We start from the raw sequence: 72,089 nt of genomic DNA on the forward strand, positions 1-72,089 counted from the left end.
CGTCACCTTTTAACGTCGATTTTATAAACAACCATTGTGATAAATAAGACAAGGGCAAAATTATAAATATATAAAATTTTGAAAAGAAGAAAACAAGACCTTTAATGTTGACTATTATAAAACTGATGTCAAAATTAGTTTCCACATCGGTTATTATGAAAACTAACATGGAAACAAAGGTTTTCAACATTGATTCCTAGTGAACTGATGTTGAAACCCAACCATAAAAACATTTAAAAAGCACATTTGATTTTCAACATTAGTCCCTTTAGAATTGATGTTGAAAGTAGGACATAATGTCAACTATATAGATAACCAATATCATATCTCAACACTTTAAACTAGATTTCAAAGATGTTGAGTCACATTTTGTTATTTTTTTCTCTTTCAATTTTAAATTTTCAAAGCTGTCTTCTCTACTCATCGCACTCTCCACTATCAAAGAATTCCCCCTACTGTTAAAGGTGCATGTCATGTAGTCAAAATTACATGCTGCTATAGTCTTTGTCACTCGCCACCGCACGTCGTCACCATTTCTATGGGCTTGAAGCTTTTTAGGTACAATTTCTTTATTACTCTTTGTAGGTTAAGTTTATTCCTTGATTTGAGGTCTCCATTTGCTTTAATCTTTCTTCTACTGTCTTTCATTATTAGTGAATCTTCTATTTTAATGGGTGCTTGCTTCTTCTTCTTCCTTCATTGTTGGGTGTTGCTTCAAGTTGGTTTTTTAGATTGCATTTTCATGTATGTAGATTTCAAGTAAGTATCATTATTATTATTGTTTCTTTGGTTTACAAAAATTTTCTACTTTTTTGGGTTGCTTCTTTCTATTAGTTGGTTATATATATATATATATATATATGGTTTTTTGCTATTTTTATTTTTTATAATTAATATAATTCTTTTCTTTCTTTAAAATGTTTCTAGATAGATGAATTAAATTTGTTTGTGATGCATGTTGTTAGATAAAGGAATGAAATTTGTACTTTGATAAATTAGACTTGTTATAATGATTTTTAAGTCATGAATGTTACTATAAGGGGAGGAGAAGTGTCCGAAATGTGAGACACCACATTACAAAGGGAAAGGAGCTCCTACAAAGGTCTTATGGCATCTTCCAATTATACCAAGATTCAAGCGGTTGTTTGCAAATGCAAATGATGCAAAGAACTTAAGGTGGCATGCGGATGAGAGGGTACTCGATGAAAAACTTTGACATCCAGTTGATTCTACTCAATGAAAGAAAATTGATCAATTATTTCTTAAATTTGGCAATGAGCCAAGGAACCTTAGACTTGGACTTTCTACTGATGGAATGAATCCTTTCAATAGTCTTAGCGGTATACATAGTTCATGGCTTGTTCTTTTAATGATTTACAATTTATCACTTCGTCTGTGCATGAAATAGAAATACATGATGCTATCCATGTTGATTTTGAGACCAAAACAACCTTGAAATGACATTGATATTTACCTAAAACCTTTGATTAAAGACTTGAAAGAGTTATGGGAGGTAGGTGTGGAAGTGTTTGACGTAAATCAGAAGGAGAATTTTAAATTACATGCTATGATCTTTTACACTATAAATGATTTTCTTACATATGGGAATTTCTCCGGCTACAGTGTAAAGGGTCATAAAGCTTGTCCAATTTGTGAAAAACACACAAGCTACTATCAACTTTAATATGGAAAAAAGACGGTCTATATTGGCCACTGGAGATTTCTTAGATGAGATCACCCTTATCATAAATTAAAGAAAGCTTTTCATGGCTGCCAAGGGCACAATCATGCTCTAGATGCTTTGATTGGTGATCAAGTGTATGAATGGGTGAAAGATATTAATGTTATCTTTGATAAGACTTAGAAGAATACTGGTGCAAAAAACATATAGAAAAAAAGGTTTATCTTTTTTTACCTTTTATATTGGCACAATTGTGAAGTGAGGCACTGTATTGATGTCATGCACGTAAAGAAAAATGTGTGTGATAGTATTATTGGAACACTTCTGAACATACCAGGTAAGACCAAGGATGGTGTGAACGCAAGATTAGATTTAAAGGCAATAGGAATACAAGAAAATTTACACCCCAAACCAGAAGGTAAGTGGACTTATTATCCTCCAGCCTCACATACATTGTCCAAGTTCAAGAAGATAAGTTTTTGTGAGTGTTTACTTCAAATCAAAGTTCCCTCAGGGTATTCTTCAAATATTAGGAAGCTTGTGTTTGTGAAAGAGTTGAAACTAGTAGGCTTAAAGTCTCACAATTGTCATGTTTTAATAAAACAACTATTACTTTAGCTATTTGAGGCATATTGAAGGAAGATTTAAGATTTACAATAAGCTAGACTGTGCTTCTTTTTTAACATAATATGCAGTAAAGTTATTGATCCATGTAAACTAGAAGAGTTGGAACAAGAAGCTTGTACTATACTGTGCCAACTTGAGATGCACTTTTGTCCTTCATTTTTGGACATTATGATTCATTTAATAGTGCATCTAGTAAGGGAGGTAAAATAGTCTGGTCCTGTTTATTTGTAATGGATATACGTAGTTAGGAGATACATGAAAATACTAAAAAGGGTATGTCAAGAATCCATACTAACTTGAAGCATCGATTATTGAAAAATGTGTTGTGAAGAAGCTATGGAATTTTGTTCTGAATACTTGTCAAATACAGAACCAATTGGGCTTCCTATATCTCATCATGAGAGGAGGTAATTAGGTCAAGGCACACGTGGGGTTTCAGTAAAGAGCATGAGTCGTGATGAATTGCAAGAAGTATATTTATATATCTTGAATAATATTGATGAAGTTCAGGATTATATATCTTATCACAAATAACTTCTAAAGGTAGAAAATTATTGAATGAAAATGACTGAACAAAAGTTACTGAAAGAACATAATAGGACTTTTGTAGATTGGTTTAAACAAAAGTGTTAAATGAAAGTAGTGTTTCTGATATAATTAAATAGTTAGTAGAAGGTCCTAACTTTGTTGTGATATGTTAGAGTACATATGATATTAATGAATATTCCTTTTATACAAAGTCATTGGATGAGAAGACTATGATGCAAAATGGTGGGGTTATGATAGTAGCTGAAGCCATGCAATTCTGTAGCTTAAAAGATAATAAACCTAAAGCTAGGACTTATTTTGGGATTATTGACAAGATTTGGGAGGTTGACTATACAAAATTTAGAGTCCCTGTTTTCAAATGCAAGTGGGTTGATATCAATTGTATTCAGAAGGATAAATTAGGATTTACATTGGTTGATTTTAAAAAATTAACTTATGGAGATAAGCCATTTATTATGGTAGACCAAGCTGAATAAGTTTTCTATGTCACGGATTCGAAAAATAAAAATTGGTCAATTGTTCTCCAAGGAAAAAAGGGTTATTGATGGTAATGATAAGAATGAATCAAACTTTGATATTTTTGAAACCCCTATCTTTTCATCAGGGCTACCCATTATGAATGAAGTAGATGATGAACATATCACAAGAAGTGATCACCATGAAGAAACATGGGAGATATTCCTATATGAATTAAGTTTGTTTTTAAATTGAAGTATGTTTTTGAATTTCATTTATGATTATTCTTAAATTATTTGATGAGCTAATTGCTCAAATTAATTTTTTAATTATCTTATATGTGATTATTCTTAATTAATTTCATTTATGTGAATTAATATGAACATAAAAAATCAGATTGGACATGGTAACAACATTTAGAGGACTCCTAGTGAGGAGCTGAGTTAGAGCTAATTTGTGAGGAGGGGTAGACATGACACACGACTACAAGGTTTAACTTTGAGTAGGAGTGCTAGGTGTAAATTACCAATCTAGTTTGACCAGAGATGAAATCCAGTTAGGGAACACAAGGCCAAATTCCATAGTTATCTTGAACTCTTAGCACGTACTAAGTTTACTATCTTGTTTAATGACTAGCTTGATGTGCCAGAACGTGTAAAGGATCAACTTTAGGAAAGTATTTAGGTAAAATCACTGTAAATTAATAAATTTCTTTAGATATATATTATCATTTCAACTCACTATTATATTGTTTTAATTACAGCTCACCTATGAAGTTCCTTTTGATCTAGCATGTCAACACAAGTTGATTTAATATTGTGGATAGCGTTGGAGAAATTTCAAGATTGATCTTACTAAGAAATATATACATGTCACCATCAAAGAGGGTGAGGCTCCTCCCAATCCTCTTGAGACATACCAATTCTTAGATGAAGATACTTGGAAAGAATTTGTGAGGATTCGAACTTCTACAAAAGCTTTAGTTATTGGATTTTTAATTTATTTAAGTTTTGTTTTGATTTACTTCATTTATAAAATCTAAAATTTGATTTATTAACAAGAAAAATGAGCTAAAGGGAAAGAAATTGCTCGGAGAAATCAATACCCCCACACCTTGTCTCGTGAGGGTTATGCTAGGGCTAATAATATCTTAATGGTAGACAAACAGAAGAGAGAAGAAGAAGCTAAGTCCAATCCGTCTATACTTCTTTTTCCACTATCCCCTGTCTCTTGAGAGGACAAATGGAGATATGGACATTAATACAAGAAAGGGGGCTATACAAGTGAGACGGCTCGTGAGATTGCTAAGAGGATTGTGAGACATTATTTTTTCTTATCCCTTTAAATTTCTATACAATTGTATTTATTAGTTATGATTTTTTTTATATTACAGGATGCTCTTAAGGAGCAATAAGCCTAAGGAAGCTTCACTCCAAAAGGTAAAAATGATATATTGGCTGTTGCTATAGGAAAACTAGAGCATCTGGTCATGTAAGGGGTGTTAGACAATGTGTGGGCATTAGAGACTACTTTGGAGCACTTACACGCCCCAGCTCATCAGGAGGTATAATGACTAGAGAGGAGCTTGATATTGTGATATCTAATATGAGGAAGCATACTAAGGATGAGATTGAAGCTTCATTTAAAGCCTTTATGGAAGCATGACTTTTAAAAATGAAGGAGGAGAGCATAATGACGTCACGATAGGAGACAACTACTAAAACAATTAATACATCTCTTGGATTTCATAGCACAAAAGGGAGTAATGTTCTTGGGCATGTGCCAGAGGTCCTTTGAGTGAAAATATCGGTGAATCGTGCAAGATATTTTTAAAAGACCTTGATAGATGGTTAGTCTCTCTTGGAAGTGTTCACAACTTAGAGTTAACCATCTATCACAAGTAAATTCAAGATGATTAAGTGAGAGTCGTAGTTGAAGATCTAAAAGTGCCAGATGTATCGGTCCCATTCCCTATTGATGAGGTGAAGACTGTGGCTAAAGCAATTGACAATTTTATCCTATGACCTAAGAGACTTGTGAATATAATTCAAGTTGGGGTATGAAATTTCTTACATTTTGTTACATATTTTCTCTCCTAACACGTGTTTTTATTAACTATTTCTTACTCTTTTGATTAATAGCTTCCCTTACTAAAACTTCCAGAACCTTCCTTGTCTCCACTTTAACTAATGATCTTAATGGCATATAATAAATCATACCAAGACAAAGTTTTAGAAATGGATCTAAACGTTGTGGGTAAGAAGAACAAGATAGTGATGATTGAGCAAGAAGATTTGCTTTGGCTTTTATCGAGAAGTTAGCTAACTATACCGAACATTGAGTTATTTATGATGTGAGTATGTTTTTCTTTAATAATTATCAAGTTTGGTAAAGAAAGATGATTGTATTATTGTAGGTATCTCTATCGTTTGTATATCATATCAGACAAAGGTGATAAGTTTAAACTCCTTTGCCCACATCATATGACAGAGAAAGGAAATACTTTGGAGTTAAGGGCTGAATACCTCTGGCAAAGAACATGTGAAGTCAAGAAGGACGTTTTCATGGCTCCATACATGCATTCGTAAGGATCAATTTGCAATTAATAGTTTTCTAATGTGGATTTACTCTAACTTATCATATTTTTTCAGGGATCATTGGTAGTTGTTTATTCTTTTAATAAAGAGTAACACTGTTGTCTTTTTATGCTCCCTCCATTACAAAGTTAGGAAAGAAATGAAAAGGACGATTGACTCATAAGTATGCTTGTACAAAACTATTCAATTTAATTTTTTTTGAATATATTAGTTACTAAGTTGGTGATTTTGATCATAGGGCAATGAAAACATATCAAAACGTGATCCTGAAAAAGAATAGACAGAAGCTTAAGGATCCTATAAGGCTCGAGCCTAAGGTAAGTGAGCCTATACTTTGTGAATTTGTTCAATTATTAGGATTTCTTTCTGATTTCTTATTATTTGTTCTTATATAGAGTCATAGACAACCATTGAAGACAAACTTGTGCAGGTTATATGTGATGAGACACATGCTCAACATCATCACATTAGGCATGACTAAATTTACAATAAAGGTAAATGTATTTTGAAAAGTTTTATTTTATTCTGATATTTGAGATTAGTTAATAAACCTTTTTTGCAAATTATATTTTAGATGTTCGATACTGCGGATCCATTTTCAAAAGATGAAATTGAAGATATCTACGTACGTTGGGCAACTCATTTTGTGAAAAGTTTGTGAGTTTTATAGATAGTTGTACACAATCTAATAAGTTTGTTAGTCTTTTAGGAAAGTTTTAGATTTTTTTTTGTGTAATGTTGATAGTTGATATAAAATTTTGGATACTTTTATGTGAATTATGTTAGGCAGTTATTACTTTTAGACAATTAAACAACATTATGATTTAAGCTAGAATTCTGATTGTTGTAAATAAAATTTGCTGTTTGGCTGTGGCATTTTTTGTATATAGTGATGGGCAATTGCAAAAGCAAATGAAATATTTAAAAAAAAAATTGACTTTTTACATCGGTTGTGATCATAACTGATGTAAAAAGTGACTTTTTTTACATCAGTTAAGGTCAAAACTGATGTAAAATATAATTTTTTACATCGATTATAGACAAAATTGATGTAAAAACTCAAACCTTTTACATCGGTTGTATTAACAATCGATGTAAAAAGTAATTTTTTTTGAGTTTTTTGTTCATCTTTCTACATTGGTTGTACACTCGATGTAAAAAGATAACATTTTACATCGATTATACAACTGATGTAAAAAGTCTTGGTCTTTTTACATCTCCTGCATCAACATTTCTTTTAGATCCAATGTAAAAAAATGATTTTTGACTAATATAAAAGGCCTTTTCTGTTCTAGTGATAGTCCTCCACAGTCAGTGCCTTGAGAAAACATTCTCAATTTTCTATTCAATAGCAGCTAGGGATGTAGTTCTTTCTCATGTATCTCTTAAGCTTCTCTCATGTCTTAATAGGCTTTTTGCCTTGGTGAGTTTGTTTGTACTGCAAGTCTTGCCACCAAACAATAGCATGATCAATAAAATTAAGAGAAATAACTTTTACCTTCTTTGCTTTAGGCTAATCATTAGCCCTGAAGATTTAGTCTATCTTCAACTCCCAATTAAGATATTTCTTTAGATTGCTGCTACCCTTAAAAGTAGGATATATACTTCATTTTTTAATTAGACAAGTCAACATGATGTTTGAAAGACTATTTACCCTTAGGATAAGGGGAATCCTCGTCATTGTTATCATCATGCACCTAACATTGCTTCCTTTTAGACTTAGAAGCCTCAGGTTCATCACCATGCTCCTTATGAAACCTATGGTTAAGCACCAATCAAAATTGTTGAAATTGCTCATTAATATAATCCATAATAATTTTCAAATCAATACTAGAAGACTCATCCTTGTCACTCATGTTTACATATTCACTAATAACCATAAGAAAATATGAAATAGGGATTCTTACACACACACCTTACGTGTTGACTCTCAAGCAATGTAAATATCCACTATTGTTTCACACTATTTGGCTGTTTTTTTTTTCAATAATATAAAACTCTTTTGCCTTTTACTACTCTCTTAGCTTGTGGTTAAAATTCAATGATGAAACAAATGAAAATCAAAGAACTCAAACAATTAACTGAAAATCTTCCAAATTAAAATATACTAGAAAACAAGCGCATATTTTTGAAGAGAAATTTTTTTTATTTTCAAAATTTCCTTTAAAGAAATCAAAAGTTTCAAATAAAATTTCAAGACATTGTTAGGCTACATAGGGTGCCAGAGAATATAATGCCAGACCGTAATCTAAGGTTCACACTAAAGGCTATGAGTACGAAGTTGAAGTGTGTGTTTAGTTTTCACTTTGTTAGAAGTCCATTTGCCAAAAGTTTATTTGGCAAAAGTTAGTTTAATAAAAGTCTTGTTAACGAAATTTATGTTTAGATACATTTTTTTAAAAGTTAGTTTGGTAAATTGAAAATTATTTAGATTAATGATAATTGGGTAAATATGCATTTTTATTCTTGAAGTATTTTTTGAAAAGCACCCAGTACCCTAACATTTTTGTTAGATCAATTTTGCCCTTAAAGTTATTAAAATGGAGCATCTTTGTCCTTTAAATCAAATCTTCTAACAGTCAACGTTTGAGATCAACATTGAAAATTTGACAAAAAGGGCAAAAATGCTTTGTTTTAATAACTTTAAGGACAAAATTGTTCTAACAAAAAAAATATTTTAGGGGAAAAATCATACTTTTACCCATGATAATTTATACTTTTAAAATGTAATTTTGAATATACAATATCGACTAAAAAGGACATTGATTTATAATAATTTTTGTTATACGAATATAATATATTTAAAATGTTTAAAAATGTGAAAAAAATTTAAAATAACAAAAAAATTTAACATGTTAAATAATAAGAATAAAAAATATAAAGTTTAATATTAAAAAAATTATGTAATAAATAGTTCAAAATTCATTAATATTGAATAGTTGCATGATTAACATTCAATTTATAATGTACAATCTGATCTCTAATAGAATCACGAATCTTATTTATCTTTCTATCAAAAATCACACTTGAAATTTCACTTGGAATTAATAATGAAAATGCGTGCTTGTTAATATCATCAGAAGTGTTAATCATATTTTCATCTTCGAAACGCCAAAAGTTAGAATCAATTGAAGATTTTTTTCCTAAAAAAATTATGTATTGCCTTTATTGCACTAATTATATAAATGGATGACTAGACATGTGCCGTAGGATTGTAAATATGTTTTTCCAAACCTAAAAAGTCCTTTCAATCGTGGTTTGACAACTTAAATGATAATAATTGAAAACCTTATTATTGTTTGTAAATTTGGATGAATGCCTGAAATTTAGGAGGTGATACTTATGAGATCTATAAGGACCTACATATCCACATGGCATTGGATGGCTAGCATCCACCAAATAATATTTACTTGCCAATAAAAAAATAAATATTGTAGAAATTAATTAAATATTAAAACAGATTATTTTAAATTAGATAAATAAGAAATATACTTTAGAGTAGATGTGGAAAATTCATGTTTTGCCTTGTGAGTGCAGTGTAAAATATACAAGCATCATGGGTAGTCTGTTCCCCATCCAACCTTGATACATAAGTGAAGCACATATCCTAATAATATACGGTTATTATATTTTGTGTTGGAATATCTTTCCTTTCAATATATTTCCCTTGCTCTTCAACATTGACCACACATGGGGTATGTATTCCATCAATTGCTCCTATGGCATATTTGAAGAATGGCCAATCTTTTGGTTGGACATATTCCTTTGCTATCTTTTTATAATCATGCAATATATTTTTAAAATTCCTGCAAATAGTTTTTGTTGGGTGTTGAAACTGTTCTTGTGCCATCCTATTTCCCACCCCATGTCCAACAATATTTAGCAAATACCAACCATTTTCATGAACTCTTGTTCTTTTAGTTGGATCTAGACCATGTTGCACCGGCTCATCATAAAATTGAAGAAAAACATCTTTTTCCATGCAAAACATATCATAACAATGCTAATAATGCCTTTGCAAAATTTCTTGCACTCATGCATGACTTGATTGCAAGATGTTTCTGTAAGGTTCTTTAAATAAATTTACTGTTGAGTAACTAGCTACTATTGCAGTAACAACTTCAACCTCATCTTCTTCCTCTTGTAAAAAAGTAATTGTAATAAGCAAGATCATGTACTTTCATCTATAAAAACTACTAACATAATTTAATAACCATTACATCATTGTTCATAAATTAAAATAAAAACACATAAAATAAGAGTTTAATAACACAATCAATTTAAAAACAAAGTTAACAACATAATCAACATTTGCTAGTGTTAAAACATAGAGAAGGCAAGCAACAATTGATTTATGCTACGTACTTGGCCAAGCACTTTAAGTAAGCTACTAATGCTCTTCTATCTCCCCTAAGTCTAATTTACATCTCCCTTGCAATCCTATTTAGCATGGCCATATCACAATGTCCAAGAAATACCTCATCAATTGCAATCTCCTCAACTTCGTAAAGTTCCATTGCAACATTCAAAATATCTTGATCAATTGGTTTTGCAGCACTCTCTATTGAATTAAGAATTGAATTAAGAATTGACTTAATCGTTGTAACCCTATCCTTTTGTGTAGTAACCAAATGGCTCATTGCATAAGTCATGATATATGAAGGACATTTCCATTTTTGTTCTAACCATTTTCACCTTTCTTTTGCTTACTCCTTAAAATTGTGTGCATTATTCAAGTTACTCTGTCCGATCTTAGGGATAGCTTCTCTACTATTATCTCTTGCATCATCATTGTCTCCTAATCCTTCTATTAAATCCATTTTAGGCCTATATGCATGCTGTAGATTATTAGCCATAGGTGTCCACATGTAAGTGCCCCATACTGCAACTAGTCGGAATAGCTCTGTCAATTCATGTACATATGAAAGTGGTTTATGTTTGAATTCTTTGTACTCAGGGTTCTCCTGCACATTTCCAAGAATTTAGTATAGTATATTTAAAGAATAAAACATTGAACATATAACATGACATTTAAAATTTTATACCTTAATCTTTTAATTCCATCATTTATTTGGCATTGATATAGTGTTCTTATCCCTATCCCAACTTATTCTGTCTCTTTGTTTTAACAATTTGTCCCATATATTCCAGTCCTTCCTCAAGTTATCCCACTTATTTTTCAATTGCTTCTTATCAAATTTTCTTGACCTTAATGCATTGAATTGTTGTGTTGGAGTTTTATACCCCTTATTTGGTAGGATTGACCCTTTATGCTCATTTCTTCTTAGTTGTTGCAAAGCTAACTTGATGAAGAGTTCTGTTTCTTCCGTAGCCCACAGTGCCTTGTCTTTACTCATGACTATCAAAATATCATATTCTTAATATGTAGAAAGGAAAACAAGAAAAATGGTGATAACAATTGAGACCAGAACAAGTATTATCATGAAAAATTCTTGAAAATATTGATTCATCAACTTAAGTATCACTTACAAAATAATAAAGCCATGAATTAAATGCTGAATTTTGCAACCAAGAGAGCATCAGAGCATAGCTTACAAGCAAAGGAACAAGAAAATTTGACTTAAATTAAATCATAGCTATTAGTCTCTTCAACATAGATAAATATCATTAACTCATTTGTAATAAATTCTCACAAATACAACCTTCCAGATAATGGTTTGGTTTTCTGTTTCAATGGTTCATGCACCAACCCAATTAAACTCTTGCAATAAGACCTCCTGTTGGGTTATACACCCTTGGTGAATCAGGCCCATATAAAAGCCCAAATTGGGGAATGAAGCTCTTATGAGAATTATGAAAAACATTTAGGTTCAAAATTCGAAGGGTTTCGGGAATGGCACTGTGCAATAGAATAGAGTTGCTAAAAGAAGAAATAGGACTCTTCTAGATATGGTTAGATCAATGATGGCACAAGCAAATCTTCCAATCTCATATTAGGGGGACACTTTACTGACTGCAGCCTTCATACTTAATCATGTGCCCTCAAAATCAGTTACTTCCACACCCTATGAGTTATGGACAAAACGCAAACCGAATTTAAATATCTTAAGACCATGGGGGTCAGCTGCATATGCCCATGATGATTCCCATAAATATGGAAAGTTAGGTCCAAGAGGAAAGAAATGTATCTTTATAAGATACTCTGAGCAATTAAAGGGTTATGTTTTCATTAGTGAAAATGATGATGGAACTGTAACTGAATTTGAATATAGGAATATCACATTTTTAGAAAATGAGTTTCCTAGCTGGGGAGAAATTGATCGAACAATATCTCTTTACGAGACACAAGAGCAACATAATATAGAACTTATAGAAAGGCCTAAATCATCGTAAAATGCTGATTTAAGTGGGACCTCTAAAAGGTCTTTCAAAAGACCTAAAAAGAATCAAAATCCACAAGAGACCCCACTTAGAAAAAGTAATAGAGAAAGTGTGCCAAAAAGACGCTTCCAAATTAAGGGTGAAGCATTGATAGTAACTCCTCTAAATGATGATGAGCCACGTTCTATAAATGAAGCTTTATCAGGACCTACTAAGGATAAGAGGAAGAAAGCAATGGATGAAGAAATTGATTCCATGAGAACTAACAAAGTATGGAAATTAGTTGATTTACCATGTGGCCAAAAGGCTATTGGGAACAAGTGGGTTCTCAAAATCAAAAGAAAAGTGGATGGTCAATTGATAAATACAAGGCTTGCTTAGTAGCAAAAAGGTATACACAAGAAGAGGGAATAGATTATGAGGATACATTTTCTCCTGTTGTACGCTTCAATTCTATAAGACTGATTTTGGCAATAGTAAATAGTCTGACTTAGAGTTGCACCAGATGGATGTAAAGTAACGGTGATCTGGATGAAGAAATTTATATGCAACAGCCATTAGGTTTTATTGAAAAAGGAAAAGAAAATAAAGTATGTAAATTAAATAGATCAATTTATGAACTAAAACAATCATCCAGACAATGGTATTTGAGGTTTCATAGAGCAATAACCTTATATGACTTTCAAATGATTGAGGAAGACCACTGTGTTTATATCAAGAGGTTCAATGGGAACTTTGTAATATTATCTCTTTATGTGGACGATATTTTACAAGCCGAAAATAATCTGGACTCGATAATTGCTATTAAAGAATGGTTTTCGTCGAATTTTGAAATGAAAGACATGGGTGAAGTAGAATATATTCTTGAAGTTAAAATCCAAAGAAATCGCTCTAAGAAGCTTCTTTATCTATCACAAGAGATTTATATAAAGAAAATTCTTGAGCATTTTAATATGAAAGATTGTAAACCCATGGATACCTCAGTAGCTTTAGGTGTGAAGCTTAGTCCTGATATGGGTCCTAAAACTGAGATAGCCAAAAGGAAAATGGAAAGAGTTCCATATGCCAGTGCAGTCGGAAGTTTGATGTATGCTCTGATACTAATAAAAGAAATAAAGGAGGAAAAAACTTACCTTGAGTCGTTAATTCACACGTACGTATACTTGAACGAAATTCGACTAGTGTAACTTTGTTCCCGCATACGTACGTGTGAATTAACGACTCAAGGTACATTTTTTCCTCCTCTATTTCTTTTACCTTCCAATTACATCATTCCTTGATTACATTCTTCATTCATAACATAATTATCACCTCCAGACAAAAAAAGAAAAAACAGTTTCAGGGAATAATGCCAATTATAAGCTTGTGCAAAAAGATTGTAAGTATCAGCATAAATAATGCTAATGTATAATACTATTTAGTTGCAGCAATATTGACCATCTATTAGCAAATGCAAACTCTGGACAACATATCAACCCACACATTTTGCTCATAAGTAGCACTGCTTCATATGCTGCCTCAAGTCATCACAGTTTACATTTATGAGTGCATGATTTCACAAACAAGGTTCCATCATTTTCCTTGCCTATAAAAACCTTCAGACAAGAGCGATTGTATAACCAAACACCAACCAAAAAGGAAGCAGAATGAGTGAAAATCTCACCTTGCTTTGCAGTCTAGATTTTCCAAAACAATTACCAAAAAAAAAAAAAGCAGACCACTAGGGTAAGAGGATGGGGAATAACACAATAATATAACACCAACATCGTGACTTTGATTTTACTGGAGGGAAAAGCTAGAAATAGGAAAAAAAATAGTAAAATTTTGAGAAAGCATTATTTTTTATTCCTTAACTTTTTTTGAGTTTTGTTATAAGTTCTTACACTTTTATGAGTATTTTAGGATCCAAAAGGAGGAGTTGCTTGACCTTGTTGTGCGAAGAGGCAAAGGGAACCAACTGAGTGATCTAATTAATATGAGTAAAGGTTATTGTGACCAATATAAATTAGGAATATAAATTATGCAGAATAACAAAAACTTTGGCAATAAATTAATTATGCACTAGAGTTAAGCTGAGCAATTTTTTTTTTTTTTTTGGTCTCGCCAGTTTCCTCTTATCTCCTCGCTAATCTTCGTCACTGTCTCTTCACGCAACAGGTCAAGCAACTCCTTTCCTCTAATCGAACCTTTTTTTTTTTTTAAATATAATGTGGTTTTTTTTATTTTGTTTCTTAAAAAATCAAACTTAACAACAACTTAACACTTCAATACAAAATTAACAATATTAATGAATATGTTAGTAATTTTAACACCATTTGTTTCATGTCAACATTCCTTTAAAACTATAGAAATCAAAGTTATAGATGGAAAAAAGTATAAGACTTGGAACATAAAAAAATAGTGCATGAATTAATAATAAAATTTGAGCAAAGTACAGGATACTAAAAATAATATTTTTCCTTACAATTTTTTACTATATTTAACTTAATTATAGTTAAAATTTTTATAAAATTTGAATAAAATACAAGAACTAAAGTCCAATTGACTTGCTAGAAAGAATAAGATGAACTAATTACATTATTTTCTTTCATGAGAAGCATGATACAATTCAATATTATATATTATAAATGTGAGAATCATTATATATTTTAAAAATATCATAAATTAAAACTTTTTACTCTATAAATTAAATTATTATTATTTTTAAATATGATTCATCTATCATTCTTCACATTTTTATCATCTTATTTTTATTTTTTATTTTTTTAATACATTCCCTTACGTCAGTTTTCTTTTCATTTTCTTGCCATCAAAGACAAATACAGCAAAGCTTGCAACTCTCATTTTGGTCTAACTTTCCTAGGCCGTGATAGTTAGCCCACTTTCACCGCATCATGACGAACGCTGAACGGGCCTAAGCGATGCCATTCAATACTTGAAACTTCGTACTAGGCAAGGAATTTAGTCGGGAAAGTTTATTCGATGGTGTGGAAGATAGCAACGTCCCCGTTTCTGGGGATTACTGTTTTCGTTGCTCTTGTTGGGTCTTTAAGTTTTTACTTCAAATTCAACTCTGCTCGGGTTAGTATGCATAATTCTGTGTTTACCGATGAAGTGCTGGCGAGGAATCTTTCTTCTTCTTCTTCTAATGTTGGTGTTATTCGGAGGAGATGACATTTATGTTTTTCCTGATTATTTCTGACTGATTGAAGTGAAATTATTTTCTATTGGTTGCATACGATAGATTGAGTCCACCATTTTGACTCTGTGCACTGTGCTTCTAGAGATTGTTCAGTCCCGAAGAACTTGCGTTGTACAATGGAACCGATGAAGGTTTGCCAATCCTTCTAGGAATTATCGGGTATTCTTCTCTTTTCCTTTCTGCGTTGTATGTGGGATAGCAATGGGTGCTGATGTGAATATACCATAAAAGCCTGTCTGAACTTCTTTCACGGGTGAGCCGAAATATAGTTTCTTGATTAACTGGCGCTGTTTTCTTTTTCGTGTGTTTGCATAGAAATGGTTGGTGATGAGTATTTGATTGTAAAGTTTGGATAGCTTCTTGGTTTATTGTTGACACGTGGCTGTCGTATGTATTTGTTGTTATGCGTTTGTTGACTCTGATGTATATCTTGGATTTTCGATAGATCTGTGTTTGATGTGACGAAAGGGAAATCTCATTATGGTTCAGGAGGTGGATACAATCATTTTGCTGGAAGGTATGATCTTTGTCCTTCCCTAAAAAGTACATGTTCTTCCTGTGCTCTGACAGTGATTCTGGTTTCCTTGTTTGGTTCGCTCAAACGTGCTCATTATTACAATTTTCGGATTAATTGTTCAACTTATTTAGGTAATAGGGCTATTGCTCCAGTATACGGTAATCATGCTGTTAAGTGCCTTTTTTAGTTTAATTATAGGTAAGATAACTGCAGAGAAAATAATACTGTGAAAATGAATATAGAAAGCTTTCATTTGGTTAAAATCTAGCAGTAATCCTGTGACCTATTTTATTCTATTCAACCTAACAGACTTTCTAGCACAACAGTGTGAAAATCATACACATTACGTGAAAAACACCATATGGACACCTCACTAGTAGCAATTAATTTCCTCTCAAGGATGCAACCAATCTCCCTTGAGGGCTTAATCACAAATTCACAATGAAATCCACTTGGAATTCAGTGTATTTTTTTCTTGAACTTGTACCACGACTCCCATGCAGCCTCTTGGTTAAATCCTTTGATTTGATCGTTACTTTTGCCACACCCTTGTTCCTTCTCTAAACAGCCCTTATTTGTGGAATTTTCTCTAGTACCATGGCAGTAGAAATTATTTCAGGTGAGTGGTGGATGGCGTGGAGTCACATTAAGAATAGGTAATCTCTTGAGCTAGGAGACTTTGAAGTTAGGTTGAATAGCATAGAACTAGCTTCGATGTGTAGGTGATTTTCAGTCTATAATAGACCTTAGACAGCTTCCATCAGAATACAATTCAACTCCTTTTTTCATTCCTTTGAGAGAAGATCTCTTACTAGGAGTTTTTTTCAAGTATCTAATAATCATATGAACAAAGGGGAAAATGACAATTATGGATATTGTAAAGACATTAATGACTATTGAAGACCTCAAAATATTGAAATGCTAGAGAAGGACCATGGTCATTATTTGCAATTAAAATACTTCAATTATTGAAATAAGTAATAGAAGGTCACTCATGAATTTAAGAAAAGTTGGTTAAGAATTTAAGGAAGATCACTTGTGAATATATGGAAAGTCAACTGTGAATGGATAGATAATTTTATAAATATATGTATTGTCACTTGTGAATTTTCGGAAAGTTATTTGTGAATTTAAGGGAACTTGGCTTCTCTTCCATCCTCCCAGTTCTTTGGTATGCAGGTAAATGTTACCATGCACTTGTCTGGTGCCTTTGCTCTTCATTTAGGTTATGTTTGGTTGAGGTGAAAAAGTGAAAACCATGAAAATGAAATGGGAAGGTAGTCAAAATAACCAATATCCATAAGAAATTGGTACTTGGAGAAACAGATACTCATTTTGCTCAAGCAAGCATATCATATAAGATTGACAATGAACAACAACTAAAAGCTTGAGCCAAGTTGATTAGCATGATTTAAGTGAAACGAACTTTCTGTTTAAAAGAAGAATGATGGAATGCACATTCTTTATAATTGGCTTCTTATTCTCTTTCTTTTCAGAGAAAACTGAACTAGCAATGATAAGAAGCTTGTTAAGATGAACAAGAATTATTGAGAAAAGCTTATCAAAAGAAGCATTGAGACTCCTATGAAAATTTTAATATTAATTAATGTTAAGTTTGTTTAATGCTTATTCAGCTGTAATTATATATATCTATATTGTGTGTTGTTGTTTTCATGCTGAATGAGTGCTGACAGTTTTGCCTTCAATTTTTCTTTTTAAATTCAGGGATGCTTCTCGTGCATTTGTCTCTGGAAACTTCACAGGTAAAATAAATATGTTGGATGGTTAGGTTTGTTCTTTTATTGAGTGAATATTGCAACTCATGAGGTTAAGCCAAAATATGAAACTTGAATGCCTCCTTTTGTATTGCGGAGATTACAATAACATCATAACATGAGGGAGAAAATTGAGTGCTGCAAAATAATAAAGAAAATATTATATATGCAATATCTGATCAACAGCACCCTGTAACCTGATTTTTTACTGGAAATTAAACACTCCTTGAAAGTTGCTGTGTATCTGCATTAGAATGCCTTTGCAAGTTTTTTTTATTGTGGTTTTGTTGTGGCAGTCACATATAGTGCATTGCAGCTCCAAGAAACAATTTTTTTTTTTTTTTTGGTTAAAACATTGTAGATTGTGTTAACCATGTTCCAGAGATTTGGCTGCTAATAGAGGAGTAGCTTTGTGCAATCCATGTAACCAATGCCACCTATTGGGATAAGGCTTGTTGTTGTATTGTAGGTTGTCTTAATTCTTTCCCACTTGTTTTCGCAGGAGAGGGACTCACAGACTCATTGCTAGGTTTATCTAGCACTGAGGTATGTACTGATGTTTACAGATTTCCATTTTCCAATTTCATGATGTTGCAGGAGTGTAAATTTAATAAAATTATGTCTAGTTAGTCTGCGCATGGTTTCTCACGAATCACATTGTTGGTTATGTTAACACTTGTGACTGCCTTTCTTTTGATTGCTTGACACTTTTCTTTGGCTCAAAAGGAAGGCACCCATGCAGAGCTAAGTTGTGGGGTTCAGTGGCTGTCGTCCCCTTAGGAAAAACATTTCTTTGTATTTGGTTGATATTACATGTTGTGTTGGAGAAAATTACAAAGGCCATTCCCCTACTTTTTTCTCAATTTTCCGTTTTGCTCCCCCTCTCAATAAATTTCTAGCTTTGTCCCTGCCCTTCCAAACAATGCATTTAGGAGCTTTGTGGAAATAAGAGGTAAAACCAAATTTACATTTTTATAGACTTGTTGAGTTAGAATAGTGTGACAGCTAAGTTGAAAATCGTTGTTTAGTTTGTGCTAGTTGTTTCATCCTTGTACTTGGCCTAATTTTTTAATTATAATTAGGGCTATTGTTTTTGAAACCTTGTTGCCTCATGCATGGCTAGGGATGTCATTTTGCCGAATCCTTCATGTGCGTTGTTTTAGTGACCAAAGGAATTATGCCTTTAAGGGCGAAGGTAGGGTACAGGGTGTGGTCCATGAGAGAGTGATGAAATGGCATAGTGGCTAGTAATCATGATAATCCATAATTAATTAACTTGTAGGATTTTCTCGCGGCAGTTTCTTGTTTTTTCTGCAGTCATGATGTGAGTTCTTCTGCTAGATATAATCTGATAGGATGACACCACCTACTATTACCCATAGTCTAAGGAGCAATAGAGGTAAAATGGAAAAGGAGGAAGTTGTGGGGTTCAAATATGTCCAGAATTGAAATTTAGAGAGTTAGTGCCAATTCTTGTCCATTTGTCATGTGTCTAGATGTTAGACGTCTAATTGTCTCTTGTTTAGGTGTTAGTTGTTGGCTTTCTGTTATGATTAGTCATTTCTAAGTGATGCAGATTATATTTGGACATATTTCATGCATTAAAATTATGAAAGTGAATATTCAGTAAATTATGGAGATTCTCCTTGTCTTTAGATTATTATTATTATTATTATTATTATTTAGAGTATGACTCTTTAAAGCTTCTAAAGACCGGTCTTCCCTTCTATCCTAACTACACTTCTAAATCCTCTAATCCTTCTAGTTCTAACTTCTATAACAATTGTTTCCCATGGGGGGGGGGTTCCAAATTCCCTTGCTTACCAAGAAATGTAATATCTATAATTCTCCTATTCTAAGGTGGTGTTAAGCTTTGTAATATATGCATATAATTGTCATAATATCCATGCTTTTACTTAAACTATAACCAAAATGATAATATTGTTGTCAGTATTCCCAAGATGTAAGCACTAATGTTTGGAGTAGCTTAGTTTGGTTCAACTTGACCAAAATTGAAATAAACTCAAAACCTAACCAAATTAATTAGTTTTTGCACCTGAAAACCGAAAGAAATGTTTTTCATGTTGACATTCACTTTTTGTTTTTCCTCTATTTGCTTTTCCATTGAATAATATTCTGTGGACCAAACAGTTCCATAATTCATAAAGTGTTGTAGCCAACTCACTCTCATTTTGATAACCAATGGAGGTATATTTTAGGGGAGGACCTTAGGCCTGTGCTTCTATCAAATTAGAGTGATCGAGATTGAGTTTTTGGCCAGAGCCCAATGTTGATTTCTCTATTCAACATGATTATCAGATCATCCATGACTATAATCTCGTGTTCAGTGAACAAAAGGGGAAAAAACAAAGAAAGAAAGAAAAGCTACCAATGGTGGAATTATGCTAGTGATGAGTTAGTAGCCAAGGAAAAATCTTAGAATAGCTACCAATAGCTAATATTTGCAAATGGAAAACATAAATTATTTAGAGGAACAATTTAATGATGCTGCGTGCAAAATCCCACAACCACAAGCTCCACCGGGCATCTGTATGCAGCATGGCATGAGACTAGAATAGGCGATAAGCACTCTGTCATATTATCTTACAGAGCTTCCTGATTGATCACTCCTATGCATTTCTTTGAATATCTTCTTCAGCGAAGCTAATTCCTTTATGAAAACATACCAGCATTGCTTTCCAAGCATTCATTGCCAACTTGAGAGCCCCCTTGTGTAAACCATGCTTTTTACAAATGAAGGGAAGGGTATTTTGGTAATATTTTTATAGATTAAGTTTGTTTAACAATTAGCTTACATGGTGAGGTGATTATTGCATGGGGTTTAATAGATTAGGGTGTGTAAATTGCAACTTTTTGGGTTAGGGGGAATTTGCAGTCAAAGGCAAAGATGAGACTGCATGAGTGAAATAAAGTGAAGTTCAACATCCAACTTAGATGGTGGGAGGTTATTGCAATTGGGCTGATAGATTAGGGTGTAAATTGCAACTTTCTCTAAGCTAGGAGGCATTGTTATCAGGGGCAAAGAAAAGGGGGGGGGGCGTGCGTGCAGTTTCCCCTTTTTGTTGTAAAAAATAAAGCAAAGAGTGAGATTGAAATGAAAAGCCCTAAGGGAGGTTTGTGTTGCATACATTAATAGTAGAGTAAAAATGAAAATAATTGAATAAAGAATAAATCATACCTAGAGATAAAATAATGGTTACACTTCTATAGTATAACTAAATGAACAAGAAAGGAAAACTATTGCTATATTTTAGCAGTTATTATCTCGGATGTGTCTCTTTATACCAAAACCCATGGGTTTTATGTGTGGAAATAGCACTTGCCTTCCAAATCTTCTGCTGAAAGTCAATTTTAATTAACAGGATAGGGCATGACAAATATTGAACTTCTAACTAGGCATTCTAATACTGTTTTTGATCACTTCAACTCAGGTTTTGGTTATTAGATGTGTGAACAAAAAGTGCTCGACCTACAATTCTATTTAGTGCTTTTTGTACTACCATTAATGCTTTATTCCCTATGGTGCTCCAAATGAGACCTAAGTTTTGTCTCGGTTCTGGACTCCAAATTTTGACATGCATTGGCATGTGGTGATTTGGTAGTTATTTGTATGATTTAATTATAGTGTGCATACAGGTGAAGAGCATTGTTGAATGGAGGGACTTCTACTTTAGAACCTACAAGTAAGTCATATATTCTGCAGTCAATTATTTTGTTTTAAGTAGCTATTCAAAGTCATTAATTTGTGCGATTACATCCATTATAACAAGTACGATCACTTCATTCTTTTCTTGTTGGATGGTCAATTACCTTCTAATGATAATTTTTACAATTTAAGAGTGGTTTTCCAGGATTAGTTCATTATTACCTAGAAATCTATTAGTCATCCGTGATAATTATCTTCAGGAGTTTAGATGGTTTATGTCGAAGCATGTTTATGCATCACAATAAAACTTCACTATATAGACATAAGGTCCCCCCCCTCCTTAAATTTCCAGTTAATCCTTCTTTTCCTTCTGCGATTTCTTAAACATATCATGTGCTGGAATTTTCTTCATTGAAATGTTTTTGCTTTCTACTAACTATATCTTTTGCTTAAGCAAATTAAATATATCACACATGCTTCTTTTATCTTTCTCAGAACATATTACTCTTTTTTTTTTTTTTTTTTTGAGTTCTCAAAACATATTACTTATTTTTCTTCTTTCCTTATAATTTTTTTTTTTGGTTCATTTTTTAGGCATGTTGGTAAGCTTGTTGGTCGATACTATGACAGCCAAGGGCGTCCTACTAAATATTTGAAAGGGGTTGAAGCAAAGGCTGCCAGAGGCACGCAACTTTTGGAAAAGCAGAAGAGTGAAGAGTCTAAACAACCTAGTTGTAGTTCAAGATGGAGTCAAGATGAGGGCGGAGAGGTACATTACATATTGTTGCTACCTTTATCTCAGTTCTATGAATGGAAGGCTGATAAGAACTTAGAATAGTTGGGGTTACGAAGAGTAATCTACTAAGTTAGCTACAGCAAGGATCTCACTCTAAATAACTTAACAGCCAAGTAGGAGAATCTCCAAAGGAGTAACAGGTTTATTTCTTCATTCATATCCTGCTGTGTATGGGACCTAGGACATTTAAAATAAAAGAGTACAACTGAATAATTCAAATAATGCAAGATACTAGCCTAAAAATCAGGAACTACTATGCAGGAACCTCCCTAACAACCTTGAGGTCCTATTATTTAGCAACTAATACTCAAAACAGAATAACAATTCAAATAACAATTAAAATAACAGCAATAATTAATTTAAATCAGATAAATCCCTTAAAACATGCATGACATCATCAGTTTCAACTATCTTTCCCTTTTTTCTACGACGATAACTTATTAGTGGTCTCCTAAGATGACTTGGATCCTTATCATTACTACCCCCTAGAAAAATGATTTGTCCTCAGGGCGGAAGGTTAGAAATTGCTGTGCAAAGAGGTCATAATCTTCCCAACTTGATTCTTCCTTTGGTCTGGATTCCCACTGGATCAATAGCTCCAAATGAGGTCCCTTCCAGCGATGAGATAGTACTGTTTCAGGTGCCAAAATGAGTTCAAAATACGTTGAGAGTGGCAATTCAGCTGGAGGGTCCAGAGGAGGCATTCCCCAAGCTGCTCGCAATAATGAGACATGAAAAATTGGGTGAACTTTAGCTGTTGAAGGGAGCCTCAGTTCATAAGCCACTGGTCCCACCTTGCGAACTATGGTATAAGGCCCAAAAAACCTAGGTGAGAGCTTGTCATACTTCTTGTGCGACAGTGAGCATTGCCTGAAGGGCTGAATCCTTAAGAAAACTATATCTCCTACCTCAGAAGAGAGCTCATGTCGATGATGGTCAGCATACATCTTCATTCGGTGTTGAGCTTTGGTCAAATTATCCTTAAATAGTTGCAGCATTTGGTCTCTAGTTTCCAATTGTACAGCAAGGTCATCAATATGAGTTTCACCTTTAATGAAAGGATGAAAGGGAGGTGGGTCCTTACCATACACTACCTTGAAGGGAGTAGTGTTGGCAAAAACATGGAAACCAATGTTGAATGAAAATTCAGCCCAACATAAAAACTTATTCCAAGAACGTGGCTGTTCGTGTCCAAAACACCTTAGGTAAGTCTCAAGACAACGGTTGACCACTTCAGTTTGCCCATCACTTTGTGGGTGGTAGGCAATACTCATCTGAAGGCAAGTTTGACTTAATTGAAACAATTCCTACCAAAAGGCATTCAAGAAAAGCGGGTCCCTGTTTGAAACAATAGAATGAGGTATGCCATGCAAATGAACAATTTCTTCACAAAAAAGAGTGGCTACAGATTTTGTAGTATAAGGATGTGATAGGGGAATAAAATGGCAGTATTTACTCAGCCTATCAACTACTACCAATATAGTGTCAAAGCCACCAGATTTGGGCAACCCCACACTAAAATCAAGGGAAATATCTTCCCAAATTTGGGTAGGAATAGGTAAAGGCTGCAATAGACTAGTAGGAGATAGAGTTTCATACTATTCTTCTGACAAGTAAAGCATTGCTGCACTATAGCTTTCACATCATGTTTCATTTTGGGCCAGTAAATTGCACCTGATAGACGCTTTAAAGTTTTTAAGAAGCCCCCATGACCCCAAAAGGTGTCACATGTGCCTCTTGTAGCAGCTCGGAGTGAAGAGAGGAGCTTTGGGGAATGACCAAGTGCCCATTAAAATATAATTTCTGCTCAACCAAGCTGTAACCAGGGCAAGAGCTTGGATTTTCTTTCAAAGCAGCAATGATAGCAGCTGTAAATGAGTTAGCGATCAAAGCCTCCTGTAATTCTAGATAGTCCAACAATACAGGTATCACCATAGTGAGAAAATCAGCATGTTGTGGCCTCCTAGACAGTGAATCAGCCCCAATATTTTCTTTTCCAGCCTTATACACAATAGTAAAATCAAAGGGAAGGAGTTTAAGGATGAGACGTTGTTGGGTATTTGTCAAAATTCTTTGCTGCAGCAAATTCTTTAAATTGCTATGATCAGTCCTCACTGTAAAATGCCTCCCCAATAAGTAATAACTCCATTTTTGGAGTGCCAATACTAATGCCAAGAGCTCTCGATCATAAGCAGACTGAAACCTGTTAGAGAAAGATAGCCCTTTGCTATAAAAAGCAATGGGATGGTTATTTAGCATAAGAATTGCCTTAACACCATCCATGGAGGCATCACATTCTACAATAAATTCAGCAGTAAAGTCAGGAAGTTTTAAAACAGGAGCAGTAATATGATGACATTTAAGCCTCTCAAAAGCTCTTTGTGCTTCAGGTGACCAGCCAAAAGCATTCTTTTTAGTTAATTCAGTAAGGGGACGAGCAATATCATAGTTCTTGACAAACCGTCGGTAATAGCCGGTAAGTCCTAGGAAACCACGAAGCTCGGTCACATTGGTAGGTTCTGGCTACTTATAGTGCTGATTTTTTTATAGTCTGTTTACACTCCTTGTGCTGAAACTTTATGCCCCAAGAAGGATAGACGAGTCTGTCCAAATTCACATTTCTTAAAGTTGGCATAGTAATGTTGCTGCTGCAAGGTGATGAACACTAATCAGAGGTGCTCTTCATGCTACTTTGAAGTGGGACTGTAGACTAGGATGTCATCAAAGAAAACCAGTACAAACTTCCAAAGATAAGGGCGAAAAAGATCATTCATGGCTGCTTAGAAAGTAGTAGGGGCGTTTGTTAGTCCGAAAGGCATGACGACAAATTCATAGTGTCTACTGTGTCCTGAATGCCGTCTTGTGAATGTCAACTGGCAGGACTCGAATCTGGTGGTACTCGAAGTGAAGGTTGATCTTAGAGAAATAAGTGGCGCCATTTAACTCATCTAAAAGCTCATGAATGTTAGGAATCAGGTATTTATTCGAGACCATGATCTGGTTCAAAGCCCTGTAGTCTACACAAAATCTCCAAGAGTCATCCTTTTTCTTTACTAATAAGACTGGATAGGCAAAAGGGCTTGAGCTTGGTTGTATGAAGCCTTTTTGTAACAATTCATCTACCTATTGCTCAATCTTAGTCTTCTGGAAGTAAGGATAGCGATAAGGACGTAAATTAGGAGGTTGAGCCCCCAGTAGCAAATGGATGGCATGATAATGATCTCTAAAAGGCGGCAAAGTAGTGGGTTCATTAAACGAACTATCAAACTCCACCAAGAGCTCATCCATATCTATTGACTTAGCATTTGGTGACCCCAATTTAAGCTTAGAAGAAAACTATGGTTAGACCTAGTATTTATTTTATTTAATGTAAATTTTTGTTATTATTAGGTGGGATACCGGGTAGTTAAGAGAAGGAGTTTTTTATGAGATTTATTTCCTATTTCTCCTCCTCTGATTCAATCTCCATTATTCTTGGAGATATGATTGCTTTCTCTCCTGTATATATTCTCGTACATACCTAAGATGAATACACAAGAGTTTCTCAGCTCATTCACTACATGGTATTTAGAGCACTGCGACTTCCCAGTGCTATCCGACACCGAGAACTCTGAAACAGAGAGTACTGAGCACAAGTCGAACCTAGTCAACAGTTCTCCTATGTTGAACAGTGATGGGTCCTTGAAGATTGATCCGAGCAGGGTAGGTGGTCCCTTTGGGTCAACTTCTAGCCATGAAGGATCATCGGTATATGTTATATCAGTGAAACTAAACGGTACAAATTGCTATATGTGGGTACAAGCCATGAAACTCACAATTGGAGGCCGAGGAAGAATGGGCTATCTTGATGGCTCATCGAAGATCCCAAAAGACCCCAAGACACAAGAGTTCCAACAATGGCACACTGAAAATTCACTAGTATCATCATGGTTAATAAATGCCATGATTCCAGAAATTCAACAAAGCTTTATGTTTCTCCCTTCAGCCCATGAAATCTGGAAGGCTATATGAGATTTAAACTCTGATGGGAAGGACTTAGCTCGAATATATGAGCTCAAAACGAAGGCATGGACACTGTAACGGGGAGATCATGATGTCACTGCCTTCTGGTTAGAATTGAATGCTATATGGCAGGAAATAGACTTAATGACAGATGTGGAGTGGTCTAGCAGTAGTGATGCAATTCAGTATAAGGAGAAAGTCGAAAATGAGCGTATATTTCAATTTCTTGCTGGATTAAATCAGTCCTTAGATGATGTACGAGGACGAGTCTTAAGTCGTGCACCACTCACATCAACAAGGGAAGTTTTTTTCGAGGAATGTCGTGAAGCCTTAAGACGCAAGGTCATGCTTCCTGGCGCTGCTCCTACCCCAGTACCTACTCTAGATTCTGCTGCTCTTGTAAGCAAGAGTAGTGACGCAAATCAGAAGAATTAGAAAGGGAAGGTTACTTGTGAACATTGCAAGAAGACTGGGCATACCCGTGACACTTGCTGGGATACCCATGGAAAACCGGCTGATTGGAAGCCAAGAAAAGGAAAATCACGAGGATACCAAGCTTCTCACGATGTGCCACCAGATAAAATAGATTCAACCTCATCAGCACTTGAGATTGATAAGGAATAGCTCGGTAAGTTACTCGAGATGCTCAATATGCTTCAGAAGAATGAGAAAAATAAGAAACCAAATCATACTGCGTCTGTGGTTCACAAAGGTAATTGTGCCTTGCTCACCTCTACGAGTAACTTCAAATGGATTATGGATACAGGGGCAACTGATCATGTGACTTCAGATTCTAAGCTATTTAGTACCTATGTCCCTAGTGCTGGAAATGAAACAGTGAGTACAGCAAATGGGTCATCCTCATCAATAGTAGGAGCAGGCAGTGTTGTTATTTCTGAAGCTATGAAATTAGAACGTGTTTTACATGTACCATATTTGGCCTGTAATTTGTTGTCCATTAGTAAATTAACTAAATAGGCTAATTGTTGGGCTCACTTTCGTTCCACTCATATTTTTTAGGACCTCTCATCGGGGAAGATGATTGGGAGTGCTAAGGTGCATAATGGTCTTTACTATCTTGATGAATCAACCGTGAGGAGTCTTTGGTCTCGAATTCAATGCAATGTCACATCTACTTAAGAAAATAAAGACTTTAAAGATCTTATGTTATGGCATAAGAGACTAGGTCACCCAAATTTTCAATATTTATGCCGTTTGTTTCCAGAACTTCAAGTCAATAAAAACTCTCCATTTCATTGTATTGATTGTGAGCTTGCTAAACATCACAGATCTGTTTTCAAACCTATTGAGTACAAATCTATTCATCCTTTTTCTGTCATTTATAGTGATTTGTGGGGTCCTACTTGTGTCACTAATCGAACTAATACAAAGTGGTTCATCACATTTATTGATGATCATACTAGAATGTGTTGGGTTTACTTATTGCAAGATAAATCCTCTGTCCCCTCTGTGTTCTCTGAGTTTTATACAATGATAAAAAATGAATTTGATACCACAATTCAAGTGCTACATACCGATAATGGAATTGAATACTTCAATAACACCATACATATGTTTCTAACAAAACATGGAATTATTCATAAAAGCACTTGTCCTAATACTCCTCAACAAAATGGCATTGCGGAGAGGAAAAACAAACACCTGTTAGAAGTTGCACGTGCTTTACTCTTCACCTATAATGTTCCTAAATACTTTTGGGTGATGCAATTCTCACAGCTACATACTTAATCAACCGCATGTCAAGTCGTGTTCTCTCTTATATTTCACCACTTGAAAAATTACAAGAATGTCACTCTGTCACTCACTCTATCACTAATCTTTCCTCAAAATCTTTGGCTGCACCACCTATGTTCATTCTCATCGTGCCCTCAAATTGGAACCCAAAGTAGTCAAATGTCTCTTTCTTGGTTACTCTTCCATACAAAAGGGGTATAAATGTTTTGACCCTAATGCCAAATGACTTAACATCAGTTGAGACGTTACCTTTGCTGAAAATGAACCTTTTTATCCAAATGGTTCAATTCAAGGGGAGAGGGGGAGTGATTTTCAGCCTTTGGAAAGTGAGAGAAGTGAGAAATACTCAATCCACGATCCTTTGTTCCCGAGCTCAGATCCTTTGTTACCTATACCAGAAAATTCTCGAGTTCCTAGGCTAGAAAATAATAAAGATGTTGGTATTGCACTAGAAATGACACCAATAACCTACTCAAGGAAGAAATGGAAAAAAAGGGGACTATTATGACTGATGCACAACCAGAATCTGAACTAAAAGAGGTTCTTGAAGCAGAGAACATAGAAGGTGCTGTTTTGCCTCAAGAACCCGAGTTAGAAGCAGTGACTAAAATGGAGGAAGTGGATGAGTTAGACCTACCTATAGCCCTCAGAAAGCAACCGAGGGCCTGCACATAGCATCCTATTCAAAGGTTTGTGAGTTACCATACATTATCCTCACAATTTTGTGCATTTGTAACTGATCTTGACAAGGTAAAGATTCCTATTGATGTACATGAAGCGCTAAGTATACTTGAATGGAAGAAGGCTGTAATGGAGGAAGTAAATGCCTTAGAAAAGAATGACACGTGGGAGATAGTAGATCTTCCAAAAGGAAAGAAAATTGTGAGCTGTAAGTGGGTATTTACCCCCAAATATGATGCTCATGGGAAATTAGACAGATTAAAAGCAAGGTTGGTGGCAAGGGGGTTTACTCAAACATATGGCTTGGATTACAAAGAAACATTTGCACCTGTGGCCAAGCTTAATACTATCATAATTTTGATTCCTGTAGCTGCAAACTTGGACTGGCCCCTACATCAACTAGACATAAAGAATGCCTTCTTAAATGGTGACCTAAAGGAAGAGGTTTTTATGACTTTACCCTCAGGTTTTGAGGCAGGGAGAATCAGTCAAGTGTGTAAGTTGAAAAAATCTTTGTATGGGTTAAAGCAATCACCTCAAGCTTTGTTTGACAAATTCTCAACAGTTTGAGAGCTGAAGGGTATAAGCAGGGGTTGGCTGATCAAACTATGTTTGTGAAGAGGGAAAGTGGAAAAAGATGTATCCTTATTATATACATTGATAATATAATTGTCACAGGCGATCATAAGGAGGAAGTGGATAGAAAAAAGAGGGCTCTAGGAAAGGAATTTGAAATGAAGGACTTGGGCAACTTGAAGTATTTTTTAGGTATGGAGGTTGCGAGGTCACAGCAAGGGATTTATGTGTCCCAAAGAAAATATATTATTGATTTACTTGCAGAGACTGGCATGTTGGGGTGTAGACTTGTAGACACACCCATTGTTGTTAAGAAAAAAGGGAAGAAATCAAAGGAAAATCAGGAAAATGAGGCAAATGGAGTTGAATCCAAGGAAGATAATTGTGAGGAGGAGGAAGAAGAAGAAAAGAATGAGTCAGTATACAAAGAAAGATACCAAAGATTAGTTGGTAAACTAATTTATCTCTCTCACACTTTACCAGACATAGCTTTCGCAGTAAGCGTTGCAAGCTAGTATATGTGCAAACCCAGAGAGAGGCACATGGAAGCTGCATACAGAATCTTGAGGTACTTAAAGGGCACACTTGGTAAAGGGTTGCTGTTTAAGAAACAAAACCTAAGATCTATAGAAATATATACAGATGCAGATTGGGGAGGAACATACAAGGGTAAGAGGTCAACATTAGGTTATTTTTCCTTCGTATGGGGAAATTTGGTCTCTTGGAAGAGTCAGAAGCAAAGAGTGGTCTCAAGAAGTAGTGCAGAATCAGAATTAAGGGCTCTAGCTCAAGGCATCTCAGAGGTACCATGGGTAAAGCGAGTCATGGATGAGATACATGTCAAAATTGATCCTCCATTGAAGCTTTACTATGATAATAAAGCTGCAATAGGTATGGCTTTGAATCCAGTTCAGCATGAAAGATCCAAACATGTAGAGATTGACAGACATTTTATAAGGGAAAAAGTTGAAGGAGTCGTTTGTCTCATTTATCTGCCAACAAGACTCCAAGTTGCTGATGTGTTTACCAAAGGATTACAAAGAACAGCATTTGATAGTTGTATAAACAAGTTGAGAGGGAGTGTGGTTAGACCTAATGTTTATTATATTCAATGTAAATATTTGTTATTATTAGGTGGGATACCAGGTAGTTAAGAGAAGGAGCTTTTTACGGGATTTATTTCCTATTTCTCCTCCTCTGATTGAATCTCCATTATTGTCGAAGATATGATTGCTTTCTCTCTTGTATATATTCTCGTACATACCTAAGATGAATACACAAGAGTTTCTTGGCTCATTCACTACAAAAACATTGAGTGCAAGCTTGCTTTTTGGTTGGTGGATGGAGGCACTCCTTGAACCTTATACCTCTTACCATCAACCCAAAAAATTAAAAACATTTCATTCTAGTTGGCTTGGATTTTGTTCAGTTAGGCTAACCACTTAATTCCCAGGACTAAATCTATTCCCGCAAGAGAGAAGGGGTAGAATTCTTACTTAAGAGTTAAACCTGGAAGCTTTACTTCCACTTCTTTACATACCTTGTTGCAGTGAACAATTCTGCCATCTCCAATTTGAATTCCAAAAATAGACATAGAGCAAGGAGGCAAGCCTAGTTCTTGCACCAATAAATTAGAAATGAAATTATGTGTGGATCCATTATCCACAAGAAGCAAGACATCACGATTCTTCACTAACTCATCGAGTTTCATAGTTGCTGCAACGTTATTGCCCAATATTGCATTAAACGAGATCTCTGTGGTCTCTGGAATCTCATCTTCGGCATTTGTAACAGCTTCATTTTGCCTTAGATAGTGGCTGGCCATCCTCGTTGATCTCCATAAGAGAGAAAGAAGAGGTTTTGCAGCGATGCCCAAGCTAAAAAACATCCCCACAACGGAAGCGAAGACCTTTATCCCTGCAGCGTTGCTGTTCAGAGTCCAAGAGAGCAGGTCTAATTAGCATCATGCTTGCTGGACGGAGGTTTGAAGATGATGCGTTGGAGCTCCTGGGTGCGTTCGGTGTAAATGCTGAAGCTGTCCCTTGTGCGTCACATGCAGAGTTATTTTGCTAGCTGAAATAAGGGTTAGACTGATTTTAACCATAAGAAGCTATGGGCTTGGGCCCACGTTAAAGTTGAGACTTTTTCTCATATTCTAAGGCAAGAATTGCTACCTTAAACACAATACATGACTTCTGAATTCGCACATCAGCTCTCAATTCTTCCTTTAAGCCACTTAAAAAAACTCCAAGAAGGCAATGTTCTAGCCAGCAAGAAACTTGGGCTACACGCTTAGCAAATTCTTGTCTATATTCTTGAACAGATCCTGTTTGCTTGATAGAACAAAGGTGCTCATTAGGATTTTGGAATTCAGGTGGTCTATAGTGCTCTTGCAAAACCCTCACAAGTTCATCCCAGTAAAGTAAGGTGCGTGCTGAATTAATTCAAGAGAATAAATCTAGTGCATCTCCCTCTAAATTCATGGAAGCAACATCTACCTTCAAGTCTTCCGATGTTTGATAATACCGGAAAATTTTCTCAGCCTTCAAAATCCAGCCTTGTGGGTCCCCTCCACTAAATTTTGGAAAATTCATTTTTGTATATGGTGGTCCTGGGCCTCTTCTGTCAAAGTCATCTTCACTGTCTTCCTCCTAATGAGAGCGCCTATAATGACCTTCCATGGTTTGCCTACCTCTACCATTTGTAGAAGCCTCAAGTGCCTCTTCAACAAATCAAGCGTCTCTAATTTGGAAGCAATTATTGTTAATGGGTCATTTGATAATGGGTTTAAAGTGGATTCATTGTGTGTGGGGTTATTGGAGGAATGGCATTTGGATCTATAGTTTTGTTGCCTGAACGTGTGGTCACCATGTTGATCGAATGTGGCTCAGAGACCAAATTGATAAGAACTTAGAATAGTAGGGATTAAGAAGAGTAATCTACTAAGTTAGCTAGAGCAAGGATCTCACTCTAAATAACTTAACAGCCAAGCAGGAGAATCTCCAAAAGAGTAACGGGTTTATTTCTTCATTCATATCCTGTCATGTATGGAAGCTAGGATATTTAAAATAAAAGAGTACAACTGAATAATTCAAATAATGCAGGATACTAGCCTAAAAATCCAGAACTACTATGCAGGAACTTCCCTAACAACCTTGAGGTCCTATTGTTTAGCAACTAATACTTAAAACAGAATAACAATTCAAATAACAATTAAAATAACAGCAATAATTAATTTAAATCAGATAAATCCCTTAAAACATGCATGACAGCATCAGTTTCAACTATCTTCCTCTTTTTTTTGCGATGATAAGTTATTAGTGGTCTCCTAAGCTGACTTGGATCCTTATCAAAGGCTAGAAGTGATCATAGTTTATAGATATTATTTCATGTTTAATCATAAACTGCAAAGCAATTCTTACGTTTTCAGCTATAGTTACATGAATTAATTAGGTAATTAGCCATAACTTGGTATCATATACTTCTGCATTAACTCTATAGCAGCAGCTAGTTATGGCTGATGTGAATAGAGAGAGATTTGAAAAATCCTAAGCTGCCTTTCATGCCATGTCTGCCCACATTCAAGGTTTGATGCACTCTTCTATTTCAAGTGGTAGTAAGGGCTAACTCCAGTCCTGGTCAAACGAAGGAAAAATACTCCCATTATCACCTTTGCCAATAACTCCTTACGCATTTCCAAAGAAAACAAAAACATCTCCAATTCAAGTAAATTCAACAGGAATAATCACATCTCCACACTAATCTCCATTACAGTCAAACATAATATTTATGAAAAATAGTTTCTCATAACAAAATTAATATCAATTGACAAAGACGAATTTCACAACAGTGGGAAAATATCAGTGCAACATCATAATATTTACCATCTCAATCATAATCTGAAAATCCTTTTTTCTTTACTCAAAAGCTTATTTGTATCTTATATAAAATAGTTTCCCACCCAACAATATTTTAACAACCATAGTCAACAAAGTAGGCTATATGCTTAGCTATAATGTTATATATTTAGGAGGGGGGGTGTGTGTAGTCGAAATAGAATCATATTCTGAAACAGATATCTAGCATGCAGGATAAATTAAACGTGGATACCTTTCGTCAAGGTAGAACATGTAAAGAATACTAGCACACGGTCTCCTCAACTGGACAATACGAAGCAGGACATAATCTACAACAACCTTATAAAAATTTCCCAATTATTACCAAAACAATAGGGAAAATTAATCTTTTAGTCCTTCAACTTTTAATTCACTTGTAACTCAGTCCCTCAATTATGACTCGCCTATGACTCAGTCCTTCAACTTTTGAATCACTTACAAATTAGTTCCTTAACTTTTGTTAATTTTTTTTTTTTATGTTAGCTTATATCTCACATCAATGAGCAAGAGAAGGGTATTTTAAAATAATATATGAGCATTTTTTTTATCCCTCTTATTTGATAAGAATTTTTGAAAAAAAAATAAAAAATAAGGACTGAGTTATAAGTGAATCAAAAGTTGAAAGACTGAGTAGTGAGTTATAGTTGAGGGACTGAGTTACAAGTCAGTTAAAAGTTGAAGGATTAAAAGATTAATTTTCCAAAAACAATACCACAAATTACAACAGCTTCTAAAACATTAATTCTCCCATTTTCCTCAATGTTCCACCGTAATTATCTCCCTTATGAATACCAATTCACAGCCTCTAATTCGCCATTATACAAAAATCCAAACCAAAAATCATCAAAGGGTTCCAATCCATTCCGTCAATCAACCATATTCCAAATAAACCTCAATCAACCATATATATTTCCCAAATCATCAATTCCCCTCAGTTAAGAGCCTAGGTTTTCTTAAATCACATCTTAATTTCTCAAATCAACCAATATGTTTCAATCACAAGCCTTAGATAACTCTAAACAACTTAACTATAGGACATTGGATCAGAATTTAACTGATGGAAAACTTAAAAATCAGTGCCCTAACTAACTTCCAACCAAACGTCCTCAAACTTCCAAAAATCTAGCAGTGGAACGTAGGATTAGGCTCAGGGACACTTGCTTGAGGGATTTAAAGCCTTGAAACGTGCCTAAGGTTGCCCAAAAACGATGCACTAACAGAAAGCCCTGCACTTGCTTGCTTCCTATTCTCTCTTTGTTTCGGCCATCTGACCATATTTATAAAACTGATTTGTATGTCTGTGACCCTGACCGGACAAGCTAGTTATAATTGTGTCCACGCGCGAGTGAACATAAAAGGGCAATTCTGTTGTTCGACAATAGTCCTCAAACGGATGTCCACATAATATGTCATGTCCACAACGGGACATGACCCGAGAGGCCAGGCTCCCCTCTCTGACCCTGTGAGGTGGCCTGATATGGCTTTTCCTGCCACATCCACCAATGAATACCAACAGAACTACAAATCTCTATATTTTGACCCGCTAATGCCATCTCCCACTTATTTGGCTTTAAAATCAACCGTAATAAGAGTCTAGTCAACCCTAATGTCATAAAATAAATACCATATATATTTTGATTCTCAATAGCTGAGAACTGAGTACTTGAGCACAACTAAGTTGTATAAACATTTATTGGGAAGGAAATCTTATCGCCACTTTGCAAAAAGGATCCGATTGTAAATATAATATTTTCTTAGAGCATTTTGGATCCACAATTCCTTGATGGAAATATTAATTTGTTTGGTACCTACCAGAAAGTGAATGAAGTTGAATAAGTGCTGGGAATATTCAACTCACGGGAAGTATCTGAACGCATCTGGTAGTTGCTTTAATTAATTATTAAATGACTAGTTTTCTGTACGGGAATCTATTTCCATTACTATATGTTATTAGTTTCTTTAAATGCACATTCACGGATGTACAACAACAACAACAACAACAACAACAACAAGCCTTTATCTCACTAGGTGGGGTCGGCTACATGGATTGTAAGACGCCATTGTGTTCTATCATTTATCAAGCTTTTAGGAATATTATTAATTAAGAGATCGCGTTCAATAACTTCCAAGAGTGTTCTCTTATTCACATTCACGGATGTAAATAAGATCATTTCAAACGTGACAAATTCAATGGTCTTTTTGTTTTTGTTTGTTTTTTTTTTTTTTTTTTTTTTACATCACTAGAAATTCGGTACTGAACTTACCTTCTGTGGTAGATATTTTTTGGGTTTTATCAAGCAAGCCTTTAATTGTGTTGTATGCAAGTATATGAAAGCCGGAATTGTACAAGAAGATTTATGCTGTCACGTCTGGAATTGTACAATTGGCGTCTTGCAATCCATGTAGCCGACCCCACCTAGTGGGATAAAGGCTTGTTGTTGTTGTTGTTATTGTCTGGAATTGTCATTGACTATGTAAATTAATAATACTTCATTGTAAGTTCCAGTATGCATGTCCAGCATAGTTGAATTTACTCAGTTGTATAACAGTGACTGCACAATTTTGATCAGGTATGGTGTGATGCTGGCTTCCCGAGGCGTGTTGAGAGGCCTCTTGAGATTGCTTTGACTGGAAAAATGAGTAAACGTTGTGCCTGCTTTGAAGAAAATCAACTGAGCCGAGCAGGCTTAGAGGTGTATGATGGGTGTGATGACCATGCTAAAAGGTGCAAAGTCTTGGGCTGAACATTGAACATATATAGGATGATTCTTCTTTGTTGATTACAAGATTACTTATTGGTGGGTGTGATTTGTGGGATTTTTTTGGGTCTTGTATATTAAAAGATTAATACAGAAGATCAACTGGACCTGCTTACATACTTGTAACTAGAGCAACCATTTGCATTGCATTTGAAGAAATGATTATTTTCTTGTATATTAAAAATAATTATTTTCTTCTATGAAAAATGATGTCTTTCACTTTTTGCCCTTAATCTCTCTCTCTCTCTCTCTCTCTGTTTTTTTTTTTTTTATAAGCATTCTTAATCTCTCTTTATTATGAAGATAGAAGAAATGTTTAGTCAGGTTATGTTTCTCATGTCCATGTTAATTAATACAAGGGTAAATTTGGAAAAAAATAATTTTTAGATGTAATGAATGTTCTATATTATAAACTAAGTTTAGTTGGAAAAGAATGTCTTGCAATTTGAATCAGGGTAGTAACTCGTAACAACGTAAAGGAATATATTTTGTAGTGTCTGTATGGGTATATTGTTGGTTTCATTGCATTTTACTTAAATAGTGGATGGCGTGTTATAATTTATTTAGATATGTTGTGTATCAAAGGTTTGTGCTTCATTAAGCTTTTGAATACATTTCTTGTATCATTGAATTTGAGATTCAGTGTTCGATTTTTGTAAGTTTTTTAAGTAGCTACTTTATTGTTCGAACTTCTTTTTGTTTTATTCCTAGAAACTAAAAATGGGACTTGATGACATTGTTTGAAAAAAGAACCAGTTTATTCCAATTTACACTTTTTTTTCTTTGCTTCTAATTATAAGATAAAACTTTGGAGGATGTTTCGGTGCATAAAGCATTTTACGAAAGTTCAGAAGTAATTACACCATCCAATTTTAAATATAAAGTTTAGTTGAGTGATTTTGTTTTTATTTTAAATTTAGGACTCTTAACATTTTCTGTCTTTTTTCATTTAATACTTATTGCTATTATTTTCATTACTTTGTCTCTCATTTTGTTTCCCATATTAAATACCATCATTAAAAAAAGGATTTTTCAGGGAAAGTGGCAAATTTTTTATATAATAATGACAAACAGTCAACTTAATCAATTTTTTTTTATCTCCACAATTTAGTTAATAATGTTTTATGTTTGCTGGAGGGAGTAATTTTATTTTCCCTAAAATATCCTTAATATATGAAATAAAAATGCTTTGTTTACATTGAAGTAAATACATATTCACCCTTTCCCGTGCTGGAAATGGTGAGCATTAACTTAGGGAAGGAGTGGAAAGGATGAGGAAATTTTAAGACATCAATTAGTCAAAAATATTTCATTACTATGTATAAGGTAATCCTCTTCTCTTGCAATTAGGAATGGAAGGAGCGAATAATATATTACTTAGAACGTTTATTTTTTATATTGCTATTTTTTAAAAAATGAAACTAGAAGTTAAATTGAGTTAAAAAAACAATTAATGAGTCAATTGGTTTAGCCTTAATTATAATTTTAAATTAAAAGGAAATTAACAAAGGAAAGAATTAGTTTTTTGGCCAACAGAGGTAAAAACTTTTAAGATCTTGTACTTTAATTGTCTTTTTTAGGACAAAAAGAAAAAATTGATCATAAATTATTTTTTTACGAAGAAAATAAATGGATTTCAAATTTGAAAATAAACAAACAAAAATGTGTTAAAGGAAAAATTACATTCAAGTCTCACAAAAGGAAGTTTATTATCTAGAAATTTTATAAATTTTACAAAATACTTTCAATCTCAAATCCTACGCATTGATGACTTAATTAAGGGCATTGATAAACTGAACAACGATCATTTACAACTTACAATTATCAATGCGTAGGATTTAAAATTTAAAAGTATTTTATAAAATTGATAATACTTCTTGATAATAAACTTCTTTGTATGAGATTTAAATATAATTTTTCTTACATTAAAATCCTACAAAGGAAAGATGGTGTCTTAAATACTAAAAACAAGCCTTTATTTGTTTAGCTGAACGTAGGTTCATCGCTATTGTCTTGAAGACCAAAACTCCAAGTTGTGCCCATCCTTAAATCAAGTTTGTAGATTGATAAACTTAAGTAATCAAGATTTGACCCATAATCCACAATGGGATTAAATCCGGTTACTGATGTGAAAACCTTATTTGCAAGCGATTCAATTCTTTTTCTATCCTATTAACTATTGCTTGACTATCACACACCCCCATCCTGCAAATCGATTCACGTTACCTCCAACCTATATGTAAGGTATGTACATATACATGCATGACAATGAATTTTCGCTAATCATGTCTGCTTGCTACCAAATTACCAAATTACATCCCTGCTACCAAATCAATGACTTCCTAGTTCCTATCCACCAAAGGGGGAAAACCCCGATTTGGGAGATCCAGATATCAAGGAATCCCTGCACTCAAAAAAAAAAAAAACAAAACAAAACAAAACAAAACAAAACAAAAAAGAAAAACAAATATATAGGAAAGTCCATAAGAGGAAACTAGACACAAGACATACATCCTCCAAGATGTTAAAAGGACAACTATATTTCTAAAATCAAGATAAAACTTTTTTAAATTTTGGCTAACATTACATAGTCTTCATTTTTAAAACCTACATATATCTACCTTGAAACAAAGAATAGATTACACAAGCCCCCTATAAGCTTTGTTCAAATTACACATACCTTCTCTTCATTTTCAAAATACATACAAAGTTAAGCAAAGAGATAACCTATCATGTCAGAAGATCTTCATCATATAAATTTCTATTGAAATAAATTAGATATATGCGAAATGCCCAACACTTTGAACTACTTAAATGAATCCACATCAAGGGCAGAAATCTGAAACTGACAACCAAACTAAGCCAGTTACACAAAATCATAAATAAGTTATAAGTGGGATGAAACCTGGTTACTCAAGGCATTTCCTTCTAATAAACAAAACTTTAAGAAGAACTTCTTCTTATTACAGTCTAGCATTTCACTCAAGCTACAATTTAAGTTACTCCGCATTAGAAATCTGTGCCGCAACTCTATTTCTCTCTTCAGACCATGACGAAAGAAGCAAGGATAATCAACAACTTCGTGGATTTGTCTCCCCATCACATCTACTAGAAACCTTATCTTGGGTTCTAGAGAATTTTGGATGCTCTTGATCAGGATTGGAGGAAACCCAACTACCAATGCAACTATCTCTCTGTCACGAAAACCACATTTCTTTAAGTAGGCATAATTGGGCTCCAAAACCCTATTCACATCTCTACTCAAAACTTCTGGGAAGTTCACAGCTACCACTATAAGTTCGAGATCAGTCAGACCTATTAACTTCAGAAACTGAGTAGTAGGGCGGAGTCTTTTATCAACACTATATCCCATAATAAATGGGTTCCTCACTAAAATTTTTCCAATCATTCCATCTTTATTAAGACCAAGGCTAGCAAGGAAGTCCACAATTTCTGTGAGCTTGGTTTCAATGCTGTAGCTGATAAGCCTTGGATTGAGCAGTATTATTTTTCCAAGTCGCTTATCAGGGATGCCCAGTGCCTGAAAGAAGGCCAAAAGAGGACAAAGCTTCTCTTCCACACTATGTGAGAGTAAATGAGGGAACTTGGCTATGGCAGAAGCAACTTCACTGGGTTTCGTTCCCAGCGTCTTGAGGCACTCAACCATGGGAACTATCTTCTCATTAAGGCCAAGCGTAAGAATCTTGGGACATTTTGAAACAATAGATGGGAGCTTCCTCTCTTGGATGCCAATGCTTATCAAATAGGCCCAATTTTCAGATGCTCTTTCTTGATGCACAACCTCAAGGCGCTTGCACTTCCTGAACATTCCTTGAATGCTTTGGTCATCAAATCCTCTATCCTTAAAAAACCACATCATGCCACCACCATTGTAGGTGCTAGTGACTTCCATATCATTCTATAAATGTGAAAAAAGATTTTCAGTTTCATAGATGTGCGAATATCAGGAAAACCAAAACAAAATGTTAGTAAGAAAAATTGTAGGGAAAACCTGTATTCTAATACTAATAGAAAGAAGATGAAAATAAACATATTTTGACCGGGGGTAACTATAAACTCAATCTGAAACTCAGCAACACTAATAACAATCTACAGGAAAATTCTGAGGTTTATTTATCTTAGTTTGAATTACAACAACTGCCCTTTGTCATTGATTTTATATTAATTTAATGTTGCAATGATTCTATTTTCACAAATTTAAACATTAATTCGAATTAAAACCATGTAAAAAATATGCATTCTTGTTGCTAACTGAAATTAGAAAGAATTTTCTACCCAGCAGTAACATTTGAAGTCCACGTGTAATGAAGCTAAGACCAACACCACTCCCCCCCCCCCCCCCCCCCCCCGAAAAGAAGAAATTATTTTTACAGAAACTGCTATGACACTAACCAATGGATAAAACTCAAAATTTCTGAGTCTTCAGACAAAAAAGAGCGAGTGGTTGCGTGCTTTGCTGCGGTTAAAGCCCTGCTACGCAACCTAACACAAAAAACCTCCAAAATTCTTGAGCAATTTATCAATGTCAGAAACGAAATCGGGTCCGAAGATGTTCGACAATTTCAAATCCCAAAAGGATTGCTAAACGAAATCGAAGTATAACTCAGCAAATCAATGTGAGAAGAGCTGGAAATGAGAAAAATCCATAAAGCAAAGATTTCTTCCGTGATGAAAGATGGAAGAGGTGAAAGAGAGGATGGGCCAAAGGTTTGTGGCTATGGAAGGTGGAAATGGAGATAGGGTTTTGAGCTATGGCAGAAGAATCAGAAGCTCTGAACAGCCTCTACAGTACACTGACTGAAGTGAGAGAGGAAGAGGATGATAACAGAAGTGGATTGGGGAGCGATGCATCGTTTAAGGCTTTAAGCGTTCGGTTTCTCTCACCTCCACTTTCTGTCCTCTCCTCATCTTCGTACCCTGCATCAAGATAAAACGCAGCGTGTCATCTTACACTAGTTTGAATCTCAGTCGTTCAATATTGTCAACGGATCCCAACCATCTAATGCTTTCTAAACCCAAAATCCCTCGTCCCTTCCCGTGACTCCATGTCTCCGGTGGACTTGGCTTCAACCCCGCTGCATTTGGAGATAAATCTGGCTCTAAATGGTCTAGAATTAATCTTTTTCATTTTTTAAATAAAAATATAAATTATAAAAAAAATTAATAAACTTGTTTATCAGTTTGAACAGTTCAGATTTAATGTAAATAATCTAATTTTAATATTAAAGCTCTACTGTTCAGAATATATCTAGGTAATTAATTTATAAAAATCATAAAATTTTAACATTATATATGGACCACATATATTAAAATTAGACTGTCTGAACTGATAAATAGATTTATTAAATATTTTTATAATTTATATTTTTTATATTTAAAAATCAAATAAAATAAATATTAAATTTGGATGTTCCAAATTTATCTCTAACTGTCTTCCCTCAGAGGAGGGAAGCTAAGTTCATCTTCGCTGGTCCTTCGGTAGTTGGAGCAGAGTGAAGCCTCCTCTGCAAATCTAGATTGTCCAGAATATTCACACTTAATCTTTTATTTTTATTTTAAATTTATATTTATTAAAATAAAAATATATAAAAATTATAAAAGAAATTTAATAAATATGCTCAGTAATTTTGACAGTACAAATTTAATATAGAGTATCCAAATTAAATATCAATTTTTTTTTATGAATTGACTGTTTAGTTCAGAGCATATCTGCACTGTTTAATATATATCTGAATATTCAATTTAAATTTTTAATATTACACAAAATCATAAATATTAAATATGGATCATTGCGCCTCCCTCGTGGGAGGTTTGGAGGAGGGAGGGAAGCTAACTCTGAACCAGAAGGGGACTCTCTGTGTCGAGCCTGGAGAGAGGTTAGTTTCCACTTTCCACATTCAAGCATTTTCCTTGTTTCATGTTTTTTTTGGAAATGGAATAGTGTGCATCTCTTTTGCATTCTTTTCTCTGCACTCCCCGTTCAACATTTTTCATATACATGATGCGTGTTGCTGTATCAATTGTACAATCAAGTAAATTGATACGGATAAGGAAAGCAACTTTTTAAGATTTTTAGAACAATTCAAATCATTGTATCAACCAAATGCGTAAATGCTCTCTGGTGCAAATATTTTGAATTCACTTGATGTGGATATAGACCTTGTGCCTTTTATATTACTTAGTGAGCTTTGTGTTTGGGTTTATTTTATTTTATTTGCCTTTTCAATTCTCATCCACAAGTGCCAGCCATTTTTACTTTTATTTGATTCACCTGTCTCTTTCCAGTTCCGGCTTTACTTATGATTCCAGGATTGCAAGCAACTTGCGGCCCACCTTTTTATATATTGATTTTAGATTTAAAATATGTGCAAATTGCAAATTTTGGATTTAATATATAGTATCAAAATCTTACAACTTTTGGAGTTGATAAACTTCTGAGACATATTAGAGGTGGATAATATTGATGGATTGTAGGATGTAGTTTTTAATCCTTAATAGTTGGAAGTTACTGGGTCAAATGTGACTTTTGATTGCTTGGTCAAATGTAACTTTTGATTAGGTCAAAGTTCAGTGGTCATCATATAAGAATTCATGATGATCTAAAGTTAAAGGGCTTAGTGATATAGCTACATATGAGATAAGTTTATGACTTGAACCATGCAGCTTTCTCATAGTGCGTCGGTACAGCACCTTGTACTCTTTCAAGTGCCTATGACTTTGATTTGTATCTCTATAATTAATTAAAGTTATACTAGTCTCATTTCATCTTTGATCCCTCATAGATGATCGATCAAGAACATTTAGGACAATCACTATAGTTTGTCCAAGGATACAGCTATCATAGTGAACGTGTAATTGATATAATAACAAAAGAGAAATTCATTAAATAACAATATGCACAGTACAATGATTGATCCTAAGGCACAATTTTCAACACTAACAATACCTTTTTCGATCACCAATAATTAATAAACAATTTTCAAAAAATCAACTCAAATGACAAATGAGTCATATACTAGCAATTAATTATTTTAAAAATTAAAATGGCACTTAAAACTTACTCAAGCTAAACCTTAGGCTTCTAGATGCTTCCTCTTTCCTCCACTAAGCTTACCTAAGATGTTAAAGAAGGGATGAGCATTAACATCTCAGTAATTTAGAATCTTACCATGCATGTACAAATGAATAGCCACACACAATTTACTATAAGTATACATAAAATTTCATTACCATTAATTATAAGCATACACAATTATAGGGCAAGATTCATAATAGTTATGCGTAACACATGATAATATGCAAGATAGGTAAGCCTCTTATTACTTCATCTAACCTTATACTGCTGACTAGAATCATAGGCTTATTTATGGTCTGGTCCATATGTTGGACCGACTAAAGCATCTCCTGTGCTCGAGATGTACTTGACCAAAGAAACAGAGCCCAAACCTAGATTATGGCTTCCCTCCTTGAGGAACCCAATAAAAAGGTATCACTATCCCACATTCACCCTATACGAACTTGGTTAAGTAAGTAAGGAACGGGGCTCTACATAAAGCCAACCATTGTGTGCAAAGTGGAGGTAAACCATGTGATCACAAAATATATATATATATATATATATCAACATCATCATCATCTTCTCCTCAACCCAACTACAATACATGTCATGCATATGCAACAATCAAAGCTTACAAATAGGCTTTAAAAGAAATATAATACCTTAGTGAATCATGGCTATAAGTCACAATCATGATTGGTAGGATTAAAGTATCTCATTAAATGCTGTAGTCACGTTCTCTAAGAATTCTCAAAAATTTATCTCTCACACACACACACACTCAATCTATATACATGTTTCATAATCGATTAGATAAAATTTTGCACAAGCATACTTATATAAATCACCACACCAAATATAATTTGCACACACATAAAAAAAAACTCTAAATTACTTATTCTCCTTAAACTGACAAATAGTATACATTGCAAATTCAAGTAATAAGAGCTCTTGTTGAGAGTGTGATTTTGAAAAAACTAAAATCATCATTAAAATATTCCATCACAGTTTAAGTTGTAAAATTTATGCCTCCCAGAGATGCAATCTCCCTCTCTCATTCACTCTATGTGCGTCACGCTTGAGAAATTGTGACGGTGTGTGTTTAAGTGATGGGGTGCTTAGGTGTAATAATTTAATGGAGTAGGTTGCGGGCTATGGTCGATGCCCAATTCTTTCTTCTTCTATTTTTCTTATATAATATATATTGTATCATAAATACATACATATACATACATGCATATATTCATGGATTTACTTTTAATAATTTATTATTTATCTTATATATATATATATATATTAATTTCATTATTATTATTATTATTTTGGTTTAGAATTAAATTCTAATAATTTATTTTATTTTCCATAAATTATTTTTATTTTAAATTAATTTACTTATTTCTAAATTCTAACCCTCAATAAATAATCACTAATTTTCTATACTTCAAAATTTGTTATGCCTCAAAATTTCCTATATTAATTCATTACTTGATAATTAAATTTTATGATGTTATAGATTTAGAAATAACCCATAAACCAAATCGAATCCCTTTACTCTCAAAGCCTTCCCCAAGTCACTCATGCATAAGGCGGAGTTGGAGTCATATTTCTTGACTCACCTGAGTTTGAGGTAAGGAATGAGTCAGAACAAGAAGGAATGGATGAACTTTGAGAAGGAAACTTGATGGCTAGAGGAGGAGTTAATAAGGGCAAGGACTGAGTTAGGGCAATTTGAACAATAAGGGGAGAGAGAGAGGGCGTAGTGTCAACTAAATTGAGGAGAATAAGTAGGAGGAAGATGAACAAGGGGTCTAAGACACCATGGGGAATCTGATCTATTTGACCAACGCTTTTGTAAGAGCGAAGTAGGTCGTAACTTTGTGCATGGCTTTGGCCTAAGACACTATGAGGAATCCGATCTGTAGGTCATAAGGAGCAACATTGTCAATTTGAACATGAAGTAAAAGATAGGAGGTCATGAGGAGGAAGGGAAGAGAAATATGAAAGGGAAGAAGAATATGAATGGTGGCCATGGCGAAGATGGGAGGTTGGGAGGAGGAAGGGAAGATAAAGATGAAAGAGTAGGCAAAAGTGGTGGCACTTGTTAGGTCTCCTTTACTAGTCCACAATTCACTCCAAAACCAAGGTAATCATGAAATTAACCCAATTAGATTATCAAGTTTGTAAAATTATATAAATAGGATCCTAAGGTTGCAAACTTTCAAAAGATTCTAATATACTTTAATAATTCAAAAAACAAAGTAAAATACATTTACAAAAATATGGGATACCAATTTGCATTAAAGCATTTACATACTAGTTAAGAAAACAGCTTAATAATGTGAAAGGTAGGGGATACACCACAACTTGTTCCTCGTATGCTATAGCATGTCTCCTCCTAAGCAATGTGCCATGGTGCATTGCACAATTATGACAGCATCCTAAGGCAAACTTTTGAGGTGCCCCATTTCTCCATTTGATATTCGATTGAGGTGATCTTGATATTTATAGAAAGCTCTTTCAGAGAACTAGCTAATGGCAGTAGTCTAACTCACATATAATTACACATTAAAAAGTTGGACATCCATTTGCAAACTCACTCATTTTACCTTCAAAAATAACTAAGGTGTCCAGTTTCATAACTAAGTGCCAGAAACTCATAAAAGCTCATAAATCACACTCAATAGACTAGAAAGGACCTGTGCAACACACCAAAACAATCCAATCACACATATATCACATTTTCAATGCCCAACCCCTTAATCACAAAAACAAAAAGGAGATCTTAAATCTCATAATTAATACATAATTCAAAATATCCATGCATTTACACAATTTTCTACTTGTACTAGTATTTTTGCCCTATTTAGACTTTGCAAACATGTTGTATACAACCTAAGGCACCAAATACTTTTAAATCAACTCCACTATTAGTGCAAGTAGTCAAAATTATATGATAACCAAGTTGGCAAATTATCAAAACACACATAATTAAATATTCATGAGACCTATAGTTAAGATTTAACAAATCTTAAGCCTCTAGTGCTTTCCTATAGTCTTGACTCAAGCTAGGTCTTGTAAATATTGAAGAAAGAAGGGTGAGTACAATCACTTAATAACCAAAGTTAATTTAGCCCACACAAATTCTTGTCAATTAATTATAATGATGCAAGTGGCATAAACAAATTATCACATATTCTCATACTTATCAAAACCATAATCATTACATCCATCATAGTCACAATACAAATAAACATGTAACTTATTAATAACAATATGAGAGGGTCACAAAACTAACAATCATGTACCCTTAATATGGAATGCATGGCCACAAGAATAATAACCATATGACCAAGATATGATATGCAAGCCACAGAAATAACAACCACATGGCTCCTACATGACATGTATGATCAATGCTATCCGTATACACTTTTAATAACTTTGACACGAAACCATTGATTATATAGTGGATTCTTCCTTTTCATTAAACAATCCAAGCCATCCACTTGTGAGGAACTGCTCGATCAAGGCTACTACACTTATTCATGAGTCATAGATTTTCTCAATATTAACAACCATAGGGTGTGATACCTCTCAATTAGCCTCCAATAGAGACTAGTTATGTTTGAATGGGATAATCTCTTGAAGAACAAGTGGGACAATAAATAAACAGAGGCAAGCTATCAAGCTCTGAATGGCTATCTTACCATGTTGATTTCCAACATCTACTCCTTTCCCTATAAGCAAACTCTCGCATTAAATGATCATGCAATAACATATATTCCACTAGTAATACACATATTCTTATTCATCACAACTAACATACAATTCATTAGCATCATTTTCATTATATCATTTTAATTACTGTTTATATCCACAATCATGCTCATCCAAAGTCTCAATCCACACCCACATTCCATATCTTCTCATTTCTCTGTACATGCTTTTACTCAATAAGAACAATCATATAGGCACATATACTCATATATATCATTTTTCATCAATTTAAGAAATCATATAAACTTAATCATTGTTATAGTTTGCATCAAATATAGATCTACAAGTATTACATTGTTTTCAAACAATTGTTTTCATACATAATCAACCAAACAAGCAAATATATAAATTAAATTTTTTTCAATTACCTCAAATCTTTAAAAGATCAAAGGTTTGCTCACCCTTCAAAATAAACACTTCTAAAGCTTCACTTGGATTAAATGGTGCCAAGAGAGTTAAGTCTATAATTTAACCATACCAAAGATTGTTAATGTCTCATTAAACAAAGTCTCAACTCCCTAACTCAATACTTTATAATTCTCAAAATTTCAAATTTTCACTTATAGGCATACCTATTAGGTTCATTAGCCATCTTTAGCTCACATTAGCATCAATAAACAATCAAACTATTACTAATGGTGATTAACTCCTTCAACCACCACATTCAATGTCATTTTCGGCTATTTATAGCCTCCAACCACCTAACATTTATAAAACTATAAATACTAAGTTTAACTAATCTAAATAACTCCTATTAACTCTATTTAAGTCAATAGATTAGGACTTATAGTCTCAAAGATTCAAAAATCATCCTCCGAAGCAAGCCCTAGCTTTAACAACTAAAGAAAATGGAAGAGGAAGATATTTTGAAGCTTAGAAAACTTACCCATGGTGTTGAATAGCTCTAAATCAATTCCAAGTCTTCAAATCCATCGTGCCCTGGTAGAGTTCCATTTCCTTCTCCATTCTTTCTTTATTTCTTTCTTATTCTCTCTATTTTTTGAATTGATTTTCACTCTTTTTACTATTAAAATCCACCTATGCACAGTGGCACCTACCACACACACTACGTCATATGGTATAAAGAAGCTTGCTTCACATTTTAGTGACTCATGTATCATGGCATCCCTTAGATGCACCATGATATGTGGCACGGAGACACTTTTTTTTCCTCTCTTTTTTATGTTTAGGTATCTCAACTCTGCTGTAGAATCAATTTTAGGGCTAAAACCACAATCCAAAACATTTGTTAGTACTCTGTAATCACACACTATATTAATTTACTTAATTAATCTCATTTAACTTAGTTAATTAGGGACTAATTTTCTAAAATCTTACAAGACCCACCATCATTTATTTATTTATTTATTATTACTATTATTATTATTTTATTCTATATTTTTTTTCAAATGATAAAAAGTGATGTGGAGGCTTTATAGAAACAACATGTAAGCAGGAAAAAATCAACTGACAACCAATGTTTTGCTTTTATCAACTTAAAGGACATTGTATCATTTTTAAAACATGAACGATAACATTGTGCCTTTAAATACCTAAGAATATCAATTGTACTTCAATAAATACTTTAGGGGTGGATTTCTCTTTAACCCTAAAAAAAACCCCCAATTTTCCCGCATCTCTACTATCTATCAATCTCAATCTAGTTTCCATACTATTTTTTTAATTTTTATTTTCTTTTAGTGAATTTTTTTTATTGTTCTTTTGATGTCCTCTTATGTCTTCAAAACTGAACACTGAATGCTAGTATGTAGTAGGGGTACTCATAGGGCATCCTTTCTTGGACCACGTAATTTATAGATAAAAAGTAACAAGGATTTATTTTGAAATTAATTGATAAAATTTAATAAGAAAACATTTAACTTTTTTCAATAAAAAATAAAATAAAACTAACAAACAAATTTTCATAATAATAAAAATTATTTTTTATCCTTATAGTATATCTATGCATTACATTATTATATTTACCAATTTATATACTATATTTTTTATTATTTACCAATGTCATTATTTTAGTATTCAAGTTTAGCAATACTCTCTCTGTTAAAAAATGTAAGGAAATTTTAACCGAATTTCACTCTAAATAAAGTATTTATCTACTTTCAAACTAATATCTTTCCATATTTAGCCTTATTAAATACACTACAATAAATATAAAGCCATTCTTTAATAAAGGCACTTTTGAAAAAAAAAAGAGACAATAATTACATCTCGAAAGACTAAAAATATCTTATATTTTTAAATATTCAATTCCTCAAAAAATATTTTATATTTTTGAACAAAGAGAGTAAATAGTAAAGGAAACCATAAAAATTAATGGAAAACAAAAATGAAGATAGTAGGGACTTCAAAAAGTAATAGTTGAAATGTTAAAAGATTGGTCACTAGCACTAGAGAATTTTTTTTAAAAAAAACTCAAAATTCTTCAAGTTGTCTGAGTTTCAACGATAAATTGTAGCTACGATCGCCACCATCGTCTACATCAAGATTTTAGTTGTCATTGAGAGTGGTTGTTCGTCACCAAGTTTGTGTTTGAGATTCTTCACATATGAATCTTATAGTTTTTAGAGTTTTTTGTTTTGACAAAACCAAAACATAAATTTGACTTGATCATTTTTTTGTTTTACAAAAACCAGAGAGAGAGAGAGCTTTTCCTTTAAATTTGTGTAAATTCATATATTATAGTGGTATCTTGACAATTCTGACATACTAACACTTTTAGGTTAGTGGCTGTAAAATATTCCAGGATGATATGATATCATATACTACTCCTATTATTTAGGTAATAAGTTACAAAAAATTAAAAAATATTATTTTTCTAATATTTGAACATCATGTACAAAAGATTGAAAGATGAGAAGTTACACATGTAACATCTAAAAAATTTTAACCCTGATTTATTAACCTAATGAGGGTAGTTAGTGAGTTAATGAGGTGTGTGGCCAAAGGGGCTTAACTTGGCATAATTGATGTGATTTCAGCCCTAGAAGTGGGTCCGGATCGATGGTGGGCCACCCGGGTAAGGAAAGAGGATGAAAAAGAGAAGAATTGTTTTTTGTGCCACACGTTGTGGCGCGTGGTTGGTCTAAAAATCAAATATATTCAATTCGTTTCTACGTGAAAAGAACAAAAGAAAAAGAGGAAGAAAATGAAGAGCTCATTTTGGCTCTGCTAGGGCACGTCATTGGGTTCTATTAAGGCTATATTGAAGCTCCCAAACACCCAAGGTAAGTAACCTAAGCTTCATTCTTCCTTTCTCTCCCTCATTTATGATGATTGGTGGTAGGGTTTGAGTTGGCAGATGGAGTTTTAGTCTATAAGAGTATGGATCTAATTTTATTGGTTAAAATAAGCAAAATGAAAGTTGTTTAATGTATTGAAACATCATATTGATGATTTTAGAGGTGGTTGGTCCATATGAGCAATTATTATCCAAAATTGATATTTATGAGGTAGTTAGGAGAGGTTTATGTGCATTAATGATGATTTAAAGTGCCATTAATGATAATGTACATTAATAGAACCTAATGAGCCCATTAGGTGTGAATGGGTAGTGATTATAAGTTGAGTAAAATAGAGTGTGTGGAGTTTTATGTTGATAAAGCTTCAAGAGTTAGATAATGATAAAATTCTTGTAGAATGGTTGTAAGAGGTTCGTTTTGACACCATTCGAGCTTGTTGAAACTTTGAAAAGTTGGTATAGTGAGAGGTAAACCTTTGACCTCTCAAAGGTTTGAGGTAACCGGGGAAAACTTAATCTTTATAGTTGAATGTTAATTGTTTATGAAATGTGATTTATGAGTTAAATTGATGATGCATATTGGCAGGTGGTTGATTTGTGAAATGGTTTTAGAAAGAAACCCTTGATTTTGCCACCCTTGTTGTTTTATGAAATTGATTGTGGTTTATTACTATAAGTAGAGAATTATGACAAATTGTGTGTTGAATTGTGAAGTATTTGAGTTATTTGAGCTCATGTGTTATGAATTGATCATTGAAATACATATTATGTGAGAAATGTGTATATCATGATCATTGGCGGGAGTTCGCCTAGGGAGAGGAGTAGATTGGTTGAAATCCATGTGTTATTGGCAGTGATCGTTGGAATTGAGAACTAGCCTTGGCACTAACTGTTAGAATCGAGAGGTAGCCCTTGTTTCATGATTGATTTGGGACTGTCTTACTGGTTTTATGAGAGACTCAAACCTAATTAGTCTCCATGGTTCATGAGGAGGCTAGATTAGTGGTACGACACCCCATGGTTGTTAGTATTAGGAGAAACTAGATTACATAAGTGAGTGAGTTCACCTTGGTCTGGTAGCTCCTCACAAGTGGAAGGCTGAGTTAGTCCATGAAGGATGTAACCATGTGATAGCCACCGGTTTCGTGTCGGAGGTAACAGGAGGATATAAGATTAGCATCTGATCATGCTTATAAGTTCAGTCATATAGTTGTTAGTTTTATGGTCCGGCATGTGTTGAGGGTGCATGGTTGTTATTTTTGTGACCCTGTGTTATGCTTTCACTAAATAACATGATAAAATATTTTGTGGCAAGCTCGGTCACATGATTGTTAGTTTTGTCAAGCGTGATCGAGTGTTATGTGTTTATATATGCTTTTTGCCTAATTGCATCTATTTTCAATTAATATGTAACTATATGGGTTAAGTTAAACTTGGTTACTGAGTAGTTGTACTCACCCCTCAATTCTCAATATTTTCAGGAACTAACTTATCGGATCCGAGTCAAGAAAAACATACAGAGGCATAGAATTTATAGAGTAAATCCTCTATATGCTTCTCTTTTGTTGTTTTCATGTGTATTTATTGATGTAATTGCCAACTAGGATTGATTGACATGATTTATGCACTACTTGCATGATTTTGTGTATAACTAGTGTATTTGTGCCCTAGGTTAGTGAGTTTTGGGTTGTGAACTCGTGGATAGGGCCAAAATACTTGTGCAAGTAGAAATATATGTATTTTGAGAAATTTGAAATGAAATAGTTGATTTTGTGCAATATTTTCTCCCCCTTTATGTTTTGTCAAAATTAGGGTTGAGTGGTGATTTTATGAGATAAGTGTTTTTGATTGTATGTGATGTGTTGCACGAGTTCACAAGATTCCATTGAGTGTGGCCAGAGAGTTGGTGTAGGCTATTGGCATGTGTGGTTGAGTTGGGACACCCCATTTGGGAGATTTTGTGAAAATGTGGTCAAAATGGGTTTTGGTGTCCAACTTCTTATAGAAAATGAGTTTTAATGTGAAAGAGGTGCCATTAGCTAGAGCTAGGAGAAAGCTCCGTATAGACACTAAAACTACCTCAATCAAACGTTGGACGGAGATTTGGGACGTGTCGGAAGTTTACCCCTTGTGCTGTCAAATGACAGCACTGATTTATCAAATTTTGTGCAATGTGCTTGGGTGCATGACACCTCATATCGCGGCGCATAGCACAGAGAAGACACGCCACGATGCACCAGCCATAAGCCGCGGCGCACGTGTCATTTTCTATATGAAAATGTTGAGTTTTAAAACTCATTATTTGGGTTCTAATTGATTTCCAAGCTTCTGCTTTGTTTTCAAAACTCTAATTTGGATTTGTTAAATCATGTTTGAGATTTGAATTGTCGAGATTGGGATTCCCTTAAAAGATTTGTAGAAATTCTTTTTATAAAACCCTATAGTTTGGTAATTCTTTAAAGGTTAAGCCCTGGATTGCCATGATTTAGAGTTAATTGTAGTTTAACTTTAGGGAGGTTACAACACACACTCACACTGAAAGATGAGAAGTTACACACACTCACACAGCACAACGCATAGAGAAAAATTATAACATGCACCTACAACAATTTTTTATATAAAAATACACAGTTGATGTATAACATTAGTTTTGGTATGATTTATATCTCACAATGACTGATAGTAATGACATTAGTGGGGTGATTTTCAAGCATGCACTTTGGAGAAGAGGTCGATAAGAATTGAGAAAAAAACAATGCAAATAAAGAGGACAAAAAGACATGTGTTCCTATAATTTGCAAAATGCAGTGTCATTATCAATTACTTACATTTAATTTTTGCCCAAAAAAGTTCTCACAGGAAGTATTTATGGGGTTAATAAGTTTTTAATTTGCAAATTCTTTAGCATTTATATATTTAATAAGTTTTCAGTTTAATTTATATTAAAAATAGATATCTTAGTACCATATTTTTTTCTTAACTATTGTTGGGTTAAAAGAAAAAATATTATAAAAATTAATAAAATATCTTATTAATAGGGCTGTGCACCACGGTATGCAACACATACGCCATGGCATGTGGCATAGAATCACATGCTTTGTTTTTGCCTATGACATGAGCCATAGTAGGCACATCATGCACTACGGCACGCATGCCTGAAATGTCTGTTGTCATTTTAATAGTAAAAATGATGAACTTCTGGCATGTACTGTTTTCACACCCGATGTTCGATTAGAGTGATTCAAACACCCACACGAAGCTTACAATATATACTAGCTAATAGAATAAGTTTAGATTCGATCTGACAGTTAGATCCAAAATCAAACACCTGGATGTAAAAAGTTACTTTTTTTTTCAAAACTTTACACCCTAAGTACTCAATGTTCATTCCTTGTCCTATTAGACCACTTCGAGCCTTGAACCAAGTTCAAAAGGACCATATACACTTGATTGACATTACACATATCAAATATCACATCAATAGCTCATCTTGGCCTCTCAAAGCCACATTACACAATTGTGGTCTTATATGAGGGAAACACATATACAACATATAACCACATATACAACTAGACTTGTTTCACTTTTAACCCTCTAACTCTTACTTATGGGGCTCACCTCACTATATGATTTGGAATTACAAATAGACTAGGTCAAAATTTTAGTGGTCATCATGTAAGAATCCATGATGATCTCAGGTTAAAGGGCTTAGTGATATAGTTACATATGAGATAAGCTTTATGACTTGTACCATGCAACTTTCTCAAAGCAGGATAGTCCAGTACCTTATACTCTTTCAAGTGCCTATGACTTTAATTTATATCTTTATAATTAATTAAAGTCATACTAGCCTTGTTTCATCTGTGATCCCTCATATATGACCAACCAAGGACATTTAGGACAATCACTATAGTTTGTCTAAGGATATAGTTATCATAGTAAACATGTAATTGATATGATAACAAAAGAGAAATTCATTAAATAACAATATGCATAGTATAATGATTAGCCCTAGGGCACAATTTTTAATAGTTTGTGACCCTTAGGATGAGATTTGTATAATTTTGAAAATGGTTTTTACTAAAAAGCTGTACTTTTACATTTGGGTATCCAAATTTCAATCCGACTATTAGATTTTCCTAAAATTTTAGTCACAAGTAAAACCTTTTATAATGATTGTGTGAGCTTAGAATCATCTTGATCAGACATCGAATGAAGAAATAGTGCACTCCAAAATTTAGTCCAAAGGTGTTCTCATGACAGCAACAGTCGCTGAGGTTGGGATGCTCACAAATTTAAATCCATCCATTAAATCTTTTCAAAATTAGGTATACTAGTAGTACTCTTTGAATGTGATGTGTGGGCTAGAATCACTTTGATTGGAGGTCAGATAATGAAATGGTGTGCTCCGGAAGTTGGTTCGAAAGTGCTGTTATGACAGCAATTTTGTCCAATTTTGTAAAGTGTTCAAATTTTAATCTGACCATTAAATCTTTTTAAAATTTAGTATACTACTAATACTCAATAAAAGTGACATGTGGGATTTGAAATTACTTCGATCGAAGCCTAGACAGAGAAATAGAGCCTCTTGAAAGTTTTCCCTGGAGGGCTATCATGATAAAAAATTAATGCTATCATGACAAAAATTAGTTGCCCTTGTTTACCCAATTTGCTTTTATGCACTATATACTAATCCTTTAGAATTTTTTAAGAGGTTTTATATGTGTGTTTTGCTATTGTGTAAATTGTTTAGTTATTTAAATGGTTTCTTTCCTAAGTTAGTTTTTGGATTAACTCTTTAACCATACTTAATTTATTGGTTGTGGTATCCTCTTGTTAACACTCGAGGCAAGTGTTACATACTTCTTGTAGTATTTTAGTACTTTCAACTTGAATTACCTCATACATGTAATGAATAACATAATATCTGCATTCTATGCTTCCTAGTTGCCTACAGCATTAAAATAAATGAAATTTAATATTAAACCAAAACATGTGATGGATAATTAAATATGAAAGTTAAGGATTTATACTTATATCTAGGTAAATCCATTTCACTAATGAATTTTTCTTGCGTTCCCTTAATGTAAACATATAATATGTCTCAAGTAAACTATTATCATTTGTAAATGAAAAAAACATCACAAAAGTATAAATATATCTAGAAATAAAATTTTATATAGATAAAAACCTACTTATTGAAAATCCATGTTAACTCTTCACTTGTTGTTCTGCCTAAAGAATAAAACTAGCATACTACACTTTGATTTAAGCAAAGAATACAAATTGACCAATGGTAGCTGCAATTTATAAAAATTTCAATGGACATTAAATAACATGAATACACACACATGCATACACATTCATGAATAAAAAATATTTGCGCATCAATAATTGGCACTAGATAAAATGACAATTTTATATCTGATATATGATTCATCACATATGTCATCCTCCTATGTATTATGTCATGAGTTTTCTACATGGGCGTAAAAATCCAAATGTGTTTTGTTTTCCCATTACACAACAAATATCATTGAAATGAGATCAACATGTTAGTGGTATGAAAATAAAATGAAAAAGGTATATAGAAAAATTACAAGATTCCCAATTTAACCCATGATATGTCTAGCTCCTTTAATTTAGGAACTTCTTGAGATCCCTCTTGTCGAATCTAAAATCATATCCCTTTTCCATAGCCATGACCCTTAGTAGCATTTTGAAAATAATGCCTTCTTTCATATGTTTATAAAATTAATGCAGTTATGTCAGGCAGGGAAATTTAATAGCATTTTTAGGCTCATATTAAAACATAAAATGAAATGGTTATATAAGTAATTAATTAACTCAAAGAAAATAACATAATGTTAACCTATTTTTTTGTTTCTTCTAGTAATGTTGTATCAATTTTTGACACAAGATTTTTAGGCCATAAAATAAAAGAACATTTTGCTTAGCCCATTATTGTAAACTTAGAAGTGGAAAATGGCAATTGCACATTATTCTCACCATTTTGAACACGTATAATTGTTACTCTAACTTAGTATGCTTTAATCTTCTGATGATGAATTGAGGACCCAAGCTTATATACTCAACCTTCAGCAATAACACATTTTTTTTTGGAATCTCTAGATAAAGATAACAAGAAGTTCCTTCATTGTCATTTGGTGTAAGGGGATCAAGATTTATTGTGAAAGGTGGGGTTTTGTTAAGATCAAAACTAGAGTCATCATCACTATCTACTTCAACAATTTATCTTTTGTCTTGAAAAACAATAGACAGCCATCAATTTATTGGATCAGTCACATAAAACACCTATTTTGCTTGATTTGTTAAAATGAAGGGTTTATCAATGTGACCTACCCTATCAAGATCCATTAAGGTAAATCTATAAATCTTGTCTATTTGGATGCCACTTCTATAAGCCCACTTACATTTGAAACAACAATTTTGAATTTGGTGTAGTTAATCTCCCAAATCTCTTCAATAATGCCATAATAAGGCGTGAGTGCCCATTTTGGGTTTTTATCTTTCAAATTAAAAAAATGCTGAGCTTCAGCCACCAACATCACTTCACTATTTTGCACAGTACTTTTTTTTGTTTTAGGCTTTTGTATAGAATGAATGTCTATTTTTGTGAAACTCACCCTAACATTCAACCTCAAAACAATGCCCATCAGCTAATCATTTTATCGTATCAGACATATTGGCCTCGTTGTAAACCTTTTCCTTGAACCACTTGATGAATGTCTTGTTATGTTCATTCGCTAGTTACATATCGTTCTTTTTTGAGTTTTTGTCCTTCAACATTTTCTTATGGGCATCTAAGTAACACTGGACTTCGTTTATGTTATTCAAGATGTAAAGATAATGTTGTAATACCTCTTTATAGTACATACTCTTTACTCTGATCCCTTGTGTTCCCTTACCTATGAGACTAGTCTCCTCAAAATATTCCACTCCATTCTCATATTCTTCACTTGTTCTTCTAGCATTAATCCAACTATGATCCATTGTTTAACTACCTAATTAATCAACATAAACAATATTATATTTAAAATTTTCCTAACTTAATTTCAAAGATTTTAAGTAGAATTTCCCCTTAAAATAGGACCTCCTAAATTTTCAACAAAAAATAAAATTCAACTTAGATCTCAACAATGATGAAGATAAAATCAAACTCACAAGCCATTACTATATTTTATATATATATATATATATATTGTAAATGTTAAAAAAAATTGGCAGAGTTTCCCCTAAAATTAAGACCTCTTAAAATTTCAACAACAATCAAGTTTAACTCAAATTTCAAGCAATTTGAAAATTTAAGTAAATATAAACAAAATTAAACAAATAACAATTTCTATATACAGGTATAAATTCCATTATCATTAAGGCATGCCTGTATCTTTTTATACTTCATACATATTGGGCATAAGATCTTCTTTGCATCATAATAATGATTTGGTAGTAAATTGCCTTTTGGAAATATTACTTGAAACAACTCTGGCAATCATGTAAAACTCTTGTCACTCCACCCAGCTTTTTCCTTCAAGGTAACCAATTTTAATACCCCAAACAACAAATTGAAATTAGTACATCTTGAGTATAGAGGCTTCTCCATGTTAGTGCATAAGTTTTCATTCATATGTTCTTTCTTAAAGGCCTCTTCTCTAACATTATGGATCATGGATCATGTCTTCTAACTGATTTTTGTCCATATCTACTTCATCATCAATATTATCAACTGCCACATATTGAGACGTACTACTAGGATTCAATCATTCACCATGCCAAATCCACACTGTATAATTCTTGCAAATCCCATCAACTCTCTTATTTGGGCAACGTCTAATCTCCTCTCATTCAAACAATCAACACAAGGACAATAGAAACTCCTACTATTGCCAACACCATTTTTCTTAGCAAATTTCAAAAACTCCTTAACCCCATTATCATACTCAGCACTTGTTTGTCTAGCATTTATCTAACTACAATCTATATGTCACTACCTAAAGAAGAATACAACTAATGTGCATGTATTACCTTCAAATTATTTCAAATATATAAAATCTCAAATCACCTAAGATTTTAAGTAATTTAAGGAAAAGAATAAAGTTAAAAAAATTTTGGTAGAGTTTTCCCTAAAAATTAGACCTCCCAAAATTTTTAAAAAACTTTACAAGAGAAAATTCATCATTTTTTACTAAATAAATGATCACAAGCAGTAACATAAAGCTTAACAGCAGTTCCAGTAATAATCAATGTAAAAAACAAATAAGTTTTAAAGAATTATTACACTCAACTATCATAACAACTATCTAATCAAAGAATTAATAAAAATAATACCATCAAATTAAAATTAAAATTAAATTAAATTGATTGTAATTAAATCCAATCATATATATATATATATATATATTAAAAATTACAAATGAAAAGAGAGAGAGAGAGAGAGTTGAGAGCATACTGAAAATATATTCAAAAATGGGTAGAGTGTGAAGGGGGCGATAGGGAGGAGTCGGAGGGGGAGGAAGGCTAACGGATGGGGGAGGGGGGCCGACAGACTTTGGGGAGGGGAAAGAGGCTATGGGAATGGGAGTAGGAGGGGGGCCGATGAAGTTAGGGGAAGGGGAAGAGGCTGAAGGGGAGAGGGGGAAGGGGCTGACTAGTGGCGAGGGGGAAAGAGGGTCGATGGCAACAGCAAGGGGAGGGGGTTGACAGCGGGGTCAAGCTGAGAAATAGGAACAGAATAAGGAGGAGGTAATGGCAAGGGAGAAAATGGTAAAGAAGACGAACAATTGTGAGACAGAAAACAAAAACTATCAATTGGGATTTAAGTGTTTTGAAGATCTTTTTACATCAGGTGTAATAGACACCTAATGTAAAAAGTTTGAGTTTTTTTTATTTTAAAAATTACTTTCTACATTAAGTGGTACATCCGATATACATAATACCTAATGTAAAAGGTTTATTTATTTATTTTATTTATCAAAAACTTTCTACATCGGGTAAGGACTACACCACCCAATGTAGAAAGTTAATATTTTACATCGGTTTACTGTTGGAACTGACGTAAAATAGTTATAATTTTTTTATTTTTTTAAATTCTTTCTACATTGGTTTTACCATGAACCAAGTAAAAAGTATATTTTTTACATTGATTCTTTCTTGTCAGATGTAAAAAGTGACACATAAACTACAAATATTATGAAAATGCCACCGCCAAGACTTTTTAGATTGTCTGCCTTCCAACCAATATAAAAAGTCCCATGTAAATTACATATTTTGTACTAGTGTATGTACATGAATTGAGTATCTTGAAGATGTAAGTTAGTGTTAAAGAGAGAAACCATGATGCTACGTCAAGGATAGTAGATGGCTTGCGACTTGAGCTAAGAGATAAGCTTGACTTGTACACCTTTGTGGCCAAGAAAGAGCTAGTTCATAAAGCCATTAAATGGGAGCAGAGGTACAAAGCCAAACATTCCAAGTCTTCATCTTGGAAAGATTCCAAAGCAACCTTCAAGTGGAAGGATTCCAAGGCCAATAAGGACAAAATGGAATCTAAGGCTAAGGAAGAATCAAAGCCAAATAATGAGGGTAAAATTTCTAGTTCAAAATCTTCTTCTTCTTTTTCTTCTAACACTGCTTCTATGAACTGTTTTAAGTGCAAAGGTGTGGGACACATGGTGAAGGATTGTAGCAATAAAAGAGCTATGGTCTTAAGAGATGGTGGCTATGAAAGGCAATATGCAATCTTTTTTTCTCAAATTGCCAAACCAAAACTAAAAACTCAATGTTTAGAAAAAACACTGTGGGAATTTCTTCACAATGTTATGTTATCTAAATTTTTAAATATTAAGGGTAAAAGACCAAATAGGACCCTAAATTATAGATCCAGGAGTATTTAGGACCCTAAACTTATTTTTTATGCAATATTTTCCTTCAGCTTTTGAAAATAGTGCAATCTTGCCCTTACTGTTAATAAAAATTAACTTTGACTGTTAGTTGACTAGAAAATAATAGAAAATAACATCAAGAATTATAGAAAAAGACCAACAAAATTACATTAAATAACCCACAAATTATATATAAGGCTACAAAAAATTACAAAAAAGGACTAAAAAATTTTATTGGTCCTTCTTTGTAATTTTTTGGGTCTTTTCTATCTTTTTCTAGCTAATTAATAGTTAAAATTAATTTTTATTAATATCATGGGCCAAATTTTAAAATTTTTAAAAGTTGAAAGGGAATATTATATAAAAAAATGAATTTATGGTCTCAGATGTTCCTGGACCTATAGTTGAAAGGCTTATTTGCTCTGTTACCCAAATATTAATTACATCGTACCTTGTGAGAACCCATATCATTTTTCACCCTAAAGATAATAGATGCTGCTTGACCATTTTGGAAACTTAGAAAATCCAATCAAACACATCTTTGTTTACCAAATTCTTGAGTCCAAGTAAGCAAGTCGTCAAGAGCAAGGGACAACCACATGTCACAATTCTATTTTCCATGTACTCTTCATATATCAAGATGTAACCTTGTTTGCACCACTTGGCTTCAACTAGATTAGCTTCCCAGAATTGTTGAAACTATGAGTATAATGAAGACATTAGTCAAGCTAAACCTTCAAATTAAATGTATTGAAAATTTTCAAAATGTAAAGCATATTGAAAGAAAATCGTACAACTCATTTAACATATGGAACAAAGCTTGATTTTCCTACTTCAACAGTCAATAGCTCCATTTCATGAAATAGCTCTAACATCACCTGAAATATCACTTTCATGCATTGTGAAAAGTGCTCCAAAGAACTAACATCCCATCTGGGAAACAATTTGAGGTGACAACAGCACTTTAAATTTGTTAGCTGACTATAAATGATAAAAGCATTAATTGGGAAACTATATAGTTTCATAATATAATAACAAAAACTACATAATACTAATTTTAAAATTATGCATATTCTAGATCAAATATACAGAAAAATTATGCATATATATAGAGAGATTACTAGTCAATATCATTCTTAGAATTATTTAACCTGTAGACTGCTTGCATAAATAATTCAAGTTCTTCAACTGTGCCATATGCATTATATGTATCATCAACCACCATGATAAAGGAACCAAGTTGGGTCATAATTGTCCTTCCAAGCATATATAGAGGCTCAAAATTAAACCCAATATCCAAAAGTAGCTTTCAACAACTCGGTCCCTAGCATATGATATAAGAAAAATCTAACTTTTCCCACCACCTACAATACAAATATTAAGCTTGTTCTTTTAGTATGATATATGATTTTATAGAAGCAACTCATATTAATAAATTGGTCTTACTCAATGACATGGTTTAGCTCCTTCTTGTGTAGTTCCTATACAACATTAAAGTCAACAATCGCTAATTCTAACAAAGGATCATTTGGAGAAGCCTTTGCTAAATACATAGGAATGTAGTATTTGGACTGCAATCTTGGCATGCCTCTACAAAGAGGGTAGTTCAATACATGAATTACATTTGGTTCAAGGGTAGGGTTCAAGTTGCTTAGCCTTGACTTCAAGTGATAAGTAGTAAAGTGTATAGCTTTGTCAAGAACATCTTCTCCATGGATGGAAAAATGTGCAGCCTCATATAAGCTCAGCATTCCAACCACATCTTCAATCAATGACTTCTTAAAATCACCATTTTCATCTCTGAACTGATCAAATACAAAGAAAGCCTAATAGCATGTGGGTTAAGAACTTGCATAAAATACATATAGCACTACTAAACATACCAGATGGTGCACGATAACCTTGTTGCCTAAGCAAACAAAATCAGAAGGAAATGGTGTGAAGATCTTTTCCCTCAAAAGGAGTATGCTTATTCTCATGCATATTCTCTATTATCTCTCCAATCTCACTTTCAAAATGATATGATACCCATAAACATTTAATATTGTTGATCAAGTTCAATTTCTCTATAAGATCCTCAACTTGATCGAGTGTCAACTTTCGAACTTGGTTCTTCAAATGTTGTAGCCGCTGTTGGATTTCCAACTCTCCATTATGTACCATGAGAATTAACAAGAGGTTTCTTTGTCCCAAAAGGAATAAAAAAAAAAGATAACTTCAAGAATATCTTTTATTTATAGCATAAGCTGATATTAAATTAAAATATTTCTAATTTATATACACCTTCTATTCTATGTCTATCTAACATCAAACTAATTCATCTTTAACAAACATGAAGAAAATACTAGAAGCACAATAAATCAAAGGGTCTTGAAGAGTGCAATTACTAAGACAGGTGGAGGAGCTAAGGTGAACAAATGACATACCCAAATATTAGGACTAAAATTGGCGATGGGGCGTGTATGTAATTTTAGTAGTGGAACCAGGGGAAGACATTTTTTCATTTAGACCGCATAAAGTTGGGGAAGCTTATAGTGAAGCTTAGTTTTATACACCTTATGTGAATTGCTATTTATAATATTCACCATCAACTATAAAGTCACAAACAAATGAAGGAATTACAAGATGGAGATATCCCTACAAAGGAATGTGAACTTTGAATGGAGGATTCTTAACTTGATGTTAATATTTGAACAAGCCGCTATTTATAAACACATTATAAATGGACCAAGCGATCTTTATGAGGAAGCATGTCCTCTGCCCCTCATATAATGATGAAAAAAAGTCATTTTCTTTTTCCACATATAAATCGTGCTTATTAGCTTCAATTTTACCATTTCTTTTTATAAGAAAAACATATTGAATTGTAGTGTTTTGACAAAAAAGAAAGTGATATGACTTTATATATATATATATATATATATATATCTTTGTTTGCCTTGTGTTATCTATTTGTAACTTGCATGATAGGCTAAACAAAGTAAAATAAAAGAAAATGACATAATCTTATGAGTTGTGAATTGTTGGTGGTGGGATTTTGCAAGTGTGCCACAGACCTTAGATATCTCACCTATCTAAAAAAATAACCTAACTTTAATTTTGATGATTATGACTATCTAGGGGTCTCTTATTGCAGTTTCCCCAAGTTGTAAGGATAAAAAAAATAAGGAAATAAAAATTGGAAAGAAATAAAGTTTAATAAAAAATTAGTACATGAAATGGAAATTGAGATGAGCACTAGTCCTAGTCCTAGTCCTAGTCCTAGTCCTAGTGAAATTAGAAATTAAATATGTTAAAGGACCAAATATAATTGTAGAAAATATAAGGAAAATTCAAAGGGGGCTAAGCCAAAAAGAAAACTAGAGCCATAGATGGAAAACATCAAAAAGTAGAGCTATTAATTTAAATCCTCTGAAGTTGATAGTGGGAAATTTCAGTGAAGTTTGCCTTTTTAAGCAGGAAAGAGAAAATTTTAAATTTTATAAAAAATAATAAAATAAGGAAAAATATTAAAAACATAAAATTTCACTGAAATTCATCAATCTAAACTTTAAAGGATTAAATCCTACAGATGATCAATTGCATGTGGTTAAGAACATGCATAAAATGCATATAGCTAAACATACCAGATGGCACATGATAACTTTGTTACCTAATAAGCAAATGAAACCAAAAGGAAATGGTGTGAAGATCTTAGCCTTCAAAATGAGGATATGGTTCTCATGCATATTCTCTATTATCTCTCCAATTTCACTTTCAAAATGATACGATACCCCTAAATGTTTGGTATTTTCAATCAAGTTCAATTTTTCAGTAGGATCGTCCACTCAATCAAGTATCAACTTTTGAACTTGTTGGTTCTTCAAATGTTGTGGTCGTTTTTAGATTTCTGACAAGAGATTTCTTTTTCCCCCAAATGGAATAAAAGAGATAACTTCAAGAATATTTTTCATTTAATATCAAACTAATTATCTCAATTTTCACTCATACAGAAAGATTAAAAGCATGAAGAAAGCATTGAAAGCACAAGAAATGAAACGGTGTTGAAGAGTGTGATTACCAGGATAGGAGCAGGAGCAAAGCCGAACAAATGATGCATCCAGGTATTGGGACTAAAGTTGGCAAAGGGACACCTTTTTTGAGAAGTGGGACTTGACGAAGACATTTTAGGTTTACAACTTATAGAGTAGCGGATGCTTATTCTTTAGCTTATAGCTAATTTATATCATTATGTGTGATCGTTATTTATAACACACAGCATGAACTATAAAGTCATAAATTAACAAATTAAGGCAATTAAAGGATGGAGAGATTACTAGAACTTTTACTGGACGATCAACATTTGAAATTTCTTCATATGACGTTGATGTTCGAACAAATTGTTGTTTGTAAACTATGTGAGATAGATTTTATAAGAGATGGTAAGAGTATATTTCAATAATCTATTTGTAAACTAAATATCTTATCAGCCTTCTCAGATATTTGACATTCATTTATTGCGATCTTATCCCAGAGATGAAGATGTTGGTTTCTGTGGCTGCAACTTGTTCCCTAATTGGTTTACATTGGGGTGGGAGGACTTTTCAGTTAGGTCTTCCAGCCAAAAAACCATTCATTAATCTTTCTCTCGCTCTTTTATTTTATTTTTAATAGATGAAATAGAAATAAAAATATTATTTATACCTTTATAAGTTTGTTTTATTAGTTCGTAACACTATTTTATTGCTGATTTATACAGTATATATTTTGTTTTTAATCTTCTAAATTGTTTGGAAAAACATGCAACCATTTGTTTTGATTGAATTTGGTGCACTGGGCCAAGAAGCAAATACGCGAAGCCCAATTCGAAAGAGACTATAGTAGCCCAATAAGAATCACGCCCTGTGAACGTTTAACTAAGACGCAGTGTTTCATGGAGAAGCAACCTAGTCTCGCATGTCACTTCCCTTACCTTCTCGAGAAGCACGGCGCGCTCATCCTACCACCCAGCCACGTTGAGGCACACCCAATGACATTTAGAGTGGCGTGGATAGTTATTCTTCCTTCTGGCACCAAATTTCAAATTCAAAATAGCTAGGCGTTGTGATTAGAGCTATCAATTAGGGTCAGTTTGGTCCTAAAAGACCAATTCTTGAAAGGCCAGGGCCTAAACAGGCTGGCCCTAATAAGCTCGATTGCATGTCAGGATTTCATTTTATAAGACCCGGCCTTAACCCTTAGGGCTAAAGGGCCGGCCCTCAGGGTCTCGGCCCTATTTTTTAAAAATTATTTTTTTAATTAAAAATTATAAAAAATATATTTATAATCATAAAAAAGTTATTATTCATAAAATTAAGTTTAAGAAAATAAATTTAAATCAATTTACACCACAACAATAAAGAAAACTAAAACATTTAGGTCTAATATCAAATAGCAACATCAAAGTGAATACCAATAAAAATTAAACTTAGCTAATATTATCAGCTAAATCTTAATAAATAAATGAAAGATGGATGAATGTATTTAATATGTTCATTTCTTTGAGTTATGTATTTAATTTTTTATTTTTTTATATTATAATTTTTTAAAAAAATAATAAAAGGGCCTAAAAGGGCCGGCCCTTTTAAGCCCGATTTACTTTCTTAATGTTAAAATAGAAAGCCAGCCCTCAATTTTTTCGGGCCTAAAAGGGCCGGCTCTAGGGGCTCGGCCTTAATTGAAGGCTCTAGTTGTGATGAGATCTGGGATAACAACTAATTAAAATATTCAAAGTTTATTTAAAATGTTAGGATTATTCATCAGAAATATTTAAATAAAAATTTTAGCCACTAATATTAGGATTTATTATTTTATTTTATTATTATATTTAATTTGTTTACATTCAATACAATTGGATATTATTATCCTATCAGTATGTTTTTAAATTAGATTTAGATTTACTATTTTATCATTTTAGAATTCTATAAATAGATTTAGAGCTTTTATTTGTATCCAGTTTTGGCAAAATATTGAATAGAGTTTCTAAGAGGTTTTGCCCTTCTCCCTGGAGCCGCTAAATTTGAGCCAGGTTTATTTCGATCGGGTTTAAAGTATTATACCCTTTCTAAAAAGGCCATATAGCCACGCTCAACCCTAATACCTTTAGGTTTATTTGGGTTGGCCCAAATACTCAAAACTTTTTAAAATATTTTTGTTGTTGTTTGTGTCAATTTTAATTTTTAAATAATTTTGTTAAGCATAAAATAGTATTTTAACTTTAAAATAATAAAATAAAAAATAATAGGCTAAATTAAAGTATACTTTTAATTTTCTAACTTTATATGAGGTTTCAATTTGTCCTTTAATTTTGTAAAGTATCTTTTTAGTTCTTTAGCCCTAACTTTATTAGTTTCAAAAAATTATTTTTTGTATCAATCACTGCTATTTTGAAAAAAAAAATAAACTTAATATATTAACATTTGAGAATATTTAGTTAATATTTAAAAATTTAATATAAAAATTGTTTAGAATAAAATTAACAGTGTTAGTGTTAAAGGACTAAAAAAATATTTTATAAAGTTAAAGGATTAAAATAAAATATTATGTAAAGTTAAATGATTAAATATATACTTTAGCCAAAATAATAACTTATCAACTTTCTACTTAAGTAGCTCTATTATTATTTTGTTGTATTATGTGTAATATATTCATTAATGTTTCCTTTGCTCATAGATTAATGTCTTATTTGTTTAAATATTTCTTTAATCACGATCATATTTTAATATTTTATATATTTTAATTAAATTATATTATTTTAATTATAAACAAATTGATCTAGACCACTAACTAAAAATTATTACCTCAATTAGCTGAAAATTCTTAATAACTTTTGGGTAAACTTTATATTTTGTTTTTAAGAATATAAAAAAAATAGACATCATTATATTATATAAAATAAAATAATTTAATTATGAGTAAAATATTTTTTTTGAATTGTTTTTTCTTTAATTTTTTATATTATTTAATCCCTATATATAAGAGGTATTTACTTTAATTTATTCTTAATTTTTAACTAAATCTGGTGTGGACGATAACCAAATAATTATTCAAAAATATTGTTATATGTATTATATTTATCTAGTAGTAAAGCCAGAAATTTGTATATGCCTGAATTTTATTTTTAAAATTATTTTTAATTTTATTTTTACTTTAAAACTAATTATCTTATGTTATAAAAATATAAAATATATTTTTTAAAATATATAAATGATATATAGGACTTAAAAAAAATTTTAAAAAATGGCTCGTAAAATATAAAAATTAACATTAAAATATATTTTAAATGTTATTTTGAGATATTTTAAATTAATATTTTTTGAAATTAATTAGATCAACGATGCAAGTTGAAGTTACCACTTGATCACTATTATGGACGTGTTTTCTTTTTTCGTGCAATCTCAAACTTCTTAATGGCAATTTTCTCTGGAACAACCTCTCTCTCCTCGTCAATGAACTCAACAATCCATCCATGGAATTATCAGGTCGTCTTGAATTTTTGTGGAAAGGGCACCCGCAAAGGCTTCACAGGTCATGTATACACTGCTCTACAGCAAAGGGGTATCATAACCTTCATAGATGAGGAGCTCAAAAGAGGAGAGATGATTTATGATCAACTAATTCAAGAAATTGAAGAATCTCTTATCTTTGTTGTTATTCTTTCCCCAAATTATGTTTCGTCTCGTTGGTGTTTGGATGAACTTTAAAAGATTATTGAATGTAGAAAGTCTATGGCTAGAGAAGTTATCCCAATCTCTTATAAGATTGATCTATTTGGTGTTTGTTATCAAAGACGTAATTTTGCGAGTGCCTTTGAAAAACATAGCAAGAGATTTGCTGGAAACAAAGAGAAGGTGAAAAGATGGAGATATGCCTTAGAAGAAGTTGCAAATATGTGGCTATGACTCTACAAATAAGTAAGTTTTTTGCAATAGACATTGACTACCAGTTATCATATTGCTCTTTTGTCAGCTCGCCGTACAAGGATAATAAAGCATATATTTTTATGATTATTCACATATAGTACATACAATTACGGTATATTATCATTATGATTTGGTAAATATTATTTATCTTCCTCCTTTCTTCCAATGGTTTCTGATCATTTTTCAAATGATTAAGTGGGAAACAAATACTGGTACGCAAATTAGGAGAATTTGAAACCTAGTCATAATTAAACAAACAAGAACAGAATATTATAATGGTGGCTTAATGAGCCAGATGGATATATTTCCTTATATAACTAGGGTACGCAACCCTAAAATGCTTACGGCAGTGCCATGTACTGGAGGTAAATAAAGAATAGCAGACTAAAGATTTATGTACATAAAGAATGACACATACAGGCCCAAATATATTAAGCGGGCTGCTTATCTAATGGTAGTCTCGTGGGCCTTGGTAAACTGGTTGCTTTAACAGTCATTATTCACATCCCACTTCACTCTAATTGTTTAATTAAGCTTGCCTTAGGTGGCGCATAGATCTTTGCTTACACTTTATCTTCACTTCATTAAAGAAAAAGACGAGACAAAATATATAAATATAGAGCATGTTTTCAAACTAAGGTCAATTATATGTTTAGTGAGAATATGTATAAGTTCTTTTAACCTGATTATATTGCTCTTCAGGAGATCTCCTGATGTAATGTGACCTCGTAATTACTCAGGCTTTATTTTTCCTAATTTCCATGATCTTTTAATTCTTGAGGCAGCAACTTGATCATTTTCATAGTTTTGTATTTGTTTATTTGTGGAAAAATAATCTAGTGTTGGATATTGTTGATTTGGATTTGAGCCATGTAGAGCACCAATTGGAGGAAAACGTAAATTTCTCAAGGTGTTTTTTTTTTGTTTTTTTGTATTCACAAAACTTGAACTCTATATGTTACTTAATGAGTATTGAATAATTTTCACTTAGCTTGCCATAGACAATTTTTTCCTAAATTATTTTTATATCAACACGTTTTATTTGCTTGGATCACCAAGTTTAAAAATCATGAAAACATGGATTTTCTTTAGTAGTCGCTAGATTGTTATTTGATTTGGATATAATAACCCTTGATTATTCTTTCCTTCCATTTAGGCAAGAGACAAAACTCATTGAAGAAATTATTGAAGAAATATGGGCAAAGTTACAACCTAAATTACCCTATTGTTTTGGAAACGGGCTTGTGGGCATTGATTCAAGGGTAGAAGAAGTAAATTCACTTTTAAGGATTGGATTGGGTGACGTTTGCTTCACAAGAATATAGGGTATGAGTGGTATTGGCAAGACAACTCTTGCTAGAGTTATATATGATAAAATATGTCATCAGTTCAACATTAGTTGTTTTCTTGTTGATATAAAAGAAAATTGTGAAACCAAAGGGTTTGGTTGGTTTGCAAAGAATACTTCTTTCCAAACTCAAGATAAAAGGCCTTAAAGTTGATGATGCATATGAAGGAAAGAAAATGATAAGAAACCTATTATGCAGCAAAAAGGTTCTAGTTGTGTTGGATGGTGTTAGTGAAATAATCCAACTAGAGAACCTTTCAATAAAGCAAGCTTGGTTGGGTTATGGGAGTGGAGTAATTGTGACAACAAAAAATATGCATGTACTAATAGCACATGGAGAATTTGAAATGTACAAGGTTGAATTATTAAGCCTTCATGAATCTCTTAAACTCTTTTGCAAGAGTGCTTTTGAAAGAGATAAACCTCCAAAAGGTTATTTGAAGTTGTGTAAGAGTGTAATCTGCCTTGCTAAAGGCCTTCGTTTGACTCTTGAAGTGTTGGGTTCTTATTTTTGTGGAAGAACTAAGCTTGAATGGAAAGTAGCCTTAGAGAAAATTAAAAAGTTTCCCTTAAGTGATATTCTAAAGAGACTTGAAATACATTATGATGTATTAGGTGATACGGAGAAGAAAAAATTTTTAGATATTGCATTTTTTTAAGGGAATGATCAAAGACGATGTGAAAAATATTTGAGATATATGGTATTTATCCAGCACTTGGAATAAGAGAACTTGTTGAGAAGTTCCTGTTAATTGAATATCATTATTATCATTGTACATGTCATTTGGGTATGCATGATATCTTTCAAGAAATGGGAAAGAGTATTGTTCTAAAGGAATCACCTAATGATGCTAGTAGACGTAGCAGATTATGGTCACTACAAGACATTGAATGCGTGATGATGACAAAAAACAAAGTAATTTAATGCATTGTATTGAAAATTTCCTTCATGTATTTTCTAAATTTGTATTTATCATTTTTCCCCTCCTTTTTCACCATGTTCGTATTCTTTTAGTTCCTAGGGCTCTAATTTTGTTGAAGTTATACATCTTCAATCATCTATGCTATATGAAGCCAAATGGGATCCTGAGCATTCTCCATGATGTGTAGTCTTAGAATACTCATCATATCGTATGATGTGTACCAATGTTTTAAAACCCGGACCGGACAGCGAACCGGAAATATCAATGGGTCACGGGTCTCATGGTTTAACCGGTCAGACCGGCGGTTGGATCGGTGACCTAATAATTAAATAAAAAATTATTTATATATATATATATATAAAAGAAACAAGTCAACAAATACAACACTAGATTCTTGAATGCATCAGGATTTAGGCATAATTATTTAAAAAAAATAAAACTTCTATTTGCAATAAACAACTCTTAGACAATAAAAAATAGATTCATCTTCATCCATTCAACAATCCTTCATTTTGCAATAAACAGCTCAGATAATAAAAAGCAAGCTCATCTATTAGCATTCATTCTACTCCATTTAGAACCATAGAGATTACATTAAATTGGGTAGAGATATAAATGAGGGAGAAAGAAAATCTCACCGAGACTAAGAGAGAGAGAGAGGGAGCAATCAATAAAGAAGATGAAGAATCATGAAAGGGGTCGAGCTCGACGCCATCTGACTGTTTTCAACAACTGGATGCCTATACTAGAATTAACCAAGAACACGAAGTCACAAACCAAAATGAAGAAAGTGAAGTGAAGATGAAGAATAAAGAAGCATTTGAAGTTTGAGATGGCTAAAGTTAAATGGTGAAGACAACGAAGGGTGAACATAGAACCCAAATGGTTGAGAAGGCAAGTCCAAGATGGCTGAACGGTGAAGACAGAGCCCAGAAGGCTGAGTGGCTTAAGGGAGATGACACATAGAACAAAACCCAGATGGCTGAGATTTGAGAAGGTGACGAGAATGAGTGCGTGCATTGTGCGAGACAGAGAGAAGTGAGACTAAAAAGAAGAAGAATGGGTCCTTATAGGTGTTGGTCTGCTAGACAGAGTGAGGAGAAGGGTTTTTTATTTTTAAAAATACCAATTTTGTCATTTTTTTGCGACCCGCTGTTGACCCGTAAAACCCGCTCCGGGTTTCGGGTTTTTCCCGGGTCTTTAAAAACCGTCTGGTTCTAGGCGGGCCAACCCGGGTCAACTGCTAATCCGGGTTAATTGGTTAAACCAGCCCGTTTTCTTCAGCGGACGACGGTCCGACCGGTCTAACCGTCCGGGTCGGTCCGGGTCTTAAAACCTTGATGTGTACCTTTCCCAAGGTCTCAAATGTCTTCCTAGTTCATTAAAAATTCTTGAATGGAAGGCATATCTTTGAAATCTCTTCCATCTAGATCAACTTGTTGTCCTTAAAATGCATCACAACAAGATCAAGTAATTTTGGGATAGGTTAAAGGTAAGGATTTCTTTTCGTAACCAACTCTACTCTTCTTAATATTGTCACAATTTTCTTAAAGCTAACCCCTTTACATTTTCATTATCAGATGCTAGAAAAGTTAAAGTTCATTGATCTAAGTTATTCTAAAGATTTCATTAGAACTCTTGATTTTTCAATGCTTCCTAGTCTTGAGCAACTAATTCTTGAAGGTTGCCTAAAACTTGTTGAGATTCATCCATCACTCAGACAACATAAGAAACTTTTTGCACTAGACTTGAAAGATTGTAAGAATCTTAAAGTTCTTCCAAGTATAATGGAAATGGATTCATTAAAGAAGCTAATCCTATCTGGTTGCTTAAAACTAACAAAGCTTCCAAAGTTTGGAAAAAACATAAAGAACCTATATGTCCTTGATGTGCAAAATTTCAAAGCTCTTATTTGCCTTCTAAATTCAACTTGTGATTTGAAATCCCTAAGAATTCTCAATATTTTAGGTTGCTCAAAATTTTC

At 33.2% G+C, this 72,089-nt stretch overlaps 3 protein-coding genes across 4 annotated transcripts; 1 reads left to right on the forward strand and 2 right to left on the reverse strand.

Moving 5' to 3' along the window:
* The first annotated feature begins 15,095 nt into the window (after nt 1-15,095).
* LOC129318017 (membrane-associated progesterone-binding protein 4) lies at nt 15,096-36,102 on the forward strand. Its single transcript, XM_054962510.1, has 8 exons — nt 15,096-15,333; nt 15,537-15,613; nt 15,900-15,971; nt 17,697-17,734; nt 18,249-18,292; nt 21,404-21,450; nt 22,008-22,182; nt 35,690-36,102. Exons 1-8 carry the CDS (start codon nt 15,235-15,237, stop codon nt 35,861-35,863), a joined length of 726 nt encoding a protein of 241 aa, XP_054818485.1. The 5' UTR covers nt 15,096-15,234; the 3' UTR covers nt 35,864-36,102.
* A 2,509-nt stretch (nt 36,103-38,611) lies between these two features.
* LOC129318547 (transcription termination factor MTERF6, chloroplastic/mitochondrial) lies at nt 38,612-40,776 on the reverse strand. The gene is made up of 2 exons (XM_054963387.1): nt 40,292-40,776; nt 38,612-39,797 (listed from the first exon to the last, which is right to left on the reverse strand). The coding sequence occupies exon 2, from the start codon at nt 39,789-39,791 to the stop codon at nt 38,766-38,768; it is 1,026 nt and encodes a 341-aa protein (XP_054819362.1). The 5' UTR covers nt 39,792-39,797; nt 40,292-40,776; the 3' UTR covers nt 38,612-38,765.
* A 20,329-nt stretch (nt 40,777-61,105) lies between these two features.
* Nucleotides 61,106-64,176, reverse strand: LOC129317021 ((-)-germacrene D synthase-like). Of its 2 annotated transcripts, none has more exons than XM_054961327.1 (2): nt 63,955-64,176; nt 61,106-61,699 (listed from the first exon to the last, which is right to left on the reverse strand). In XM_054961327.1, the coding sequence occupies exons 1-2, from the start codon at nt 64,057-64,059 to the stop codon at nt 61,376-61,378; spliced, it is 429 nt and encodes a 142-aa protein (XP_054817302.1). In that variant the 5' UTR covers nt 64,060-64,176; the 3' UTR covers nt 61,106-61,375. The 2 variants fall into 2 exon arrangements, with proteins under 2 accessions (XP_054817302.1, XP_054817301.1); XM_054961326.1 differs by having other exon boundaries at nt 61,106-61,720; nt 63,955-64,174.
* Between the last annotated feature and the right edge of the window lie 7,913 nt (nt 64,177-72,089).

Source organism: Prosopis cineraria, unplaced genomic scaffold, assembly GCF_029017545.1.
Source record: "Prosopis cineraria cultivar Desert tree isolate PC_DT_omini unplaced genomic scaffold, ASM2901754v1 PC8, whole genome shotgun sequence".
In the NCBI taxonomy this organism is placed as follows: Eukaryota; Viridiplantae; Streptophyta; class Magnoliopsida; order Fabales; family Fabaceae; genus Prosopis; species Prosopis cineraria.

What these genes read in the sequence shown, in the direction of transcription:
- LOC129317021 (XM_054961326.1), bottom strand. Translation starts at nt 64,059, where the DNA reads ATGTCTTCGTCAAGTCCCACTTCTCAAAAAAGGTGTCCCTTTGCCAAC. An exon ending in TTGCTCCTGCTCCTATCCTG is followed by an intron (nt 61,721 to 63,954) that starts GTAATCACACTC and finishes ACATGCTATTAG; the next exon opens with GCTTTCTTTGTATTTGATCA.
- LOC129318017 (XM_054962510.1), top strand. Translation starts at nt 15,235, where the DNA reads ATGGTGTGGAAGATAGCAACGTCCCCGTTTCTGGGGATTACTGTTTTC. An exon ending in TACAATCATTTTGCTGGAAG is followed by an intron (nt 15,972 to 17,696) that starts GTATGATCTTTG and finishes TTTTAAATTCAG; the next exon opens with GGATGCTTCTCGTGCATTTG. An exon ending in TAGGTTTATCTAGCACTGAG is followed by an intron (nt 18,293 to 21,403) that starts GTATGTACTGAT and finishes GTGTGCATACAG; the next exon opens with GTGAAGAGCATTGTTGAATG.
- LOC129318547 (XM_054963387.1), bottom strand. Translation starts at nt 39,791, where the DNA reads ATGGAAGTCACTAGCACCTACAATGGTGGTGGCATGATGTGGTTTTTT.